This window comes from Meles meles, chromosome 17, assembly GCF_922984935.1.
Source record: "Meles meles chromosome 17, mMelMel3.1 paternal haplotype, whole genome shotgun sequence".
In the NCBI taxonomy this organism is placed as follows: Eukaryota; Metazoa; Chordata; class Mammalia; order Carnivora; family Mustelidae; genus Meles; species Meles meles.
This window is the reverse complement of record NC_060082.1, coordinates 12,836,141-12,908,229: the sequence shown is the minus strand read 5'-3', so window position 1 is coordinate 12,908,229 and position 72,089 is coordinate 12,836,141. Positions and strand designations below refer to the sequence as shown.

Sequence of the window (72,089 nt, the reverse complement as noted above, 5' to 3'; positions counted from 1 at the left end):
TTTGGCTTCTTTTGTCAATTTATAACATGTTAAAAACATCCCATATTTTACATTTTTAAAAGATTCATTTATTTATTTTAGAGAGAGAGAGAGAGCACACACGAGCATGAGTGGGGGGAGTGGCAGGGGGAGAGACAGAATCTCAAGCAGATTCCTCACTGAGCATGGAGCCTTACGTGGAGTTCAGTCTCATGACCCATTAGATCATGACCTAAGCTGAAATCAAGATATCGGACACTTAACCAGCTGAACCACCCAGGCACCCTAGCATTCCCTTATTTTAAAATGTGCCTGTGGCCTTCTTGGCTTTACACATAAACATGTTGAAGGAATAGCCATGTTCAGTTTTTCACTCTTGATTCCCAACCTGAGCCACAGCAATCTGACTCCTATCCTACTGTTTTACTGAAACTACTCTCAAAAACATACATATATACACAGTAGAATGCTATTAAGCCATAAAAAAGGAAAGAAATTCTGATATTTGCAACAAAATGGATGGACCCCAAGGGCATTATGCTAAGTGAAAGAATTTCTGCTGACATCTCACATAGCTTACAGGAAGTTGAACTCATTGTTTTCACTTGACACTTGCTTGGTCCTCTGTATTCTTTACGTGTGTTAATAGCTTCTCCAGAATACTTGGAGATAGTCATTTGAGACTATTTCCTATCCCACACCTCCAAGTCTAGTAGGTAACTAAGTCTTAACTCACTCTACCTTTCCAATCTTCCCTCACCCCCATCCTGAAAACCTAAATTCAGGTAATTCTTGAATCTCCCCAGTCTACTGAAAAAGACATCTAATGGGTCCCTCCTTCAAAAGCACGCCTCCCTTTTTCAATCTACTCAATATGTCAGCCCTAAAGTTATTTGTGTTGCTAGAGCTACCTTGTTACATATGTGACCATGTCAGCTTTTTATTTAAGAAAATCAACTCTGATCTGAAATATGTTTCTAAAGGCTACCCTGTCTTTTATCTTCCCAAGGTAAAATAAGGTTTATACGTAAAGGTTTGTTGAGGAGACCAGTGTATAACGTTTGCCCATGTGATTTTTATTTGAGAGATGGTTCCTGTTTTCTGCCATTGTTCAAAGTACCAGGTGCCATCTGTGAAACCATTTCTTCCTCTTTCCAGATGCAATTCCCTCTACTCCAAAAAGGTCTCTCCTCATCAGTGGTTACGTATCTGCTTCATTTGCCTACTGTGGCAGTTCAGTTGTATCTCATGGTCATGGTTAAAAGATGGCATTTGGGATTCAGTGAGCTCTCTTAAAGATGTCACGTTTATGTCTACGGCAAAAGTATTTTCACTTGGCTATAAAATTAATGTCACTTTTACAATGTCTGCTACAGTGTCTAGTGTCCTGGCTTTCCAACTGGAATAATAAGATGAGAAGGATTAAAGGAACTCACCTAACTGAAGATGATCCTGGATTTTTAGGCTTATTTTCAAAGATTTACAATTGTTACTTTGGCATTTTACGTGTGCAAACAAAACCATAAAGCCAATTAAAGCTGCTTCCAGTTTACTGTGACAGCACATGAAGGTGCTTATTCACTGTCCGTGCCAGCCTGGGCATCCTGCAAGTCTTAACACATGGCTCTCCCCTCCCACCATGGCTGGGAGAACTTGAGGATCTTTTTTCAAACCTCGTTTAAGATGTGTAAAGGCTGTTCTTCCACTCTACCTTCTTAATGTAAAGCCCTACTTTGTAGCAGACTGAAAGCCTGATTTTGTGTTGACGTTGAAGCCTTTCACACAACATAAATACTGAGAACTTTATCTGAGTTTACTTGTACTGTCTAACTCAAGATGGATCTTAAAAATGCTTTAAGAATCTCCCCCTGGTTTGTCATGTGTTAGGGTGTGTGTGAGAGCAGGAAAGAAGCAGCCAAGGATTAAGGTTGTTTATCTTCAAATTTTTAGCTTGTAGTCAATCATTTCATTTTAATGTGCTACATCATACCACAGTAATTGTCTTAACCCATTCATGCCAGTCATTGCAGACTTTCTGTGAAATCAACTTACTTTGTCTTTTTGAAACTGCTTTCTAGAAAACAAGAGAAATAAAGATTTGAAGTGCTTATATGAATAATTACATCAAAATCCCACTATTTAAGTAGAGTCTGGGCTTGTATATTTCTCTATTGACTCACAATTTCTGGCATATTTGTCAAACAAGGCCCTGAGCTACCTATATTTTGCAGGATATAAAAGCACTCAATCAATTCATTAACTAACCTTTCTGTTTCACTTGTCCTCTAACTACATAGCTGTCAACATTTGTTTAAGAAAGCCAAATTTTATACTGATTATCATTTTCATAAGACATTTTTCCACGTTATAGAAGTTTTGGGATACAAAATCTTACAACTATAATGTCCTCTTAAAAAAAAAAAAGACACCCTTCCCCCATGTTAAAGAAAAGCTATAAATTTGGCCAATATAAACTTGTCAGAGTTCTCCCTCTCAATTTCACACCAGGGCGTGGTGCTACACAGCTGGGGAGCTGAGCTAATAAGTGTTGAAAAATGAAAAATGCTGCTTTATGGCATCACATAAACTGGCAAAAAGATTACTTTTACCTCCACCCCATTTTCGACAAACAAATGCCAAAATGTAGATGCTGTAAGAATGAGACTTTATGGTATTAGACCCATGGGACAAACAGAGTTGTCTTGTGGGATTTTCTTTTTATTGAATACTATATGTAATAAGAAGTGGCATAACATTTATAAAATCTAATCACTTTTTGTTCCTTTTTGAACCTCAAAGGGGTCATTTCTAGGAAAGCTGTTGGAAACACTGCATAATGATCTATTTATCCAGTAGTGAAACAGGATTATCCCTCCTACAAGGAGACTGAGCTCTCCCCAACAGCATAAATACCATAATATGAATGCACAAAATGAGCATTTTGCAGACCATCGCATTCAACAAATATTTATTGAGTAACTATAATAAAATTCAGAGAGTGAGGCTAAGTGTACTTGTGTCATTTACATTAAATAATATAACCAGGATCGAGTTGTTTTTCTTGGGCTGGTTTGTTTCCTAGTTGATGGCCATTCACCTACTCACTCGTTACTCACTAGCCATTCATTTGGTACTTAGTCAGCAAATACCTATTGTACATTTACCATTTCCAAGTCATATAGGCCCACTAAATCACGAGAACTCTGCCATTACAATGGATATCCCAAATTTATCATGAGAAGAAATCCCTTTATTCGAGGACTAGAAATCCCCCTGTTAGAACTGGAACAAGGTAAGCAAAAAAAGAGGCAAGAGGGTACCTTGTCAGGAACATTCCTTCCTTATAAAGATGTAGACTGAACTTCAGTGAAAAAGGAAGGAGAAGGTAGCTCAAGGCCCTATGCTCAGGCTTCTGCATGTGGCTAAGAGTCCAGTGCCTGGGAATTTCTGATTATAATATTTAGATAACTGTGGTTGCCTATTCTACCTATGCCTTCCTGATTTTTCACACCTAGAAACATATTCCTCCCCTCTGATCTTGCTAAAATTTTACCCTCAACTTTTTTATAGTAGTTATTAGTATTTACCTTATAAATATATTCACCTTCTGTCTCTCTACTAAATGTAAACTTCTGAAGGGTAGGACATCTTACGTATCTGTCACTCATCAACAGCATTTAGCATAGTGCATTATGGATATTCTATATAACCAAATACTCATAGCATCAAATAATACTTACTGTAGTCCCAGGTAAAGATGAAAAGTACTAATGGAAAAAACTAAAAAGCATACCTAACATTTGGGAAAAGTACCATCTGAGTAGTCTAAATCATATGCTGATTAATAAATAATAGGATGAAATGAGAAAACTCTGATTACAGCTTTTAAAATGTGTAATTACAAGAAGAAGGCACTGAAAAGTGACCTTCAAACTCCCCAAAATATTTGAGTATATTTTATAGGGTAAATTGAAACCTATAATTACATGAGCTGAGTCATTTTACCATTTTTATGTTCCATAATTCAATAAAAGGCATCACTGGAGTATTTTCCTCACAAACAAAGGCAAATTCTGCAAATGGCAGACGGTTTTCAAGAATGAATCTATTACCCTGTCATTATTACTACTGAGTTACTGCTCAGTTTACAATTACATACCCCAAAATGGTAAGAACAAGAAGGATTTTTGTTAATTATAATAGATTCTAACAATTAAGCAGATGGCCATAATATGTATCTTTTTTTCTCATTATCTTGCTGCTATATAATCTGAGATACAAAAAGGAAACTATACGGTCTTTAAGAATACGGATTTGTCAATCTATCAGTACTATTAACATTTTACCTAATCTGGTAAGGTTAAGGAAAGTTTCTACCCTACTACCAATCGTTGGGTAATAGTTACTGAAGTTTTGGTATCCAGTTGAACTTTCAGGATGAATAAAAATGAGAAGACAGTTCACCATATCACCACATCACCACATCACGTATCTAGGAAGGTGGCACCGATTCCTCATTTCTTTCTGGAAGAGAGGACTATTACACTTCGTTTTTTGGGGTTTTTTGTTTTGTTTTGTTTTGTTTTGTTTTGTTTTAAAGATTCAGACTGTTCAAATTTGGAAAGTGGTAAATTTTGGACAACTTTACATTAATCTGAGACATCTGGATATGTGAGTAATCACCAATTTTGTATCACTTACAATGAGATTTTTTTCATCCACTTGAATTCAAATGATGGTCATCACGATATAATGTTACTGGGCTAGGCACAAAATACCTGAAAGGCTTACGTGAGGGTAAAGTGAGTCAACCACAAATAGCAGGTCCTGAGAGAAACACTCTGACAGAGGCAATAAAGCGCTTCTTCAAACAATGTGGAGGTGGGAAACTTCAGCAGAACAACTTGGAATGTAGTAATGTTGAATGTGGGGACATCCTTCGAGGAAAGGATTTAGTCAACCACAGGTCAAAAAAGACAATAATTATAAACAATGACAACCTCTGAGAACAACAGCCATAGCCACAAATTAAAGTTCTTTCTTCAAAGGGCTTCATTTTAAGCTTCAGATCCCAAAATAATTGCCATGATTAGCATAACTTTGAAAGTAAAGAATGTTCTTTTTTTCTAACTTGTGATATAATTTAAAAGAAAAAAGTATTTTGTTCTCTACGGTATTTCTGTCCTGTTTTGGGGGTTTTGCCTTGGTGTTTTCGGAGTTTTTTTTGGAGCTCATATGAATCTTTTAAATGAAGTCCTTGGAGAAATTTCTTCGATTGACCCTACTGGAAATATCCCAGAGATCTGCAGAACATAGTTAAGAAATGGTTGTTGTTGAGTACAAAGAGTCTGGCTGAACGTCTACTATCACTTTCTACATTTTCCTTCTCCTATTTTCCTTACTCAAAAATAAATAAATCCCCCCCTTTTTGAAGATTTTACTTATTTATTTGAGAGAGAATGAGCAAATGAAAGGAAGAGAGAGAGAGAGAGCATGAGCAGGAGTAGAGAGAGGGGAAGAGGGGGAAGCCGACTCCTCATCGAGTAGGACTCTGGGATCATGGCCTGAGCTGAAGGGTGACACTAAACTGACTGAGCCACCCAGGTGTCCCTAAATAAGTCCCTTTAATGAGAGAAACTTGCTGCTGTCCAAAAAGTACAATTGGAGAAAACTCGTGTATCTTTTACAGGTGGGACGTCAGGTCAAAATCAAAATCATGTCCTGCATGAATTGAAATAATCAAAAAATTTCATTTGGTGTGCATTTTTTAAAAAGATTTTATTTATTTATTTGACAGAGAGATCACAAGTAGGCAGAGAGGCAGGCAGAGAGAGAAGGGGCGGGAGCAGGCTTCCCACGGAGCAGAGAGCCCGATGCGGGGTTCGATTCCAGGACTCTGGGATCATGACTAGAGCCAAAGGCAGAGGCTTTAACCCACTGAGCCACCCAGGCGCCCCTTGCTGTGCATTTTTATGTTTTCTGGAAGTTTGCTTTAAGACAAAAAACAGATGTATTGATACTTCTGTCTTCACCTTGGTCTACTGAATGGCTTCAGACAACGAGATTGGAGTCTATGTTGTGGGTGTCAAAGGAAACATGGGATTCGCCTTCTCTACCTCCATTCCTGGTATGCCTTCTCTGAATAGGCAACAAATTGATTGGCTTCCAGATCTTAAGCATGTGACTAGACAGAGTTCCTTTCAGTGGAGACTGGCAAGACAGGGAATCTTGGTCTATGCAATGATTTTACTAGCAGTGAAACACACTTTTGTTTTTGTCTATAAGCTCCACCTGCATGATGTAAAAAACCTACATAAATAAGATACTATTTTTGTGGGGAAGAGGAAGATTTAAATCTGTATAGCACACGTGAATCTACTCATCTTTTAAAAGAAAAAACAGCTGACTAAATGAAAGCTAATCATTAATTACTTTTTAACGTTTTACCTTTTTTTTTTTTAGATTTTCCTGTTTTATAGAAAGGGGTATACATTCTTACAGTTTGTTAGGCTACAGCAAGCCCTTTTCATGTTTTACAAACTTCTAAGTAAAAATTTGCTGTTAAATTGTTTTCAGCTAAATTTGAACACTGATGCACTTTACATTTCTTTTGGGTGAAGAAAAATAAATAATTCGCACTTTTGCATGTGAAGTATGTACTTTTTCTGGCTTTCTTGAAATTATATTGTTATTAGAAGCAAGTGCCAGCAGGCTTCATGGGTGGCATTTCGCACTGAGAAGCAAGACATGAGTCAATATTTTTATTAGAGTCAACCCACTTGTCTTCATAAACAAAATATTATTAATGTTTTTCCATTTAGACTTCAATGCTAGTAAGAAGAATATACAAGTTGTTAGAAGAGAGAAGTAAACTACCCTGATAAACAGTTTTTCAAAGAACATCACTGGTGCAAACTGAAGCAAAAGTTGAGATTGTCATTTAAAAAGTTTTGAAAGCTGATGTTTAATGTGTATTTTTTTTAAATATAAATTGAGTAGATTCATTCATCCCATAGGTTCCCTATTGACACAACTGTAGTTAATGAGATATGTGAACATCCTTTGTCTACTATGCATTCTATAATGACCATGTAAATATAAACTTGTGGAGAATATGGGGAAAAATTAAGTGAAAACTCTTTCTACAAATACACACACATATGCATCACTACAACCAACCTTCAAGTGAGAGAATAATGGCAAAGAACGTAGCCTAGTGGCAACATTAAATGGAAACTCTTCATTTTTGTTAATGCTATTTTTTAGGGCCACAGTTTAGGAGAGGGAAGTTGGAAAGATAGAAAAGTAAAGGGTCAGATGTGCAAATGCTGGGTTAGTGGTGGCTGAGCTTACTCTGGGAGCAGGGATAAAGGGCATTTGCGCTCAATGAAGACAATCAAAGGAAGTGAAGATAGCGGTTACTTGGCTGCTTGGCCTTCAGTTTTGAAAGACAAATAGCCAAGTAAAAGCACAGGGGAGAGCTGCTCCTTGCCAAGAGATCAGAATGGCCAAAGGCAGAGGGGCAAGAGGCAGCACAGGTCATCTGAAGAATCCTTCAAGCCCAACAGGATGAAAGAATAGAATAGGACTAACAAACAAACAAACACAGAGACAAACAAAAAACCAGACTCTTTTTTTTTTAATTTTATTTATTTTTTCAGTGTAACAGTATTCATTCTTTTTGCACAACACCCAGTGCTCCATGCAAAACGTGCCCTCCCCATTACCCACCACCTGTTCCCCCAACCTCCCACCCCTGACCCTTCAAAACCCTCAGGTTGCCCCAACCTCCCACCCCTGACCCTTCAAAACCCTCAGGTTGTTTTTCAGAGTACATAGTCTCTTATGGTTCGCCTCCCCTCCCCAATGTCCATAGCCCGCTCCCCCTCTCCCAATCCCACCATAAATGACTCTTAATCTCACAAAACAAACTGGGGGTTGCTGGGGGAAAAAACCAGACTCTTAAATACAGAAAACAGACTAGTGGTTGCCAGGGGGCAATGGGTGAAACAGAGAGAGGGGATTGAGAATGCACCTGTCTTGAGGAACACTGAAAAAGTCTAGAATTTTTGAATCATTATATCATATACCTGAAACTAATATAACACTGTATGTTTATTATACTTCAATGAAAAAAAATTTTTAAAGCCCCCTTCCGCCCCCCAAAAAGAGAACAGAATGGGAGATGGCTGTCTCTGGAAATAGGGAACTTAAGAGTTTTTTTGAAAACTGGTTTTGTAAAATCAAACCTTATTAGGTATTACAAAAAAAAGTCTTTAAAAAAAAAAACTCTGTGAAGAATCCTTTTATATAATCTAGGTACAGGGAATATAAAGATGAAAAAAATCCAGTTTGCCTTCAAGAAGTTCAAAGAAATAGATACTCAGTGAAATAGAAATTATACCATATTTAATTTATCTTGTAAATTTAGATTTTGACATGTGTATCATACTTTCTTAAAATGAGGTACTACTATAAAAATAATCCCATTTGCTCATTGTTTCCATGTGTGGATTTGCAAGAACAAAACTAAAGAACTAAAAGTAAAGAACAGTATTTTCTAAATAGGTTAACTGTACCTCAAGAGTGTGTAAGATAAGACAATCCTCCGGAATGTGGAAAGAAAATATTAAAACTTCTTGATATCTTATTTTTATCCCATGCTTTTGAACTTCTACTTTTATTTGTTTTGTATGTACAGAATATATCACTAAATAGGACATTCATAAAATTTACAAATAAATATGCACATATAAGAAATTTGGTAGAAATGTTTTACTGATAAGGTATCTAGTGGAAAAATTTTGGAGACAATCACTATAGAAGTTAATTATTTTTCTTCTACCAGCTAAACGGGATGACACATGGTAGCTAGACCAGCTAAATAGCCTTGCTTTGGTTTGGTTGAGGGTTTAAGACAAAGGGGCCTTTAAAAGCCTTGCTTGTTGGGAATTGGAATGAACCTGTGGCCAGTAATTGTATGTGTTGTTGCTTCAAAAATGTAGAAGCCTGAAGCAGGGTCATGCCTGAGATTTACACATTTCTAGAGAGTCCTTTGGTGGGTTCATGATACCTTTAAAGTGCGTTTGAAGTATGTGTGTGTGTGTGTGTGTGTGTGTGTGTGTGTGTGTGTGTGTGTGTTGATATCTGTCCTTTTCTTTTAAGATGGTCCATAACTTTAAGCTGAATCTTGAAGGGCACCACAAACATGCCCTCACCATCCTCACTATCATCAAATCAATAGACTTGCTATAGAACAACATCCTCTCCTCATGGGCTGGTTGACTTCAGTGCTCCAATCACACATGTCACGTTTTAAGCAACTGATCTTCCTGGATTAAGCCTCTTTCTTTTCCTTGTCCTTTTTGACCTAGTTCTTTTCACTCAGCATCATGTCCTAGTTTTGTCTGATTCCCACCACAAGATTTCTTGATAACGGGCTCTGTGTTTTACAAAGAATTCTGCTTCCCAAATAAAGGTGGAATCCAGTCCCAATACTGTGATCCTGACCCTGGCCCTGTCTGGTTTTCTCCAAGTCTTGGCCTGCCCACCTCTAGCTCTTGCCAATATAGCCAATAACGAGCAGGTGCCTGAAAGAGTATAGAGTTTCACTCTTCATTCACTCTCTTTCTTCAAAATGTAACTCAATTAAAAGCATACTTTAATTTCCAACAAGTAATATTTATAATTCTGTTGTAGGTATTTCAAGAGAATACAGAAATAATAAAATAGTTCTCGCCCTTAAGAAAGTGCAACTTATAAGATCACAGGACCAGCAGAATAAGGATTCACACTTAGGTTCCCTGTCTCCAATCCACTGCACCTGTCCCCCCAGAACATTGACAATTTTGTCTATAATTAGCTCAGTATTGTTTGTGGGATTTCAGGTTTTCAAAACAGTTTAATAAAGATCCTTATTTTCACTCACATTCCTTTACTCTGTTAACCTCTGTAAAGGCAAATGAAACAAATGTATACAAATGAAAATATATAAAGAATGCTAAATTAACATTCTGAATAATCCACTGCTTGAAACTCCTATTTTGTCACTTTCATCCATTTATCTACTGTGATAGAAAGCATTTAACAAGAAAATTTACCATCCTTACCATTCATGAGTGTACCATTCCACAGTGTTAAGTATAGTCCCATTGTTGTAAAACAGAACCTTTTCATCTCTTAAATATGAAACTCTCTCTGAAACCCTGCAACCGTTAAATAACTCCTCCCCTTTCCCCTGGAAACCACTCTTCTACTTTCTCTTTCTATAAACTTGACTACTCTAGATATATCACACAAGCAGTAACATACAGTATCTGTCCTTTTATGACTGCCTTATTTTACTTGGCATAATGGTCTCAAGGTTCATTCATGTTTTAGCACATGACAAAATTTCCCTGCTTTTTTTTTTTAAAGATTTTATTTATTTATTTGACAGAGATCACCCAGGCTTAAAGCTTTTTAAAGCTGGATAATATTCCATTGTATGTATATACCATACTTTGTCTATCTGTCCTCTCATCTCTTGATGGAATTTGGGTTGCTTCTATCACTTGGCTATTGTAAATATCACTACTTTAAACAGGGATGTACAAATCTCTCTTCAAGACCCTTCTTTCAATTATTTTGTATATATACACTTGCCTCTATTTTTAACCTATATAATGAAAATTTGCTCTTAAAACCTGACATTTTGCCAACATTTTATAAGAAAGTAAATTCTCAGAAAGTATAGTAATACAAAGGAATGCTATTTGCTTTTAGAATATAAATTAAGGAGAATTTTACAAAGCTCTTTTATTTTCTTAATAAAATACAGATATGACAATAGAAAATCCACTATCATACTTTACATAAAATATTTTCTATTGGCCAATTATACAGATAAAGAGACAGACAGATATGCATACTTGTGTTTGCATGTACATATTCTGAAAGAGTCCACTTTGGAATAAATTACACTTACTTTTTAAATTGCAGAGACTGATTTCTATTATCTAGTTATTTTTTTAAAGAGCCTTTTTAACTCTTTTGTAGCCACTAGCTTTTACTCACTGACAGTGAAGGAGTAAGAAGAGAGAGTGAGCATGCTGAAGTCAGTCACACAAGGAAGGAGGACAATCAACTGGCTGTTCTTTCTGTACTACCAAATGGAGTTTGTGAAGAACAGTTAACAGTGTTGAGCCATAATTTTATGAGGAGAGTTAAATATCAGAGGTACATTTACAAAAACACCAAGTGTTCCATATTTAGACTTTCGTGGATCCTAGAATCATCAAACCTAGAACTTGTAAGCTTATCAAGCCCTACTCCCTTATTTCACAGTTGGAGAAACACATTCAAGAGACCAATGGCCGGTCTAATGTCAACCTATAATTTCTGAAGTTGGAACAGGAACTCCTTAGTATCATTTCAAAATTCTTCTTATTACATACTATTACGATAATGTATGTATTTCATCTCCTCTTCACTGCACGTAGCAGGATATAGATGCTCAGACTATATTGATAGGGAAATTACTCTTTTTGCTTTTCTTCCTTTTCTTTGTAATAGATGTATGGAATGCAACAGAGTCCCCTCAGCAAATGGGAGGGTTTGAAGATTTAACCTTCACTGCCCTCAAGGAAACAGGATCTGGTTAGGAGTTGCCAATAGTTGTCTCTGTGACTTTGAAGAGCTCTCTATCAAGGTCTGTGGTAAAGAGCAAGGAATGGATTCTAGAGTACCCAGGCAATATTAAGGTCTATAGATGGACCCCAAGACGACTACAAGGACTTAGAGAAAAGAGAATAAAAGAGTAGCTTGGGCATATGAGAACTGGTCATGGGAGGTGCTCAAAAGGGAGACAATTCTTTTCCTAAAGAAAAGTCATGTGCCAATGCGGAGAACACGTGCAGGCGTCTCCCCATTATTGACGCTGACCACCCAGCCTACGCTCAAAGGAGGAACTTCTGCAGTCTTCATCTGGGGCCTGCACACTGTACTGGTGGGAATCCCTTTGTAACAGTGCAGCAGGAGTGATAAATACCCAGGCTCCAAAACTGTATGTGGTCATTATCTGAGTCTCGAGTGCTCACCTCCCCAGTGCTGCCTTAGTCCAGCTCACAATGTCCCAGGTGACCTATCTGCTCTTAAAAGACCCCAACTATGCTGTGCATATCTAGTAGAAGTAGGGGAACTCCTCTTATCTGTACCTAGAAGGGCTGTGTCTAGAATAACAAATGCAAGTTTGGGGCGCCTGGGTGGCTCAGTGGGTTACAGCCTCTGCCTTCGGCTCAGGTCATGATCCCAGGGTCCTGGGATCGAGCCCCACATCGGGCTCTCTGCTCAGTGGGGAGCCTGCTTCCTCCTCTCTCTCTGCCTGCCTCTCTGCCTGCCTACTTGGGATCTCTGTCTGCCAAATAAATAAATAAAATCTTTAAAAAAAAAAAGAAAACAAATTCAAGTTTAAGTTCCCTAGAACTGAAGCAATGGCTATATTAAAGTTAATAAACTCATACAACTGTTCCTTTCTAAAGAGTTGAGTTTTACTCTTTTGTAAGAATTCAGAACCTTTCAGTTTTTTTCTAGTTTTTCTTTCATAAATGGATACAGGGAAGATACAAAGGACCTTACTTTGTTACTTTATAAAATTTTAAAAAATTACCTAATTCTGAGACATTGTGTCTAATGTGTACCTGTTATTTCCATTCATGTGTTTCTCTGTACTTTTAAATAATTCAACAGATTAAAAACCAACCAATGGAAATGGTTCTTGATGCTCAAGAACCAGGAAAACAAGATGCATAACTGTGCATTGTCTGTATGATGAATGAAACTTCACTTAACTGAAATCATTTGAAAGGACCAAACATACTACTACTGGCAATGACTGGTCTTTCATTTTTTTTTTTTTAAGTCATCAAGTGGGCCCTCAAGAGTTTCTAAACACAGAGTGGAAGAGCAAACCAGATTCTGATCTTGTCTTTCTATCTTTAGATTCCAGTAGATATTAAAACCCTACAAAAAGGGCACCTGGATGGCTCAGTGGGTTAAGCCGCTGCCTTCAGCTCAGGTCATGATCTCAGGGTCCTGGGATCGCGTCCCGCATCGGGCTCTCTGCTCAGCAGGGAGCCTGCTTCCCTCTCTCTCTCTGCCTGCCTCTCTGTCTACTTGTGATCTCTCTCTGTCAAATAAATAAATAAAATCTTTAAAAAAAATAATAAAATAAAACCCTACAAAAAGGGAGATTTTTTTTTAACCTTTCTTTTGTTTGTTAGCTTTTCTTAGGCACTGAAGTTTCCAAAAGTGGAGTACATCAATAATGGGCAAATAGACTGTCTAAAAAGCAAATGAGTAACAGCAAAAATATTAAGAGATACACAAAGAGTAAAAGAATGCATGAATAAAAATCTACCAGGAAGAATTTCCCCCAGTTCAATAGGGCAAAAGATCCACCATAAAAGAAGCAAACAACCATTCTGAAACTTAATTACATTTCAAAGTAATGTAGTTACATGAAAGGAACAAAACATTTTTGTTCAATAGTTTGCCTACCAGATGGCACTTCTAAATATAGTAATCTAAAACCTTCTGTTCGTTCTGTAAATAAAGATGAAAGGAACAGCAATAATAGCTAAGCATTTAAATCACTGGAAATAAAAGAGCACTTTGATTAGGTTTGGGAAAATCTGGTTTATCCTAACAAGGATCCTGAATCTGGGAAGACTCAAGTTCTAGGTGAAACTCGGAATCCCAGACTTCCAGGACTGCTCTTCTATCTGCCCAAAATGGTTTTCATTCAGGTAGAGAAATAAACCAGGAACTAATACCAGGAGACTTGGGGGATATCTCAAGTAACGTAAGAACTCCTAATCAGTAGACACTCTAAAGGGCTACAGTCCAAATCCCAGAAGTATTTGGGGGTTTGGGTTTTATTGTTGTTATTGTTGTTTTGCTTTTGAAATGAAATAGTTGGGGCATGCCCTGTCTTATTTTTGTGAGCTCACGTGTAAATGTGTAACAGTTAGGGACCTGGACTTTGGAGTCAGGCCTAATATGTGAGCCCAGGTTTCACAAATGACTGGCAGGATGCTCTTGGGCCAAGTTCCTTACCTCTTTGAGCTTCACTGGCAAGAACAGAAACCAATAGTACAGAATTTTATGGAAACTTACTTATGACAACACTTAGCACTTGATATTCAGCTATGTAGTATCAGTATTAACAGTATGTATTAGCTATACCATGTTAGCAAATAGTTATGTTTCTGATTTTCTGCTGTTTTTCAAAGCATGAGATGATGAGCAGCCAGGTTCTCTGGCAGTAATGGGGTTCTAAAAGCAGAACTTCAAGTCTTACCTGGCATATCTCCAAGTGGTTTCTCCTAGAATAACACTGCCTTCTTCTCACCTGGCTCTTGAAAGTGATCAGAATTCATGTGTGGAAGGCAGGCCTACAGATAGAAGTATTTTTTAAGAATTGGTTATCAGAGGTCAGTCCACCCCAGTCTGTCCTCTAGAATGACTTCATTCTCAGTACTCTCAGCTGAAGATCTAGAGGCTTTAGTGAAATGACTCAGAGCGCCGTTTGCATCTGGTGAACTAACGGGGTGTAGGACCATTCCCATAGACAGCATTGGTCCAACACTGTGATAGAATAGAGCTTATCTTGGCAACTGAGCCATGATGTTAAGCAACTTAGTCACTTGGGAGTAGGATGAGTACCATCAACAAAGAAAAGATAAGTTGGAATTTCTTAAACATGATGCAAACTACAATGAACAGAAGACTGGTGTTTAATGGCACTTAAAGTTCTACTTGGTTGTCTGATAAATTTTACATGAGGAAAGAGCCATTTCCTGGGTCTACAGTCCTTCCCATTAAAAGATGTCTGTGGTTAGGTCTTTATAGAGAAGGTAATTCCATTCATTTTTAGTCGTTTAAAAATTGTGATAAATTTTACATAACATAAAGTGTACCATTTTAACGAGTTTCTAGTGTAGAGTTCAGTAACACTAAGTACATTCGCAATGTTGTACAATCATCATCACTATTTCCAGAAATTTTTCGTTACCCCAAACAGAAACCCTATGCCCATGAAACATCTCATTTCCCCTTCCCCTTTACTTTTGATAATTGCTACTTTACTCTCTGTCTTTAGGAGTATGCCTATCCTAGGTATCTCATCTAAGTGGAATCATACAATATTTATCCTTCTGTGTCTATTCCACTTAGCATACTGTTTGCAAGTTTCATGTATGTTGTAGTATGCATCAGAATTGCATTCCTTTTTGAGGCTGAATAATATTCCATTGTACATATTTACATTTGTTTTCCATCCATCCATTGATGGCTGGTTGGGCTGCTTCTACCTTTTGGCTCTTGTGAATAATGAACACTGCTGTACAAATATCTGTCTGAGTTCCTGCTTTCATTTCTTAATACATAACTAAAAGTAGAATTGCTAGATCATATGGTAATCATCTGACTTTCTGAGGAACAACTAAACTGTTTCCACAGCTGCTGCCCTATTTTTCATTCCCATCAGCAATGCACAGGGGTTCCAATTTCTCCACATCATCACCAACATTTATTTTGTTTTTCTAATAACAATCAGCTCAATGGGTGTGAAACGGTACCTCCTTAGATCTGCTGTGTAAACTATTTTTTAAAACTACAGTTATTATATAGTTATATAATATAGTTATATTGTATAGTCTTATATTTTGTATATAAAAAGCTACAAACATCCTGTTCAAGGCCCAAAGTGGAAGGTAAAATGTGATTTTATCTATTAAACTGTGAACATAATAACACCAATTGACCCAAAGGCAGGACCATACCAGCCCCATCGCGCATGCGCATCTCCAGGCGCGCCCCCTTCGTGCCTACGTGCGCGGGCCCGCGGTGCAGCGGAGGGGCGGGGCCCACGAAACTCCTCCGGCGGCAGCTATGGCATCTGTGTCGGGTTCAGTACGGTTGCAGCGTTGCATCGTGTCGCCGGCTGGGAGGCACAGCGCCTCTCTGATCTTCCTGCACGGCTCAGGTGGATTACATTTTTACATCCTAGTTTTCTGCTTGGGAATCGTCCTCCCCTGGGGTCCCTTAGTGTTGCCCTAGTGGAGGAGTCGCTGGGCCTCCATAGGGCTCAGTGGACTCGGGGAGGGCGACCCTCGCCTCGCTCACCCCGCGGCTGCGGACACAGGGCCTTCTCCACCGTTATTCCCTTTTTCGATCGTGGGCCCATCGTGCTCCCTGATGGCCCTTGCGTCCCACCACTGGGCCATCCCTCCATCAGCAACACTCTCCATTGCAACCCTTGCTACCGCCCCCTCCCCTCACTGTTCTCCCTCGAGTTTAAAAGAAGCAAGTTAGTAAGGTAAGTTTTCTACTAGACACCAATGGTTTAGAGCTTTCCAGCGTCAGCTATTAGTGATTGGGGTTTTCATCCGCCTTAGATTATTTGCCACTTTATTTTTCCAGTCTCTCGTACCATTGTGGACAGTTGAGACAGTTAAGTTAATATTTATGTCCTTTCTGCGAGGCACTGGGTCAGCTGGAGTACTTTCTCCCTTTCCTCTCTTTCTTGCTACTCCTTCCTTCTTCCTCTTTCCGGTTCCTGTCCTTAAGCCCCCGAGATACAAGCACAGAGTTCACTCTCAGTCCCCTGGGCAGATAGCTTCCTTCCACTGTCCGCCCTTAGTGGTGTATGTGCTTAATTCTGTATAACTTTCCTTACACTCATCTGTAATGGCTTAAACCTGTCTTTCCCACTTCACTTTCCCTTCCTCAAGAGTAAAGACCCTTATTTTAATCTCTGCATCCCTAGTGCTTGGCCTAGGGTAAGTTCTTGGGAAATATTTTTTTTAAAGAAATGAGACGCAGCCGGTGTCCTCAGGGCGCCTACCTAAAGTTAAAAACAAAAACAATTCAATTAGTTTGAGTCAGCAGTGCATGGGAGATCACAAGATGGTACATGATTTACTGCCAAGAGAATTGTAAGGAAAAAAACTGTGGTTAGGCACATTAAGGCATTTGGAAGAAGAAGAGCTGAGATTTTACCGATTTGACCAAGAGCATGGACTTTGAGCTGAGACTTGCAGTTGAATAGTGGAGGGGATTGGAAAGGTACAGGGTGGAGACCTAGAAATGGGCAGTTAGGGGAAGTATTCTCTTTTTAAAAATGAGCCCTGATAAGTTGAACAGCTTGCTCAAAGTCACTTGGCTGTTGTTGTGAGTGGTAGTGGAATTAGGATTCGCACCCAGATCTCTCTGACTCCGGAAGGGTAAGGTGGAAAAACTCTGAGCTAGGCTGTTTCATTTTGGAAATAGGGAAGAAATGGGCCAAAGATGTTTAACGGGAAGGACTTCGCTAATAAAATGTATTTAGAATGGTGAAGTGAGGTGTCTAGGAGGACACCAAAGCCTTACAACTAAGAGACTGTTCCTGGTACTATTTGGGGCTCCATGGGGGTTCATTTATAAGCATCCAGAAATTCCCAGATACTGTAGCCTTTGTAATAAATAATTGTTTTGTAATATTGTTAGGAAATACTCCTAGACTTTTTTCCCGTGGGCCACTTTGCTTAAAGTACCATCCTTACTGTTTTCAATTTCAGATTGAAATTTTTATGAATTTCATTATTATAAATTTTTATAAATTGTAAACCCCAAATATATAATTTTCCTTTTGTACTTTGGAACAAAGAGTTTATCCAAAGAATTCTTCTGCTAATTATGCAAATGAAATGCAATTTCCATATAGTTAGAACTCCATTGCAGTAAATTAAAACCCGTACTAGGTGTATGATTTTACATTAGACTTACTATATGTGGTTATGTTATAGGTGTTTGGGTTCTGGTTAATCTAAATACAGGCAAACCAGTTTTAATAGTTGTTACATGCTCTTAGAATAAAGTGCAGGCTTTTTAAAAAGTGGGCCTTGTGAATGGATGAATGGATGTTACTTTGTAGCATTAAGTTTTGCTTTTCAAGGTTGGAAAAGTATATTCAGGGGCAGGTTTTTTTTGTTTGTTTGTTTTTTCTTGTTTGTTTGTTTGTTTTTTAAATCCTAAAAGGATGAAGTTCTCTCCTAGGCTTTGGTAGTCATAGAAGGAGGTATGGGAATGTGAGTAATAGATAGCCAACTTAATTTGAGCCATTCCTACGCCTAAAAGACCAAACAGGTACCTTCTTTCAGGATGATAAAAGCAAGTAATAGTTTAATTAGCTTCGTTCAACTTCCCAGCTTAGATTAATTCACTCTGTTGTATCTTCCTTTAGAACATTATGGCACTTCTTTTAATGGTATCCATTATTTGTAATTCCCAAATTTAATTTGTAATTCCCAAACTGCGCTATAAGGTTCACACAGACCCAAATTATGCATATCTTGCTTTTTCCTCATGCAGTAAATCAAAGCGAACTGAGTTGGCGCTTCGTGAAGTTACGGGTAACTTTACTGGTAATCGCTGTGTTGCTAAATGTGGGGAAGATTTTCAGTCATCTTATTTGAACCGTCTGCAACATTCGATGTTCTTTAAAGACTTTCTTGGTACTTACTACCTGTTTACTCTTTATAATTGATTTTCCAGTCTCATCCTGTTCTGTCTGTTAATGTTGGGGCTTCTCAGAATTTGGTTCTGTGGTCTCTTTTTTCATTTTGCATTTTTCTCTGCAGGCTAATGTGCACGTATGCCCGAGGATTCTATGTTTTCCTCTATATGGTGACATAAATCTGTGTCTCTACTTTAATTTTCCTTTGAGTTCTGGACATGTTTATCCAACTGCCTCATAATCATTCACTTATTAATCCATTCATTCAGGAAATATCTATTATATGGCCACTGTGCAGGGCACTGTTCTAGGCTCCAGGCATGTATTAATAAACGAAACAAAAGTCCCGGTTCTTGTGGATCTTACATTCCACTGGAGGAAATACTATATAGTGGACAGTAGTGAGTTCTGTGGAGAAAAGAGAAAGCAGGACAAGGAGGTTGGGAGGTATTGGGGGTAATAGTTTAGCTAAGGTGGTCAGAGTAGGCCTCACTGTGAAGGTGGTACTTCAGCAGCTAGACCTGAGCGAGTGAATCATGCCCGTGTTGGGTTAGACTGTTGCAGACAAGGGAGAAGGCAGGACAGAGGCCCCGAGGTTGGGGACAGCAAGTCAGGCGTTTTCCCTGGAGGGAGAGGAGTAGGCCAGGATATCCAGAGGATCCTGGCACAGGTGGTAGGAGGCAGGGGTCAGCACACTTCCTGTAAAGGGTCAGATAGCAGCCATTTCAGATTTTGCGAACCAAATATAGTTTCTTTCACATTTTTCTTTTCTGCCTCCCTTCCTTTTTCTCCTTTTTCTTTATTTTTTTTAGCAACTCTTTAAAAATGTAAAAACCATTCATAACTTACGGCTTTTGGCTTTTGGCTTCCAGCTGGCTATAGTTTGCTCAACCCCAGGTAGAGGACCTTGTAGACAGTATAGCGAGTGTAGACCTGCTGATTCATATGGTTCCTATCTCAGTGTGTAGTTCCATTGTTCACTCAGTTATCCTGGCCAGAAATCTCGCTGTCATCCTTGAAACCTTCCACCATTGCCCTTATAACTAATCTATTACCAATACCTATTTATTTTCTGTCCTGAGTATCCTTGAACCTATTCCCATGCATGCCATTGCTAGACCCCTAATTTAAGCATCTGTCATCTGGACAGTCGCCTCCTAACTGATCTCCCCACACCTACTTTTGTCCCTTCCATCATCACACAGTTGCCAGAGTGACCCTTAGAAGACAGCCACCTTTCTGCCAAAAAGTAACTCCATGCTTGTGGAGTTCGTCTTGTGCTCACTACTCTTTCCCTTATTCTTAGATGCTCCTCCATCCTGTAAAGGATCTTAGCATTTGCCATATTCTGTCCAAAATGCTCTTTCCTTGTTTGCCTCACTTTTCACCAACCTGTAGGTCTTGAAAACTGGGTCAGTTTGTGTCATTTGTGACACTTTAAATAAATAACTCAGTGGATAAAATACAAACTGAGCTTTGTTTTGCAGAGCTTATCTTCTTCTGATGTTATCCCTGAACTCCTTAGCTGGGTCAGTTCTGAATGTAGTAAACCGTGGCAGCACCAAGTGTCTCATCTTCGCAGTGGTTATTTTTGTCGTTCATGTTCATGTATGATTGTTTGACTTGTGTGTGTTTCTCACAGTAAACTGTATCCTCAGTGAGAGGAGGGACTCTTCCTCTTTATCCTGCCATCCCTGCCTCTCCAGCAGTGAGCACAGTGCCTGACCCAGTAATAGGTGTTCAGTAGATAGACTCTGAGTTGGTGTCCAATGAGCTGAACTTTAAAACTTCCTCTTCAGGACTACATAACATGGACCTAATTTCCTTCCATTTTTTAATGGAAATAGCCATACATTAACTCTTGCATGGATTTTGGTTATTTTTTCAGCCTTGGGATGTGTAATCGTTATTTTACATCACATAAACCTGTTATCAGAATTAAATTTAGATTTCTTCAAGTTAAAAATAAAGTTTGCTAAATACCCCTTTTGAAAGATCTTGTTATTTTAACCAGGAAAATTGTTTTGGGTTGTTCCATCTACAAAAGTTTATATTTGCTTCAGAAATTTACTATTTTTACAGGTAAGATAAGAAATGACAGTGTTTAAAATCAGACACAGAATTTTTTTTTTTAGGAAAATAATTTACTTCATCTATTTGTGCCTGTTTTACCCTTTAAACAAACAAGGAAACTTGAAACTCAAACTTGACCAAGGTCTTTAAAGTGATCAGTGGTGAAATTAGGAGTAAAACTTTCTAAATTATTTTTAGTTATTAATGCCTGATCAGTTAATTCATGTTGATAAATTGGCTTCTGTGCAGTTATTTTTACATATGGAGATTGTTTTGTATTCCTTGTTCCAGCCTCTGTGTGATATGAAAGTTACAGAATGCTTTTAAATACACTGTGTTGTCAAAATGTTTTATCTTAATCGATATTTTGTGATCCATCAGGTGATTCTGGACAAGGATTGAGAAAATGGATCCAGCAGGTTTTAAATAAAGAGTTAACATTCCAACACATAAAAATTATTTATCCAACAGCCCCTCCCAGGTATGTAGTAATTTATCTCACTGCTCAGTGTAACTGTGGCATAGAATGTATATAAAAAGATACATCAGCTAAATGTACTTGAAACTTCATTCTGTATTTAAAGTATTTTGAATTGGGGTACCTTTTTATCTAGGACTTTTTTTTCTCCCCAGTTCCACAGTGGGGCCAAGTTTTGTGAGGCAAGTAATTTCTTTCCTCTTTGTAAAACATTCCCTGAAGCTCTGAAACTTTGTCCTAAGCACTCTGGCCCTACACATTGCTCATCTTTCAAATTCTCTTTTTTTCCCTTCGTTTACCCCAAAAAGAAACTAATAGCTCCCAACAAGTATAAGCTTTCTAATAATTTAGTTATGCCGGAGTTCATAATCTCAGGCAAAGGGTTTTGTGGCATTCTTTCTACACTTAAAAAGGTTTAGAAACAATGTTAAGTTTTTTGAATCTGTAAACCATAATAGGAATATGGAATTGACTACTTAATAAATATTTAGTTATATAACCCATAAATGTGTTTAATAAAATGCACAGTCATGAGATTGGTATAGTTTTGAAGTCATACTGCTTTTTATAATTATTAAGTTAGCATCTGCATAGGCTTTTATCCTGAGCACATACTTTAAACTGGGGTTTGCAAATCCTTTTTTGGGTAACCAAAATTATGTGCTGAGCTCTGCATCTCCCTCTGATTTCCCATTATCTGTTCTTGATTTATCCTTATTAATTATTCTGTGTGCTTATACACAGGCATTTTGTTCTTATTTTTCTGTTAACTTAGTGTTAAGGAAAGTCAGAACAAGAACTTCAAGGACCTTTTTATGTGAAGTTAAGATTTTACTTACCGTGGGCGCCTGGGTGGCTCAGTGGGTTAAGCCGCTGCCTTCGGCTCAGGTCATGATCTCAGGGTCCTGGGATCGAGTCCCGCATCAGGCTCTCTGCTCAGCAGGGAGCCTGCTTCCCTCTCTCTATCTCTGCCTGCCTCTCTATCTACTTGTGATCTCTCTATGTCAAATAAATAAATAAATCTTTAAAAAAAAAAAAAAAGATTTTACTTACCGACTTACTGTAGTTGATAGAATTGAAAGAGGTAGAACAACAAAATAATTTTGTTGTAAAATTTAAGATTTAAAAAGGGTTAATATAATTTTAAAGGAGTTTAGTAGTTTGGTAATGCAAATAAAAGACCTATTGACCAAGGGGTTCTTTTTGTGTTGCTTCAGTTGAATGCCTTTGAAATGTCAAAAGAGCTTGTCATTTGCTATTCATTTTCCTGAAGTTTAGAAGGAAAAGGACAGTGGTATTCCTATGGAGATGGGAAAGATAAGTTCATTTCAGCCTAAATATAAACATAATTGTCTGACTAAATTGAATGGAAGATCATTGGAAACAGATTCTAGAATTAATGCTTTCAGCTTATGAATTTTATATTATCAGCAGTATTGATATGCATTCCAGACCCGTGGATTTCAAACTTTAGGCCCAAAATATTTCTGAGAATCCCAAAATCTCCATGGATACTCAGTATCATTTGTGAGTGCTGTTGTGTTTAAGTAAAATATAAAATCAGTGAAATATAAAATCACTGAAATATTTCACTGAATTCATGGTAACTTTGGGGTATTATATATTTTCATCATCAGTATGTATTTGAACAGACCATGAAACATTTTGGACTATGCAAACCAATGAAATGTAATATGAGCTAACATGTAAAGTTAAGTGTTCTGACACTGCATTAAAAAAAGGAAAAGCCAACAAGTAAATTAATTTTAAAATATGTGTTATTTGGGGCGCCTGGGTGGCTCAGTGGATTAAGCCGCTGCCTTCGGCTCAGGTCATGATCTCAGGGTCCTGGGATCAAGCCTCGCATCAGGCTCTCTGCTCCGCAGGGAGCCTGCTTCCTCCTCTCTCTCTGCCTGCCTCTCTGCCTACTTGTGATCTCTCTGTCTGTCAAATAAATAAATAAATAAAATCTTTAAAAAAAAAAATGTGTTATTTAACCAATTATATCCAAAATATTTTCATTTCAACATGTAGTCAATATAAAATTACTAAAGTGATAAATTACATTCTTTTATTCATTCTAAATCTTTGAAATCTGGTATATATTTTACATTTGCAACACTTCTTCATTTGGATGCTGATTGATCAATTAAATTTATATTAAATAATTATTTCTTCAAAGAAAGCAGAAACTCTTAATTTGAAAAGATAGATGCACTCCTGTGTTTATTATTGCAGCATTATTTACAGTAGCCAAGATATGGAAGCAACCCACGTGCCATCAGTAAATGAACAGATAAAGATGTGGCGCGTGTATGTGTGTACACTGGCACACACTGGAATATTACTTGGCCATAAAAAAGAATGAAATCTTGCCATTTGCAACAAGATGGATGGACCTTGAGGTATTATGCTAAGTGAAATAAGTCAGAGAAAGACAAATACCACATGATCTCACTTATATATGGAATATAATAAAACCAGCAAACAAAGAAACAAACCAAAAAACAGATTTTTAAGATTTTTTACTTATTTATTTGAGAGAGAGAGACAGAGATAGCGAGAGAGAGCACAAGTGGGGAGGAAGGGAGAAGCAGGCTCCCTGCTGAGCAGGGAGCCCACCACAGGGCTCGATCCCAGGATCATGGCCTGAGCCAAAGGCAGACACCCAAATGACTGAGCCACCCAGGTACCCCCAAAAAACAGATTCTTAAATACAGAGAACAAACTGATGGTTGCCAGAGGGGAGGTGGGTGGGGGATGGGTGAAGCAGGTAATGGTATTAAGAGGTACAAATTTCCAGTTAAAAAATAAATAGGTCGGGGCGCCTGGGTGGCTCAGTGGGTTAAGCCTCTCCCTTCGGCTCAGGTCATGATCCCAGGATCCGGGATCGAGCCCCACATCGGGCTCTCTGCTCCGCGGGGAGCCTGCTTCCTCCTCTCTCTCTGCCTGCCTCTCTGCCTAGTTGTGATTTCTCTCTGTCAAATAAATAAAAAAAATAAAATAAATAGGTCACAGAGATGAATAGGGAATATAGTCAATAATGTAATAACATTTGACAGGTGGTGACTACATTTATCGGGTGAGCTCTGAGTAATGTGTAGAATTGTTGAAGCATGTTGTATACCTGAAACTAATAGAACACTGTATGTTACTTATACTTCAATTAAAAAATTACATAAAATAGAAGTTAAAGTTCAGGGGCGCCTGGGTGGCTCAGTGGGTTAAAGCCTCTGCCTTCGGCTCGGGTCATGATCTCAGGGTCCTGGAATCGAGCCCCTCATCGGGCTCCCTGCTCATTGGGGAGCCTGCTTCCCTTCCTCTCTCTCTGCCTACCTCTCTGCCTACTTGTAATCTCTGTCAAATAAATATATAAATTTTTTTTTTAAAAAGTAAAAGTTCAGTAACTGGTTAAACTAGGTACATGTTGCAATGCTTTATAGCTCCACGTGGCTAGGAGTTACCATTTTGGGCAATGTAATTTCAGACTTTTAAAAAAGGAGGTCCCATACATTTATAATGTGTGAGGGAGACTCTCCTAGATCAAATCATCATTTTCACTTAGATTTCTCATGGATTATAGTGCTTGAACTTGTAAGGTTTCCTTTTTTTTTTTTTTTTTTTAAATGAGATGATTTAAATTGTAGTTCTCAAGCAAGGATGATTCTCTCTCAGAACATCTGCGGTGTTTCGGAGACATTTTGGTTGTCACGGCTGGCAAGAGAGGCAGCCTGAGAGGCTCTGGGCATCTACGGGCGAGAAGCCTGGGATGCCACTACATGTCCTACACTGCATGGCACAGCCCCCACAGCAGACAGTTCTCCAGCCCCAAATCACAGTGGTGCCCAGGCTGAGAAACCCTGCTTTAAATTACACCTCTAATCCTGCACGTACCAGATGATTAGTATCTTGCTTCTCCATTGGGGGAAAAAAAAAAGGTTGCAGTGTGGTCAACTGTTTATATTTTAGAAAAACAAATATCTGAGGTAATTAAAGTATGAATGGCATCATTGTCTTCGAATCAATACAAAAAGAAGTTGAGATTGCACCTAAGAACAGGTCTTTATGTACTAGGCTTTCTTTATTTTTAGATTTAATTACTCTAGGTCAGAAACATTAAATACAAAATTCCACTTGCCTTCAGAATTTACTCTTGAGAGCATGGGATTATGAAGCTTTGCTTCCCCGTTTTCACTGGCTCTAAGATTCCTAAAATGAAATAAAAACCTCACAATTGAATAAACTTTGCAGTTTCTCATTCAGGAATTCAAGAACTTATCAAAAATTTTCAGAAAGAGTGTATATGTATGTTTTTACTATAAGTAAGATCTATAGATCTGCATCATGGGATATTACATCTCAGACCTCTGTCCTTGACTAGAGGCATCAAATAAGAGAGTGAAATGAAACACGTGCCATTAAGGATAGTAATGCCAGTTAATTTGCTGTCAATATACAAATCAAGTGAGTTTGTAAAATGTTTATTGCTTTCAAACGGAAATACCAGAACCCTCAATTGACCTAGCAAAGTTATTTTGTGTCAGATATTTAGTAAGTTGTACATTCTGTAGCTCTGCTGTATTTCTTTGGTCCTTTTGCACATTGGAAATCAAATGGTACTGATCAGGGATTACCAATGGCTCCAGACTTTTCGATTTTATGATCTTCCAAATGTCAGGAGGGATCTTACGACAGGCAAGTATAACAAGCAAGAACTGGTTCAGTGTTTTATTATACTAGAAAATCTAGTTCAACATTACTGTGAAATCATTTTTCTTTTGTTCTATGCATAGCGCAGAAATCAGCAAGTCTTATTTCCAGATGTTTCAGACTCTCAAAGCAATTAGAAACTGTGTTTAATATGTAATTTAAAATTAGAAGATCTGAACTATTTTCATTTTCAAATTTGAACCATATCTCTGTTGACTGAGGATTTTTCAGTTTTAGTTCATCTTATATCTCATTGTACTTTTGGTATATGCTATTTCCTTGCTGTTTTAATGTATTTCCAGATTATTTTTTTACTTAAATACAGGAGCATTAGCAGCATTGAAGTAGTAAAGACACTACATAGTGTTTACCGTTCAATAATATTTTATTCTCTTGTCCTATTGAAATTGGTGACGATGCTTCCTTAATTTCATTGTAAATTAAATGTAATACATTTTAAGGGTTTTCATATTTTTAGGCCTAATTTTCTGTCCCACAGATGGTCGTTTCTTAGTTTTTTTCCCATTAAATTATGTTTGGGGGGTAGGTATTATGACTCCTGTTCACCATCTGGCCTCTTTTCAGTATCCCTTTTCCAGGGTATTCAATCAGTCCAGCCCTAATGCCCTCAGATTTTAGAACTGTTAGTGGTGATTTTATATAAATATAGTTACTAAAAATTTATCCTAGAGGAACAACATTTTGGAAACCTTTTGCATTTTCCTAACTAAAAGTAAAAACTTGAGTAAACCACAAGTATTATAACAAGTAGATGGCGACTGTTAAGACTCTTATCCTGTCTTTAATATCCATAATGTCTAGTTTATTTAGTTTTGCATACTGAACATCCCATTATAAATTCTTCCTTTTTTTCACCTAATGCTGTATTTGATGATTTCTTCCTATAATGATTCTGTATTGAAATACAGAAAACTGCTTTAATAGCTACAGAATATTCTTTAAAATTTGTTCTGTTGGGGGCGCCTGGGCAACTCAGTGGCTTAAGCCTCTGCCTTTGGTTCAGGTCATGTCTCAGGGTCCTAGGATCAAGCCCCGCATCGGACTCTCTGCTCAGAAGGGAACCTGCTTCCCCCTCTCTCTGCCTACCTCTTTGCCTACTTGTGATCTCTGTCTGTCAAATAAATATTTAAAAAAAAAATTTGTTCTGTTGTAGACTGTTTTAGTTTTTATCCTCAGTTTATCACTATGTATATCTGTTTATCCTATTTCTGATTTTCCTTCAGGAAAAGTTCCTAGAAAGTACTCAGAGGCCTTACAGTCAGTTCCTTTTTGTCTAGGGGATTAACTCTTCTAAACTTTTTTCCAAGAATGGACAGTTTGCATTATTACCAGTAGTGAGTGTATCAGGATACCCATTTCATCAAACACTTACTAGCATTAATTTATTTTAAAAACAGTTTCTAATTTTATTACTGAGGCTTTCTAAGGGTTATCTATCAGTTATCAAATAAACAGTGCTTTCAGTGTCACTAATTCAGCTTAGCAGTTTACTGATGTATTTAGGTAAAAATGTAAGATAGATAGATGTGTGATTTTTTTCCTTCTACACTCAAAATTCTTTAAGTATTTTTTCTTAATCACAAAATTGCTGCTTTTACAATGTTATCTACTTTATAATTTGACAGCCTCTAAAATATAACAGACTGAGAAGAAAAATACATAGAAGTATTAAAACAGGAACAGAGTACTAATTTGTTGATTATTTATAAGCTTAGTTAATGGATATAAGGTTTAGAAATATGTATAGTTACATTTATGTTTTATTCATTTCATTCCATTTATATTTAAGTATATTATGTATTAGCAAAAGTTATGTGATACATATCCAGAGTGACAATATAGTTATATATAAGCAATGACTCACTTGTGATTCCTTCTGATTATTTTGAATCAGCAATCTGATACGTGCTATACAATGTGGATTCTTGGAGAAACCAGTACTTCAGTTAAGGAGGAAAAGTGAAGACTTTTAGAAAGATGTCATCTAATTCTTATTTTAAATAAAACTGTGAAGGCTGTTAATGAAAAATTTATCAGTTCTGGGTCTTAATTTTCACATGTCTAAAATGAACAATTTGGACTAGATATCCAAAATCCTTTAGTCATTAACTTTTTGAATTTTAGGTCCCTTCAGATTTTATGCTCTGCAAGTGAGAACCAGTACTGTAATACTCCTCATTTTTGCCACAGTGTTAGACCAATAGGTGAGGGAAATATCCGAGATAGAATATCGTTCAGTAGGCTGTTGAAGATAAATAGAATTATCATGGTACAGTGGTTAAAAATATGATCCTTAGATTAAGCAGGCTTTGGCTTCCATCTGGATTTCTCTCCTTAAGTGCTGTAAGATCTTGAGGGCAAGGTATTTTACCTCTACTGGTGTCCCATTTTCCTGAAGTGCAAAATGGAAGTAATAATTGTATCTACCTCTAAGAGTTGTCCTGAGAATATGTGATGTTACTGAATATATGTGTAAATCCTTAGCATGATGTCTGGCATAAAATAAGTATCAAATAATGTTAGTTATATAGTAATCTGTGATATCCTTGTGGGCAGGATGTAGAAATACTACCCAAATAGTTAATTGCTGATAATCCTTGAAGAAATTTTCCAGGCCTATGTGTGTGGGTTGTATTTTTTTTTTAATATTTTATTTATTTGACAGAGAGAAGTCACAACTAGACAGAGAGGCAGGCAGAGAGAGAGGAGGAAGCAGGCTCCCCGTGGAGCAGAGAGCCGGATGTGGGGCTCGATCCCAGGACCCTGGGATCATGACCTGAGCTGAAGGCAGAGGCTTTAACCCACTGAGCCACCCAGGCACCCCTTCAAGGAATATTTGGGCTAGCAGTTGTAAAGCTGAGAAAAATAATGAATATATTGAATAACAAATTGGAATTCTGAAATGATCTGATAGTCTAGAATAGGGTCAGCAAACTACAGCCTGTGGGTTAAATATGACCAATCACCTATTCTTATAAATAAAGTTTTATTGGAATACAACCACACTCTCATTTGCATATTATCTGTGGTTGCTTTTGTGCTACAAAAGGGATTTCAGTAGTTGCCAAAGAGACTGTATGGTCCACAGAGCCTAAAATATTTACTCTGGCTTTTCCAGGAAAAGTTTGCTGACCCTTGGTCTAAGGCAGTAGCTTTCAGAATTGTTAAACTCCAACTCACAATGGGTTATATATGTTACTTGCTGATCATATACGTACATTTCAATGATTAAAGTATTACAGATGCTAGAGTATAGGGTTGCCAGCTTTATTTAGCAAATAAAGAAATAATATCTGGGACATACTTATAGTATAATAGTATAAATATAAATATAAAATATAAATATAGAAATAGTATATTTTTTATAAAATAAAAAGTATTTATTGTTTATCTGAAATTAACATTTAACTGGTGTCCTGTGTTTTATCTGCAACTCCATCTGGTTGTTACCTCCAGAGAGTTTGATTTAATTGACTTGGGACGTAGCCAAGGCAGAAAGATTTCTTAAAAGCTTCGTTTCTGATTCTCGTATGCAGCCAGAGGTGAGATCCACTGCTGTAGCGATTGTAAAAGTCTGAACGAGGTCACTGTGGTGGAAACGTAACACAAGCATTCACTTCAAGAGAGATTCACACAGCATAGGCTGGGAAAAATTGAAAATTTGGGAAAAGAAGAAGGTGGCAATGTTAAGGTAGGAATCTGTGAGAATATTGAACATGCAATGTGTTTTGTTAGGAGCATTTTAAACTTAGCATACTGGCCCCAATGTTCATGAGTCAGCACCCAATTAGAAGGATTTTTTTTTTTTTTAGCTTTACATTTAATTGGGAAATTGGAATTTTAAACTGGAAGATAATTGTTTCTAAAATATACTGTTCCCAGTAAGAATTAATTGTTTCTAAAATATACTGTTCCCAGTAAGAATTAATCTGGGATATTATTAAAATGTGGATATTTTAGGTTACAATTTCTTAGATTCTGACTGACCAGGTATGAGATGGAGCTCATAATTTGCAATTTAAGGAGCAGCACCTCTGATGTAAGTAGATTATAGTGTCTACCAACCATTTGTACTCACGTATACCAACATAGTTATATTTAAAAAAATTACAGAATCTTCCTTCCCACCTCTGAAAACTGAAGCAGATTTGGATTTGATCTGCCTTCCTGTGTAGTTTTTCTGTATCAAAATTTGAGAACTCTTACTTTGGAAAATAAAGGTTAATTTAAAGTGGAGTTTTAAAAACATCTTTGCAAGAGATAACCTTTTTTTTTAAATTTACTTTTATTTAAATTCCATTAATATATAATGTATTATTGGAAACAACTTTTTCAATGTCTTTATTATTAAATGCTTGAGATTATTTGAGATACTAATTTTAAGTTTGGAAAAAGACACTAATCAAAACAAAACAAAAGGAAAGGGAAAGATACGCTGTATAAACAGTAAACAGGAAAGCTGACCTACTGTATTATTATTAGATAAAATATACTTCAAGGTATTACCAGAGATAAAAGTGAACATTTATAAGCTAATAGTAAATGTTAAAGAGGAATACAATAATCCTTCATAGGCTTAGTTATATTGTACTTAGTTATATTGCTTATAAGCACATGCAAAGAAAACTGACAGAACTAAAGAGAGAAGTGGACTAATCTACAATCATAATTGAAGCTTTTGATACTCATTCTTCAGGATCTAATAGAACAATTTAGAAAAAGAATAGCTAGGCAGATACAAAATTTGATAAGTAAGAGTACTAAAACTACCTTGAACACTGATATTTATAGAACTGTACAGAAAAAGCTTGTAGGACAGTCACCAAGAGAGTGTATAGAAAGAAGACCATAATATAAGTACCAATGAGTAGCAGAAGACTGAGATTGTACAAAATATTTTCTGTGACAAGAATGGAATGAAATTGGAAATCAATAGCAATAAGATATCTGGAATACTCCCAAATATTTGGAAATTAACAACATATTAAAAGTAAAATAAAAATCAGAATACCTACATTTTATGAAAAATTGAATTCATTATCAGAACCTTCACACAAGAAACCTTCAGGTCTAGCCAATTCCACTAGTAAATTTTATTGAACATTGAAGTAAGAAATAACACAATTCCAGAAACAGGAGCATTTTCTAACACATAATAAGAGACCAGTATAACCCTGATAACAACAAATTTCGAATACATTCAAGAAAACTACAAGTCAATACCCTCATGACCATGTATGTAAAATTTCTTAACAAAACACTAGCAAATCAAATCCAGCTACATATAAAAATGGATAATACATTATGACCAGATGGGCTTATTCCAGGAATGAAAAGTTAGCTTAACATTTGAAAATCCATCAGTGTAATCACTGTGTTAACAAAACAAAAGATTAAAAAATATGCTTATTTCAAAGGATATAGAAAAAGCATTTAACTAGTTCATCAAACTCTCAGCTAATTAGGTAAAGTGTGATATTTCCTCAACATAATAAAAGGTGCATTGATAAAAACTTGTAACTAACACCATATTTAATGGTGAAATACTGAATGCTTCCCCTCAAAGATTACACAGAAGGAGATCCTTTAAAAAAAAAACAACAAAAAACGTTTTTATTTATTTGAGAGACAGCACAAGTGGGGTGAGGGGCAAAGAGAGAACCAGACTCCCTGCTGAGCAGGGAGCCCCTATCCTGGGCCAGTAAAAGGTCCTTGATTCTGTTCAACAATGTATGGAAGTTCAGACAAGTGCAATAAGGCAAGACAATGAAATAAAAAGAATAAAGGTTGAAGAGAAGAAAGTAACAGTGCCTTTATTTCCAGATGATATGACTGTTTACACAAAGATCATAAGAAATCTACTAAATAACTACTAGAAATAAGTGAATTTAAGAGGATAGCAGGATGCAAGGACAAGATACTAAAATTAAATGCATTTTTACATACAACAAATAATAGTATAGTATGTCTTTTTTTCATCTTTTTACTTTTAGCCAATCTATATCATATCTAAAGTGGGTTTCTTACAGACATCATGTATTTGAGCTTTGTTTTTTCACTTTAACCAATGTGATAGTTTCTTTTAAGTGTTTTGTTTAGACCATTTACATTTAATGTAATTCATGATAATGTTGTTTGACTTTAAGTCTACAGCTTTTTGTTCCTCTTTCTTCCTTTTTGTTCTGTATGGATAATTTGGATTTTGTTAATGTTCCATTCACCTACCTATTTTTATTTTTTTTCAGTTCTAGGGATTACAAGATACATATCAAACCTTTCACCTAGTTAGACTTTTACTTGACATGAAATGTAGGAAACATGCAACCATATAGTTTCCTATATCTCCTCCCCACCCCGTTATGCTTGTAATATGTATTTCATTTACATACACTGAAAACTTTTATCAAGACACAGTTATGATTTTTGTTTTCAATAGTCATATGTATTTTAAAAGGAGAACAATAGTCTATTATATTTACCAAGTTGTGGTCTATTACAGCATGTCAGTATGTTTTGATTAAATTGTAAATTGCCATTTGACTATAAGGTATTCCTTTTCCTCAACCCTATTTAATAGATGTTTTTAATCAGCTAAGTTGGGGCATTTTAAGTAAAAGTCAGCAATTAACTTGCCTTGTTGATTTAAATGGAAAATATTGCCTCATTTTTTTCATTGTTAATTTGGACTATTTAATTGAAGTGCTCAATAAAGATTTTTGTTTCTAAAGCATACTTGTATTTGTAATTAGAGGTTTTCTTGGTTTGGACTTACTATTAGAATTTCCATTTTAAAAATAATAGCAATTTTTTAACAAGCCAATTAATAACTTATATGATGATATAAATTGCTCTTGGTGTTTTGAAAAATTTAATAGCAATAAGATTTGCATAGTGCCTCTACTTTTTTATTACTATTTTTCCAGTGAAGTGTATGTTTATATTTTTTAATTAAATGTATTCCAGAACAGGGTTAGGTACTTTTGATTTAGGTGCAGATAATAATGGATTCATTTTTGCTCTGTCTCTTGAAATTCGAGTCCTATATGAAGCACAATATTGGGAGATCGCTCTCCTGATACCAGTAGATCTGTATTTTAAGTACACTTCACTGGTAAGGAATCTATTAAAAATAGCTCTTTTGAAGAAATAGTTTTACTTCTTTGGTAATTATTTTAAAGAGCACACTTAAATACCTATTAGTATGTAAGAACTTTACTTAGAAATATTTTTTTCAAGCAACAAAAGAAAAATTTGACCTTTTCCTAGAAATCACAGTGTGGATTTTACACAAATTAAAGTCAAAAGATAATCAGAGCAAAATAGACCAATATTAGATATTCTCTTATTTCCAGCTGACCCAAATTATTCCCAGTGACACAAACGATTATTGACATTGATCATTCAACAAATACTTGTTCTTGGCACTGCATGTATTGCTGTGGAAAAGATAAGTGGAAAATATAAGACCAACTAATATATTCATTTCAAATAGTGATACATTCTGTTAAGACAGGTAAATAGGATAACGGAATATCCTGTTTAAGTGTGTGTGTGTGTGTGTGTGTGCATGTGTGTGTTTTAGTGTGGAGGGGAAATACGCTTTAAATTGTTGGTTCAAAGAAAACCTCCCTAAGGAGAGGACATTTGAGCTGAGACCTAAATGATCCGTGCAAGCCCTACCATGCAGAAGTGTGGCACAGAGCACTCCAGGTAGAGAGGGTATCAGATGCAAACCCCCTATATCAATAATGTGGCCATCCTGTTTGAAGGAAAACAAGAGGGAAATGTGCCTGGACCTGGTGATTGCTGGGGAAGTTCTATGAAATGACACAGAGGAAGACTGAAGCCATGTGATGTTATCGTAAAGGTTATGAATGACCTTTTGATTTTATAACTTTCAGAAAACACAGATCAAAACAGAACTTACTATCAAACTGAATGTCAACTCTTTTTTGTTTTTTAGCTTTGGACATTTTATTCCAGCTTAATATTTTACCAGTGTGTTTGATTGATTGATTGACTTAGGAGCCACACAGATGTTCTTTGCCAAGCATATTTATTTATTGTGGTAATGTCTGAGCTGTTTTATACTAGCTAATAAAGTGATTTATTTGAGGGAAAAGGTGAATGAGTATAACATATGTGCCAGTTTGTTTAGCTGTTTTAAAAACAGCCTTATTTTTATGCCTTCTTTAAAGGTTATTCTAATATATTAAGAGAGTTCTGCATTCTTGATTATATTTTCTTAACAAAAAAGTTCTAATATTCTTGGTTTTATTAAATTTTCCCAACTATCTCTTTTGAACGAAATGTAATTCTCTCAGAGAATTGAGAGAACAAAAAACTATATTCGTGAAATTTACATCGGGAGTCCACCTCCATGGAGCATCAATGTCTGATTAAGTAAGGTACTGTCAAAGACAAAAAGTTAATAGAGTGTCATTTTTTTCTATTAATGGCTGAGTTCCCAGAATGATTCAGTTTTTAGCCTATGATATCATCCTTACTTAAGTGTTTAGACAGACAAATAAATACTTAGAGAAATAGCAGAATAAAATCTAGAGGAAAGTAGAAATAATTAAAAAGAGTAACGGTCTAATTCAGGCTTTAAAGTGAGGGCAGTATATTCAGTTTTCATTCAGAACATTGTGATTCCAATGACAAATTGAATGCACCTTCGGATTTCATTTTGTCTGACACTGACATTAATACTAGTGGAAAGCACCTGCTTTCATTTTCGGAGTACTTTAAGAAAGTTAATCCTGAGAAAGGGATTCTGGGAGATGGGAGTCTTGAATGCTTTCTGTGTTCTCTCCCCTTCTGATTCCAATTTATTTACCTCTCTTGAGCCAAGCAGCTTCTGAGGTCAGAAGGTCTGCAGGAGTGAGGGAGAAAGTGGGTTCTGTGGAGTCCTAGTAGAAATCTGATGCAGAATTTTATCATCTCTGCACTCCTTGAAAGCCTGGAAAATAATGCAAGAGAAGCCCCACAAGAGAATGTGGCAGATCCTGGGAAGAGCTCAGTCTGCAAAAATCCCCCCTCCTCTCTGGGCGCCTGGGTGGCTCAGTGGGTTAAAGCCTCTGCCTTTGGCTCAGGTCATGATCCCAGGGTTCTGGGATCGAGCCCCGCATCGGGTTCTCTGCTCAGCAGGGAGCCTGCTCCCCCCCTCTCTCTGCCTACTTGTGATCTCTGTCTGTCAGATAAATAAATAAAATATTTAAAAAAAAAATCTCCCCTCCTCTCAGGTTTATGTCATAAAATGTTAATTCCCAGACAATTATTTATTAGTTAAATTATTATTATTTTAATTTCTTAATTATTTATTAGTTATTTTAGTTAATATTAAAACTCCACAAGGACTTATAAGGAGAATTTTTCGAAATTATTTTTAAATAATCTTAGATAAAAAATGAGTGGATGCCTAAGAATAGGCAGGATGAATCTGAAAAAAGACACTGGTCTTGATGATGGTCAGGAGAGAGAAACTAACATTACTCAACTTTACAATATACTCTGAAGCTACTTGAATACAGTCAGTATGATCCTTAACACAAGGATAGATAAATACTTCAGTAGAACAAAGCAGAACCTTTCTCAACCAGCGTTCTTCACCTGAAACGCAGCTCAGGATGTGATTTCAGTTACTGTTTTCTTGATTTCCCCAAGGAAAACATAGAACGAGTACCATTCTAGATGCACTGGAAAGAAGTCCATTTATTGTAAATACTGTATGTGTTAAGCATCAGGGCTTCATTCTTTCACAGAATCTAGGTTGAGAGAAACTAGATAACTCAGAACTATAAAATTAAATATATGGCAAAGATGGAATTTCACCTATGTGGAAGATTTTTTTTCTTTTAGTATTAATAGTATGGATACAGTTGAATATCCATATGGGAGAAAAAACTTGAACCCTTATGGCACTTATGTATGAAGTAAATTCCAGGAAATTTCACAACTTTAATCTAAAAATGAAAACAAAAATCTTAGAAATTTTTGAGCTCCATGTGTAAAAATGAATGGATTAGGAAGAGCCTCTTAAATCAGGAGACCTAGAAATTTTAGTTGCTTTTTCTTTTAAGGACAGATTATAGCAAATGCAATGTCTTTTATCTGAGTTTTTTTTCAAAAGACACCATAAATACTTAATGTCAGTATGTAAAAATGATGTTAAAAAATATTTGAAATACAAATGACAACTATTTGTCAGTTATAGACCAAGTACTCTCTTAAACTAATAGGAAAAACAAAACCACAATAGAAAAAAATAACAAATGATACAAATAGGTAATTCCATTTATGTAGCGTTCTAAAACAGGAAACACTAATCTATAGTGATAAAAATCACTCCATGGTTGCCTGGAGCAGTACATGGGAATTGCTGGCAAAGGGGCAGGATGGAATTTTCTGAAGTAAAGGGAAGGTTCCTTTACTTCATTTGGAGAGGATTGTCCTCCACAATTACCATTGTGGAGAGTATTATATTGGCAGATCTTGGACCGATATAGTTAAGTGTTTACTTTTATGTATGTAAATTATACTTCCAGAAAGTTGACTTAAAACTATAGTTGATACCCTTAAATGCTAGTTTTTTAAAGGATGTTAGCACCTATTGCTCTAAGGCTGCGGACAAAAGGATGTTCTCTTTTCTTGCACAAAACTGGATTTTTATAGCCTTAATGGTAGCAACTTTGAAACATCTGGCAAGATAAAAATTAATATCTTTCAATCCAGTCGTCCTCTTTCTTGGACTGTTCCAGAGGACTAAAAGTCCCAGTACATATGAACATGTATGCAAATATGTTTAATGCAGAACTGTTCTTAGTGGCTCAAACCTGTGTACCAAATAAATGCCCATTATTTGGAGAGTGGCTGATGAAACTGTGGGACATATTTGTCGTATGGTATTATATAGTCATTTAAAAGGATGGGTTCAAACTATCAGGAAGGACACCCATAAGTTACCGTTAAGGGGGAAAAGCATGATGCACAAAGGGGAAGCAAATAGGCTAGCTCGTTTTTGAAGAGGAAATAGTCCCCTAAAAAATATCCTATAAAGATGCATGTTTTAATGTATATGCAAAAAAAAAAAAAAAATTGAAGGATATATTCCAGATCCTAAACATGGTTTACCTAGCGTGAAAGGCAGGATGTGGGAGGAGTGGGAGAAGAAAGGAGCAACGGAGAGGAGGAGCGGTGCGCAGAATCAGATTTATCCGGAAAACATCACAACAGCACACACATATAATTTCCCGTCTTTGCAAAATGTCATAGATCTTCATAAGCCAGAAGAAAATTTGTTTTTATGTGCTGTTTTATAGGGGATATTCAAATATGCATTCAAATTCTAGAAAGATGCTGCAAAGTAATATTGATAACATTCTTCTATTTTAGTAAATAAACAAGATTCTCTATAGATGAGCTCTGCTTTCAGTTTCTCCGAGAAACTGTCCAAATATAATCCTCTTGATTTCCAGGCACAAAAAGTCCATTTATTTTGGGGTGGTATGATCAACAGAAAAATTAGTTCCGCTCTCTTCCCCTAGAGTGGATGCTGTTCAAGGGCAGATCTGCACAGATTGTGGAGTCCCTTTTGATGACAGTGGATGAAAGAATAAGAATTGACTATTTCTAGCACTTTGGGTTTGCTGAAGTTCCAGGGAACATACGTTTCTCACTGGAGCATGTATAGAAAGGCACTGTGAGATCTCACTTGATGTCTTTCAGCCCCACTTTTCTTTTTCCTTCTACCTGTACATTTCACTCCTATTTCACTGACTTTGGATGGTGAGAGAATACATCCAACTCTGATTTGGTCAGAGTAGTAAACACAGGAGGAATTCTGCATCTGTGGTCATCATTGGTTTAGATTCCTTTGAAATTATGGTGGGTGCTTTTAGCACTGGTTGTGTTTTCTAGGTCTTTTTTGCATAGGACAGTGTTTTCACTGTCACGTAAGGGGAAAACACACTTTGCCACATGGAAAACAGTTTCTTTGATTGAACCCTCCTATCCCTCATCTTTGGAAAACCTTCGTTCTCCATGTTTATCTTCTGTATCCTGCTACACCTCTATATTTGCTTACAGGAATGTCTAAGATTGTTTTCGTTCCCCTTCATTGACCTTTACTGATATAGAATATGAACACAGGAACCCTTAACCCCATTGTAATTGGTTAAAACGAAACATTTGGAATACCTTGCCACAGACACACACTCACTCACTTTATCAGAGCTTTCCAGAGTAGGAACAGACAATGAATGGGTTAAGGGTCACTAATACTATAACCATCTCACCTCATATGTAGATATAAAGCATCTTGTAAGATCGGTCTTGTTCAACAGAGCTCCCAGTTCAGAGCATCTGATCACATAAAATGTAAGTCCAGTGTGGCACCCAGTTTGAGACCCCAGTAATGCAAACAGTATGGAAGAGCTGTTTGATGATTGCTTCCAAAGATGATTTGTACCCCATTAAATTCTCATTTGAAGGTTCCTAAGAAGGCCAAAAAAAAAAAAAAAAAAAAAAAGTTCTTAAGAAAAAAAATTGAGCCCTCATTCTAAGGATGATCTGGATGTGATTAAGAAAGCTCTTAAATTATTAATTCATCTTTCCATACTTAAGTGCTACAAATTAACCACCTTTTAAAAACATTGTGGTGAATCATTTTTTCCCACTCTTGAGATATTAAGCATTATTCAGTTAGTTACAAATACTACAATATTGATCTTACATTAAAGAGGGTGAAGGGACTAAAGTAAATCAAAACAAATTGAAAAAAAGAAAAAAAAAGGGTAGACCTGATCAGTTAGCTTTCAAATCGAGCAGGAAAAAAAAAAACAAAAACAAACAAACAAACAAACAAAAAAACACACATGCACCCTATATATATATTAATTATATAATTATATGTTATACATATAATTCCTTTTTTCATGGAAATTATCTGGAGAATTTATGAATCTGAAAAGATGGGGCGAATAGGGAAGGATTCTGAGTTGGCATTGGGAAATGTTAATGGGATCAGTGTAAGTATAGGCAAGTTAATCCAATGTGCATGAGGCTGCTTTCAGTATGAACTCTTTAACTGATAAAACTTGGAGGAGACTGAAATTACTCAACGCGTTGGTGTTTTAGAAATGGAAACATTTGTTTTAATAACATCCCCTTTCCCTTCGTTTTCTTCTCCTTGTTTGTTTGTTTGGGTTTTAAACAGGCCATATACTCCGATGAAAGGACGAATCTCCAATGTATGGTTTGACAGACTTAAAATATCTAATGACTGCCCAGAACACCTTGAGTCAATCAATGTAATGTGTCAAGTGCTTACAGACTTGATTGATGATGAAGTAAAAAGTGGCATCAAGAAGAGTAGAATATTAGTAGGTAAGGCCGTTAAATGTTGCTAATTTAAATTTCTTTCAGTTTGCTCTATTCTTATACATTAAACTTTACTTGGAATATTATTTAGAAACACTTGTATATCATTTGACCTGTTTATAGTATCAAATAGAGTTTACATATTAAGGGTTTCAAAAATATTAAACGACAGCTCATGAAACTTTATTTTCTTTCTGATAATAACATAATTTGAGAATTCCATGCTTAATTTTCAATTAAGAGATTATTCATTTTAGTTTTTAAAATATTTTATTTTAGTTAGCTTAAGTTTTATAAATGTGTTTATTGCCATGATTAAGGTAGCATATGCCGTCAAAATATCAAATTCATGAAAAGTAAACTCTTTGGGGTTAGTATCAGAGGAGTAGGGTGTTTGTAAACTCTGTTTACAAACAGGGGCGCCTGGGTGGCTCAGTGGGTTAAGCCGCTGCCTTCGGCTCAGGTCATGATCCCACAGTCCTGGGATCAAGTTCCACATCGGGCTCTCTGCTCAGCAGGGAGGCTGCTTCCCCGCTCTCTCTCTGCCTCTCTGCCTACTTGATCTCTGTCTGTCAAATAAATTAAAAAAATAAAATCTTAAAAAAAAACAAAAACAAAAAATACCTTCAGCGATTTCTGTTTCCAAGGAGATATAAAATACCTTTACATAAACTGTTTATTCTACTTAATGCCCTTTACTTTTTCTATAAAAGAAATATTAAAATACAAATATTTTATAATATGAATTAAATATAAATATTAAAATAAAATATTAAATACATAAACTATTAAAATCTCTATTTCTGTAATATATAGGAAATTGAGATTAGTTGGATAGGATGTAGATGGTACAGGACATATATTGGTGAAGGAGTTTTGTTTTCAAATAGAACTATTCAATTTATAGTGAGTTGTATTTACTGATGAAATTATAAAGCCAAGAGCTATCTCTGTCATATTCTAAATAACATTAAAATGCACATTAGGGGAGGAGGAGTCAAGATGGCGGAGAAGTAGCAGCCTGAGACTACATCAGATAGCAGGAGATCAGCTCAATAGCTTATCTAAACATTGCAAACACCTACAAATCCAACGGGAGAGCGAAGAGAAGAAGAACAGCAACTCTAGAAACAGAAAATCATCCACTTTCTGAAAGAACCTGTTTTTATCCCCTTTCTCCCCCCCACAATTAGGGGTCTCTTCTGATTTGGTTACAGCGCATTTTTCCGGGGTCTTTGCCACCCTTTTAGTAGTTTATTTGCTCCTTCATATCCTCTTATCTGGACAAAATGACAAGGCGGAAAAAATCACCACAAACAAAAGAACAAGAGACAGTACCGAAGGCTAGGGACCTAATCAACACAGACATTGGTAATATGTCAGATCAAGAGTTCAGAATGACGATTCTGAACATCCTAGCCGGGCTCGAAAAAGGCATGGAAGATATTAGAGAAACCCTCTCTGGAGATATTAAAGCCCTTTCTGGAGAAATTAAAGAACTAAAATCTAACCAAGTTGAAATCAAAAAAGCTATTAATGAGGTGCAATCAAAAATGGAGGCTCTCACTGCTAGGATAAATGAGGCAGAAGAAAGAATTAGTGATATAGAAGACCAAATGACAGAGAATAAAGAAGCCGAGCAAAAGAGGGACAAACAGCTACTGGACCATGAGGGGAGAATTCGAGAGATAAGTGACACCATAAGACGAAACATTAGAATAATTGGGATTCCAGAAGAAGAAGAAACAGAGAGGGGAGCAGAAGGTTTATTGGAGAGAATCATTGGAGAGAATTTCCCTAATATGGCAAAGGGAACAAGCATCAAAATCCAGGAGATGCAGAGAACCCCCCTCAAAGTCAACAAGAATAGGTCCACACCCCGTCACCTAATAGTAAAATTTACAAGTCTTAGTGACAAAGAGAAAATCCTGAAAGCAGCCCAAGAAAAGAAGTCTGTAACATACAATGGTAAAAATATTAGATTGGCGGCAGACTTATCCACAGAGACCTGGCAGGCCAGAAAGAGCTGGCATGATATAGTCAGAGCACTAAACGAGAAAAACATGCAGCCAAGAATACTCTATCCAGCTAGGCTATCATTGAAAATAGAAGGAGAGATCAAAAGCTTCCAGGACAAACAAAAACTGAAAGAATTTGCAAACGCCAAACCAGCTCTACAGGAAATATTGAAAGGGGTCCTCTAAGCAAAGAGAGAGCCTAAAAGTAGTAGATCAGAAAGGTACAGAGACAATATACAGTAACAGTCACCTTACAGGCTAATAATGGCACTAAATTCATATCTCTCAATAGTTACCCTGAATGTTAATGGGCTAAATGCCCCAATCAAAAGACACAGGGTATCAGAATGGATAAAAAAACAAAACCCATCAGTATGTTGCCTACAAGAAACTCATTTTAGACGCGAAGACACCTCCAGATTTAAAGTGAGGGGGTGGAAAACAATTTACCATGCTAATGGGCATCAGAAGAAAGCTGGGGTGGCAATCCTTATATCAGATCAATTAGATTTTAAGCCAAAGACTATAATAAGAGATGAGGAAGGACACTATATCCTACTCAAAGGGTCTGTCCAACAAGAAGATCTAACAATTTTAAATATCTATGCCCCTAACGTGGGAGCAGCCAACTATATCAACCAATTAATAACAAAATCAAAGAAACACATCAATAATAATACAATAATAGTAGGGGACTTTAACACTCCCCTCACTGAAATGGACAGATCATCCAAGCAAAAGATCAACCAGGAAATAAAGGCCTTAAATGACACACTGGACCAGATGGACATCACAGATATATTCAGAACATTTCATCCCAAAGCAACAGAATACACATTCTTCTCTAGTGCACATAGAACCTTCTCCAGAATAGATCACATCCTGGGTCACAAATCAGGTCTCAACCGGTATCAAAAGATTAGGATTATTCCCTGCATATTTTCAAACCACAATGCTCTGAAGCTAGAACTCAATCACAAGACGAAAGCTGGAAAGAACCCAAATACATGGAGACTAAACAGCATCCTTCTAAAGAATGAATGGGTTAACCAGGAAATTAAAGAAGAATTGAACAAATTCATGGAAACAAATGATAATGAAAACACAACAGTTCAAAATCTGTGGGACACAGCAAAGGCAGTCCTGAGAGGAAAATATATAGCGGTACAAGCCTTTCTCAAGAAACAAGAAAGGTCTCAAGTACACAACCTAACCCTACGCGTAAAGGAGCTGGAGAAAGAACAAGAAAGAAACCCTAAACCCAGCAGGAGAAGAGAAATCATAAAGATCAGAGCAGAAATCAATGAAATAGAAACCAAAAAAACAATAGAAAAAATCAATGAAACTAGGAGCTGGTTCTTTGAAAGAATCAATAAGATTGATAAAGCCCTGGCCAGACTCATCAAAAAGAAAAGAGAAAGGACCCAAATCAATAAAATCATGAATGAAAGAGGAGAGATCACAACTAACACCAAAGAAATACAGACAATTATAAGAACATACTATGAGCAACTCTACGCCAACAAATTTGACAATCTGGAAGAAATGGATGCATTCCTAGAGACATATAAACTACCACAACTGAACCAGGAAGAAATAGAAAACCTGAACAGGCCCATAACCAGTAAGGAGGTTGAAACAGTCATCAAAAATCTCCAAACAAACAAAAGCCCAGGGCCAGACGGCTTCCCAGGGGAATTCTACCAAACATTTAAAGAAGAACTCATTCCTATTCTCCTGAAACTGTTCCAAAAAATAGAAATGGAAGGAAAACTTCCAAACTCATTCTATGAGGCCAGCATCACCTTGATCCCAAAACCAGACAAGGATCCCACCAAAAAAGAGAACTACAGACCAATATCCTTGATGAACACAGACGCAAAAATTCTCGCCAAAATACTAGCCAATAGGATTCAACAGTACATTAAAAGGATTATTCACCACGATCAAGTGGGATTTATTCCAGGGCTGCAGGGTTGGTTCAACATCCGCAAATCAATCAGTGTGATAGAGCACATTAATAAAAGAAAGAACAAGAACCATATGATACTCTCAATAGATGCTGAAAAAGCATTTGACAAAGTACAGCATCCCTTCCTGATCAAAACTCTTCAAAGTGTGGGGATAGAGAGCACATACCTCAATATTATCAAAGCCATCTATGAAAAACCCACCACAAATATCATTCTCAATGGAGAAAAACTGAAAGCTTTTCCGTTAAGGTCAGGAACACGGCAGGGATGTCCATTATCACCACTGCTATTCAACATAGTACTAGAAGTCCTAGCCTCAGCAATCAGACAACAAAAAGAAATTAAAGGCATCCAAATTGGTAAAGAAAAAGTCAAACTATCACTCTTCACAGATGATATGATACTATATGTGGAAAACCCAAAAGACTCCACTCCAAAACTGCTAGAACTTGTACAGGAATTCAGTAAAGTGTCAGGATATAAAATCAATGCACAGAAATCAGTTGCATTTCTGTACACCAACAACAAGACTGAAGAAAGAGAAATTAAGGAGTCAATCCCATTTACAATTGTACCCAAAACTATAAGATACTTAGGAATAAACCTAACCAAAGAGACTAAGAATCTGTACACAGAAAATTATAAAGTACTCATGAAAGAAATTGAAGGAGACACAAAAAAATGGAAAAATGTTCCATGCTCCTGGATTGGAAGAATAAATATTGTGAAAATGTCTATGCTACCTAAAGCAATCTACACATTTAATGCAATCCCTATCAAAATACCATCCATTTTTTTCAAAGAAATGGAACAAATAATCCTAAAATTTATATGGAACCAGAAAAGACCTCGAATAGCCAAAGGAATATTGAAAAAGAAAGCCAAAGTTGGTGGCATCACAATTCCGGACTTCAAGCTCTATTACAAAGCTGTCATCATCAAGACAGCATGGTACTGGCACAAAAACAGACACATAGATCAGTGGAACAGAATAGAGAGCCCAGAAATAGACCCTCAACTCTATGGTCAACTAATCTTTGACAAAGCAGGAAAGAATGTCCAATGGAAAAAAGACAGCCTCTTCAATAAATGGTGCTGGGAGAATTGGACAGCCACATGCAGAAAAATGAAATTGGACCACTTCCTTACACCACACACGAAAATAGACTCCAAATGGATGAAGGACCTCAATGTGAGAAAGGAATCCATCAAAATCCTTGAGGAGAATGCAGGCAGCAACCTCTTCGACCTCAGCCGTAGCAACATCTTCCTAGGAACAACAGCAAAGGCAAGGGAAGCAAGGGCAAAAATGAACTATTGGGATTTCATCAAGATCAAAAGCTTTTGCACAGCAAAGGAAACAGTTAAGAAAACCAAAAGACAACTGACAGAATGGGAGAAGATATTTGCAAACGACATATCAGATAAAGGGCTAGTATCCAAAATCTATAAGGAACTTAGCAAACTCAACACCCAAAGAACAAACAATCCAATCAAGAAATGGGCAGAGGACATGAACAGACATTTCTGCAAAGAAGACATCCAGATGGGCAACAGACACATGAAAAAGTGCTCCACGTCACTCGGCATCAGAGAAATACAAATCAAAACCACAATGAGATATCACCTCACACCAGTCAGAATGGCTAAAATTAACAAGTCAGGAAATGACAGATGCTGGCGAGGATGTGGAGAAAGGGGAGCCCTCCTCCACTGTTGGTGGGAATGCAAGCTGGTGCAACCACTCTGGAAAACAGCATGGAGGTTCCTCAAAATGTTGAAAATAGAACTACCCTATGACCCAGCAATTGCACTACTGGGTATTTACCCTAAAGATACAAACATAGTGATCCGAAGGGGCACGTGTACCCGAATGTTTATAGCAGCAATGTCTACAATAGCCAAACTATGGAAAGAACCTAGATGTCCATCAACAGATGAATGGATCAAGAAGATGAGGTATATATACACAATGGAATACTATGCAGCCATCAAAAGAAATGAAATCATGCCATTTGCGACAACGTGGATGGAACTAGAGCGTATCATGCTTAGTGAAATAAGTCAATTGGAGAAAGACAACTATCATATGATCTCCCTGATATGAGGACATGGAGAAGCAACATGGGGGGGTAGGGGGATAGGAGAAGAATAAATGAAACAAGATGGGATTGGGACGGAGACAAACCATAAATGACTCTTAATCTCACAAAACAAACTGGGGGTTGCTGGGGGGAGGTGGGATTGGGAGAGGGGGAGAGGGCTATGGACATTGGGGAGGGTAAGTGCTATTGTGAGTGCTGTGAAGTGTGTAAACCTGGCGATTCACAGACCTGTACCCCTGGCGATAAAAATACATTATATGTTTATTAAAAAAAAAAAATTTGGAAGGGGAGGCAAATCATAAGAGACTATGGACTCTGAAAAACAACCTGAGGGTTTTGAAGGGTCAGGGGTGGGAGGTTGGGGGAACAGGTGGTGGGTAATGGGGAGGGCACGTTTTGCATGGAGCACTGGGTGTTGTGCAAAAAGAATGAATACTGTTACGCTGAAAAAATAAATAAAATGGAAAAAAAATAAATAAAACAGAGGCTGGCCCCGCAAGGGCAAAAAAAAAAAATGCATATTAGGATCCTATATAGATAAGATTTGGGTAAATTAATAAACTTCCTCTGTATTTACTGAAGTACTGAACTAGTCATTGAGTTGAGAGGCAGTGTAAGACTGCTAATATATGTTGTCAAATTCCTTTCACAAAATGGGGCGCCTGGGTGGCTCAGTGGGTTAAGCCTCTGCCTTCAGCTCAGGTCATGATCTCAGGGTCCTGGAATCAAGTCCCGCATCGTGCTCTCTGCTCAGCGGGGAGCCTGCTTCCTCCTCTCTCTCTCTCTGACTGCCTCTCTGCCTACTTGTGATCTCTGTCTGTCAAATAAATAAATAAATAAATCTTTAAAAAAAAATTCCTTTCACGAAAAAATTGTTCATATTGATACTTCTAGCACCCCTATTAGAATGTCCATCTTATTACATTCTCATTGGATAATATTGTCTTGAAAAAAATTTGCTAAAAATAAGGCAATTAATTTGTGATTACTTTGTTATTTTCCTTCTAATTTTGTTTGTTATATTTTTACACAGGAAAGCTTTTCTTAGTTGTCTGTTACTCTTTCCTCTTATGATTTTTCTTTTACAAATAAGGTCTCAGTTTAAGAAAATCCTAGAACTTGGGTAAATACTCAAATAAATTTTCTGCTGGTTTTCTATAATGTGATTTTTTTTTTTTACATGTAATTCTTTGATTCATCTGGAATTTATTTTGCTTTCTTTTTACCATGTCATGGAAGTATTAGTTATTTCTGAAGTACCAAAAGAACTTTATTAAAAAATAGTCTTGTTTATAAAGTGATCAGTAATATAGTCAGTATTTTCTCAGAACTCCATTGACTTATAACAATATTTCTCTTTGAAAGCTTTGTAGATGATTACATTATAAAATGATAAAACTTGAAATTTATGGTAAAGCCATATTAAAATATTTACATATTATTTTATGAGTATAAAAAGCTGGGAAAGAAAAAAAGATATTTTTTTAGAATTTGTGAGTTGAGCTGATTCACTTCTATAAAAAAGCCTCTTTCCTACTTTGAGATGTGAAAGAGACCACAAAGGTGCAGATACAAGGCCGTTTGTTCTTGTTACCTGTATTGTCAGCCATTTCACTAGTCAAAGAACTTAAATCTTCAGGAACGGTTTTGTAGCATTGAACATGTCCCCCAAATTCACATGATCCTTGAACTCTTACACTATGACAAAACGTGAGTTATGTTTATATTAGTTATTAATATAACTATATATTACAGATAGTTATCTATATAAAACTATGGTATATTACCATAACTATATATATATAAAAAACATGTTTATATTAGTTATTAACTCCTTTTTTGTGTCTAGGATTCTTTACATGGGTTAACTCTTAATGCAAAGGGAAATAACATTCTAATCCTATGGAGATCGTTTTTTGCTGTGGTTTGTTTGCTCGTCTTACGGACCTAAGCGAACCACCCCTGTATTTGGAAATGTGGCACAAGAAGCAGGGTCACTGCTGTGTTCGAGAGTGTGTGCGTGCATCCCCTGCGCTGTGTGAATCCTAACTGCGGATGCGCTGATGCGGCTGATGGCGGTAAGCCACCAGCAAGAGCTTGGGCTCTGGACTCGGCCTGCAGGTTTCCAACCCTAGACTGACGACTTTGTAGGTACAGAATCCCCTGAGCCTCTGTGCTTGGATGCCAGTCATAGTAGCTCTCTTACAGAGTTGTGGTGGTTGAGGGGGTATAGCTCAGTGGTAGAGCATTTGACAGCAGAGTTGTGGTGGTTGAACTAGTCAGTTCATATGATCTTAGAAATGTGTCTGGCACGTAATGTTGAGACAGGTTCCTTGCTGTTATTAAATAATCTTTATACGCCTTACGCCAGGGTCACTCCAAACAGCAGAAAGGCCCTCGTGGGTTAGGCCCGCCCCCCGGAGACTCAGGCAGCTCACTGCTCCTTCCCCAGCAGCTGTCTTCATTTTGCTCAGTGGTGGACGTGCTGCGTTTCCCTTTCTTTTTCATAGATTACTTAAACAGAAGTTACTGCTTAATATTTTTCTACTGGTTTTTATACTTTTGTGTGTCTATTGTGGTACATTTTAAGTGAAGTAAGATTTAAGTGCTATTCATGACATGCTAATGAAGGAGGGATTCAATGGGAAGTCCAAGAAAAATGCGCTTAAGATTCTGAACAATTTTTATTATGCACACACATATGCACCACAGTAAGGTTGGGTTATTTTTAAACAGTTGTAAAAGGAAAAACTGGAGAATTTTAGGATCAGAAAGGAAAAACATGGAGGTAATAGGTACAAAAATTGTTATCCTTATTGATTTTGTTTAATATGGGATAAAATTTCTGATTTACTATCATACAGTATATGCTCGTGGAACCCTTATCTCTAAGATTATATCTGCAACCGGTGTAGCTTTGTAAAGCAACACTATTCTCTATATTCGGGTAGGTGGGAGCCTATCCGTTGTCTGTGGTTTTATTTTGATGAGTGGTTTTTTTTTTTAATCTTAGTTTTAAAAACAATTGTTTTAATAATTTATGTTTACCAAACTGCTTTTGGATAGTGTACCTAGCTCGATCAGGTCAAAGATGGTACTTCTCATACTAAATTTGATCTCCAAATTGTTAATAAAAATGTTAAGTCTTGGAATACCAAGAAAACTTCAAAAATTTTATGGTCTAATGAGGGAGATACAGAAGTAAGGTGTTCTAATACGATGTATTGTGAAAGTGTGTTACAAGGTGCATTGTGAGCAGTCAGGAAAAACAGGTGATCTTTGGGAGAGTTAAGGACTGTCTCTTAGAAGAGAGGACTCTCCAGCTGAGTTTTAAAAAAAGAGTAAGAATACGACTGGTAAACAAAGAGGGAAGTCGTGGAAGAAAAGAAGGGCACATCAGAATCTCTCAGGATATACTAGTTCAGTATGCACTTCAGTCCCCAAGGATTATTGAATTTAGACGCAGAGAGTGACGTGATGGTATGTGCATTTCAGAAAGCTTATGCTGGCCACGTGGTGGTGTGGTGGCAGGCAGGCCAGTCTGAAGGGCTGGAGAATAGCTAGGAGGCAAATACAGTAGGTCCAAGAGAATGACAGTGATTAACACACCCACCGTTTGCAGATTTAGGGAACACAAAGATGAATAAGGTTTCTACTGAAGGACATGATAGTCAACTGCAGGCATTACCTGTGAAAACAAATTCTTGATTTTTCTGGTCATCAATGGAAATATATTGCTTTCTTAATGGAAAAAAAAATTAACTTTGGTTAAATAGGAAGAACTATACAAAAAGTTCACTAACTGTCATAGTGCTGGGGTCAGATAGAGGAGATGGTCAAGGAACACCAGTGTGTTCTTGGAGACATTTGTGAATCCTCACTCTGTACATTAAGACTATCAGGCATAAGAAACCTTATTTATTTAATTTTATGTATTGGTACCCCTCATGATTCTGCAGAGGGTATGATAAAAGGTAGGGGAAACGAGCAGTAAAATAGTGACTTTAAATCAGTTTCTGATTGTTGATAATATAGTTACTCTAATAAATCAGTTGGTTCAAATCTTGTAGCCTGAGAAAATTATTAATAATGTTATATTATTCTGTCTTCTTGTTTTATTAACGTGGGGAGTGTCCATTGTGCAGAATGTAAGCAAATTCATAGTACTACATTCTGCCTTTCTGTTAATATCAGTGAAACTCATTTCCTTTTTGTATGTTTTTGTATAATATGAGAAATCAAAATGAAGAAAGGTATATAATTTTTCCCATGTGTACTGCTGTGCTTTAAAAGTACATACAATAGTAATAGTACTAAAATAGTTCACATTTATAGTATACTTGACAGTTTTTAAATTGCCATTATTATACATCATTGTTTTATTTTCAGATAGTGTTTAAATTATAAGGTTGTTTTCATGCACAATATCTCTTTTGAGCCTTGTGATAGGTAAAACAGGAAATTATAATTCTCATTTCAGATATTAAAACAAAACAAAACACAAAAACTTAAATCCAAAGAGATTCTAGCTAACATAAAATCTAGTTGGGACTAGAACCCAGACCCTTTGACTTCGTCACCTTTGTACCAGGATGGGATTCCTTTTTCGGCCACTAGGTGGTGACAATTTGTTAAGACAAAACTGATAAAATTTAGGGTTTAACTTTGATCTAGGACATCTAGAACCTGACTAATGTAAACCAGATTACAAAATTTTGATAATATGAGCATACTGTCAGAATTTTGAAGCAGGGATAATCAAGTAATCCTGGAATTACACCTGAGTAATTTATGTGGATGTTCTAAATACCCATCATGAGAGAAATGGTTAAGGGAATTATGGTCTATTAATACAATTGAATATTATGTAACTATTAAATACTGTATGCACACATAGAATGAACATTGTGAGTGTGTGTTCAATTAATAAAGTTATTTTTTTTAATTCTGTTGAAAGACTTAAGTCAGTATGATATGAAAGAAAAAGTAAGGTATAAAAATTATATATTGAGTGTTTAACTATTAAATTGAACTTTAAAAATATGTCAGAATTATGTATGAGTAGTGAAATTTTGGATGACTCATTTTATTTCTGCCCGTTTGGTGTAAACACTTTATACACTGGATATATATCAGTGTATTAATTTTATAATATTTAAAATAAAAATGAAAGGACAATTGCAATGACCAAGAAAATGAGCACCAAAATTTCCAGTCTCCCTTTGTCCTGACCTTACACAAATTTCTTTTGAAACTTTTAGCTCTTTCTTGAGCTAAAACTTGAGAAATGATAACAGATTCCTACTTTCTTTTCATATCTATCTATCTATCTATCTATCTATATATACACATATATACAGATCTTCATTAAACAACTAGCTTTTCTTCAACAACAATTAGAACTTTAAAGGCTTGGAAGTCCTGTTTCAACAGCTTTTTCTGGAAGATGATAAGTATTTTCTTTACCCTGTAAATATCAGAGAAAATAGATAAATAGATATTCCCAAACCTTTTGAGACTTTATCACAGTTTAGTCTGAATAACTATAATATATGTTAAATGGAAGAGTTGTTGAAATTTGAAGGGAGGGTAGATTTTATTACATGCTAAAAGTTCTGTTTAATTGATGATAAACTTGAATTTGTAAGTATTTTTTTCCTCTGGATTTTGTTTTTAGATAGATTAGTTTTCCCAGTATAGTTTTTTTTAATACATTGTTTCTGTTTTATTTTATTTAAAGAGTTCATAAAAGCTAGGTTTATGATTTTTAACATGTTTTATTCAGCTTGTTAATCTTAAATGTATGTTGAAATGTTAACTCTTGACGTTTTAATACTTTGCCAGCAACTATAAATATACATTGTAACCATTACCTACAATGAGTTTACTATTTGGTATTTACTTATTGAACAGTATATTTTATATTGCATTTTAGACATTTAGATAGAAATTGAATTCAAATAACTAGTCTTTTGTGTTAAATTTCCTTCTATTAGAAAAAAATACACAAAGTCCCTTTTCATAATAAGTTGTGATGCTAAAGGTGATTGTATTGTCAAAGATGACTGGTGAGAAATAGCAGATTACCTCACAAGATTATAATTGGGTAAGGAGCTTAGAGTAAATCTTTAAATAATAAGATTTCAGTGAGTGCATTTATTTTCACTGTAAATTATGAGTATCAAACAGGAGGTTCAGTATTTGCAGGATGCCTTCATATTCATAATGACATCTCAAATGTGGGAAAATGTTTTCTTACTTTTGGTTTTGTTTTTGTTAGACTGGTTTCATTCAAGGGGCTCTGAAACCACACAAAGTGATTAGGTTACCCTGGTCAATAAGAATGAAATGGTGGAGGAGGAATTTAATCTGTAAAATTTTCTCAGTATGGATGATTTTAAAATAATTTTAAGTTGTTTTTGCTTACTAATCTGTTTCATTCACCTTTTAGCTTGTGATTTTTAAATCTCTGTCATATTAAAAGATCACATTTAATGATCCGAGCCTCAGCGTTTCTTTATGAAACGTCTCTTTATGAAACGTTTTCTTTTTGCTCCACTTATGAATTGTGAAGCTTTTTTCGATCATTGATGCAGCTTAGATTACCTGGAACTTCATCGTCCGCTGTGGTAGTCCTTAGCGCATGTGACAATTTAGGCTTAAATTTGAACTCGCTAAAATTAAATAAAATTAAACATGTAGTTCCTTAGTCACACTGGTCATAGTTAATATATTCCTTAGGTACATTTGGCAAAAATATAATACAAGCTCTTGAATTTCTCCAAAAAATAAAAACTTGTTCCTACAGCCTTGGTATCTATAACATACGGTTTCTTTTAAATCGTGACCATATTTTCACTTTCTGTTCTTACCCATTATACCTAATCCTGAATTGTCTGCCTGCAGCCATTGCTATTTTTCTAAGACTATGATTCTCATACATTTGATGTATAGGTAGAAGAGCTTTTAAAAATTAGACATATACTTGTAGATTGTGTTAGAGGACTGACGCTGAGTCTAGGAATCTTTAATTTTAAGGAGCCAGATTTAGAAATCTGGGTGGAGGACACTAACCATTCACTCCTGCTTTTTTCTAAGCTTTACTTTTATAGCCAGTCAGATCGCCAAAGAGCCACATTCCCTGATGATACAAATTTGTCCCCTTATAGATATATTTTTATAGAACCACAACCTATATTTATTCATTTATTTGATGAGATACTTACTAGATGCCTGCTATGTGCCAGGCACTTGTTCTAAGCATAGGGAGGGTACATCAGTGAATAAGACAAAAATCCCTCTTCACATGAACCTTATAGACTACTGAATGCTAAGGCTTCATGTCCCAGACTTACATAAAAGTCATGAGCAGAAGAGGCTGTCTGTACAATGGCTGATTTTGAGTTTGATGTTTAATAAAGATCTCCTTGATAAATTTCACCCAGGAATTCAATGCCAGTAGAAGTTTCTAGTAGGATTTGGCATGATTCCTTCTGTTAAAGAATGTTGTCTTGCTACAAGGAAGCAGTTGGAAGACCAGCAGCACCTGTAATTGCGGCTGCCTCCCCATATTATGTGTGTCTCTCTCTCTTTCGTTCTTTACCTCTCATTCTACCAGGAACCCCATCGCTCTCGCCCTCACATTTCCCCGCATTTTAAAGCTGTAGTTTTACTGTGAACAGTGTGTTTGGTTATAAGCAACCTGGAATTCATTTTGTAAGTAAATTGGAAAAAGAGGGGAGATCCGAAGCGATGAAGGAAGTAATCATTTGCTAGGATTGGTTCTGTGAACTTGAAGGAAGTCTGCGGTCATATTCTGGGAAATCAAACTGAAAGTAGACTTCTGTATTTGCAATAACTCTAAACTTTGAAAGTCATTGCTGTTTGACTTTTACAAGTGATTATTAAGCATTTGTGTCTAATAGATTTAAAAAACTTTGTGGGAACCCTGGGGCACCTGGGTGGCTCAGTCGGTGGAGCCTCTGCCTTCGGCTCAGGTCATGATCCCAGGGTCCTTGGATTGAGCCCCACATCAGGCTCTCTGCTCAGTGGGGTGCCTGCTTCTCCCTCTGCCTCTCCCTCCTCCCCCAAATTGTGCTCGCCGTTGCTCTCTCTCGCTCTCTCAGTATCTCTCTCTCTCTCTCAAATAAATAAATAAAATCATCTTTAAAAAAATAAAAACTTGGTGGAAACTCTAAAGATCATCTAGTCCAACTATCTAATCTTACTGGAAATGAGATTCTGGGTCTTAAATAGTTTACCCCAAGGCAATACCTAGAGTGTCACTGGTAGGATTAAAACTCGGTTTCCCTTTATTTCACTGGGGTCCTCTTTCCACCAGACTTTACATTACAGAATGTTCCATGTGCCTTTAAATATGATAAATTTAAGAGACGTTCATAAACTTTTTATTACTTTCATCCTGTAACATATGGTTTCTAAGAATTCAGCTAAACAGACTTTTGCTAAGTTACCACTGTGTACCAGGAAGTGTACTCACCTCTGGGTGCAGGAGATCAGGAAGCCAACTCCGGGCACATGTGCACCAGGGGGCGGGGACACTTCGCTGAGCTCCTCAGAAGCCCACAACACGGTGTGGTCATGGGAGGCAGAACGGTTTCTTATCCTCAAGGATTTCAAAATCTAGAGAACTAACGTACAGTTGCTAAATTAAAACCTGGTCAAAATTCTATTTCAGAGTGTTTGCTTTATAACCCACGTTCTTGTTTCACATAGAAAACCTAAGAAGAAAAAGAGGAGTCTATAACTAGAACTGTAGCAAAACCCAGTAAGTATCACACTCTCTCTCCTAACTTACAATGAGGGTTTCCCGAAAACACTCATCTTGTCTGCCGCAAGCTCTGCATATCCAAATGGGGCATGTCCTGTTGATCAGTGTTCACATCCACAGGTAATGCAGTCCGGTGGTGGTTAACCTTTTCGGGAGTCTGATGCATATATGCGACTTTGACACTCAGTTTTAAGGTGTGTGTCCTGCTCTGCCCCTGCCAAGCCCATTCATGATCTCTCAGACGTACCTGCATGTGTGGCTGGTGTGGGGGGTTATTTTGAAAGAGCCTTCCGGTGGTTCTCCTCCATGGTGAACTTCTGCTGTTGATGAGGCCCTATTATTTCTTTCTGGTATGTTGAAAACCACAGATGTCATATTTATCATACATTGGCATTATTTACATATTATGTACTTCTTAAAAATCTAAACTTCGCAAGCCTTAGTAATCTTCACTAATACGTTGTATCCTGGGTCCAAAATAATATTATTGCCCTGCCCAATACTATTATTAGACATTATTAAATAAATAAAATATAAAAACAAAGAAAATTTAAAAGAGTTCTATTTTAATAAATACTGGAGGATGGTGGAGAGTACATTAAGGTCTGTCACAGTCTGGATTCCAAAAGTCCTAGCTTTACAGCCAGAATTAGGGATGCATCCTTAAACATGTCGCCCAGTCTTGGGCCTTGGTTCACTTCATCCGTAAAAAGAGATTGTAGTAAATTTAAATTTATAGTCCCTTTAAGCATTCAGCTTTATACTTTGTTAAGTGAAATAAAGCGGGAGGCTGGAAATGAGAAGATCTGGATTCCACACCAGTGTATATTTTTATATTTCCACAAGTGTGTGGCTGTGTGATTTACTTTCTATATTTATTTCTCACAAAATGTAAATAAGACACCTTTTAGCTCTCACTCAAGCAGGGGAGTAGCATTCCAGGTCTCGAGCCTGAAGTTGGGCCCCCGCATCTTTTTTTTTTTTTTTTTAAGATTTATTTATTTCACAGAGATCACAAGTAGGCAGAGAGGCAGGCAGAGAGAGAGAGAGAAGGAAGCAGGCTCCCAGCTAAGCAGAGAGCCCGATGCGGGGCTCGATCCCAGGACCCTGGGATCATGACCTGAGCTGAAGGCAGAGGCTTTAACCCGCTGAGCCATCCAGGCGCCCCGGGCCCCCGCATCTTATCCCTATCTCTGTATTCTGTGATGTCCCTGGTGCCCCATCGAGGGCCTGTGTATTTAGTACATGTACTGCCGAAGGGAGCACGGGACTGTGTATTTTAGTCTGCATATCTTTGGTGGCTAGCACAGTGTTCGGACACATGAAAGACAATAACAGTCTGTTAAATGAATAAATTATTTTTTTTAATCTTTTGAAAAAGTTTGTATAGGTACATGTTTTAATTATACCATCATAAGTCAGTTTCCAAAACAATATTGTAAATCAGAGATGTTTTAACTAGCTCACCAAATTTTTTTTTAAGATTTTATTTATTTATTTGACAGAGATCATAAGTAGAGAAGCAGGCAGAGAGAGAGGGGGAGGCAGGCCCCGTGCTGAGCAGAGAGCCTGAGGTGGAGCTCCATCCCAGGACCCTGGGATCATGACCCAAGCTGAAGGCAGAGGCTTTAACCCACTGAGCCACCCAGGCACCCCCACCAAATTTTTTATTATCTTCCCTAAAAGATCCCTCAATGTCTCTTATAAGGCAGGTACGAGAAATGTAACTCTTCATGGTGCTTGGAGCTTGGCAAGTAAGAGAGGTGCACGTTATTAATTCTGGTGGCAGTTGGAGGACTCCTATAATACAAGTATAAGCAAAATATAAGTGGACATTAGAAGTTTACATAACACTTGTGCTATGACTCATATTTTGAATTATGATAAATATGTTTAGTCAGTGAGCATGATTTCTTTGTTTAATTCCAACTCTTTTTTTTTTTAAGATTTTATTTATTTATTTGACACAGAGAGAGAGATCACAAGTAGGCAGAGAGGCAGGCAGAGAGAAGGGGAAGCAGGCTCCCTGCTGTGGGGCTCAATCCCAGGACCCTGAGCTCATGACCTGAGCCGAAGGCAAAGGCTTTAACCCACTGAGCCACCCAGGTACCCCCCCAATTCTTTATAACAAATCTCTTTACCAGTGATGACCTAGGTGAACCAGTGTTACTCATTATAAGTATTTTTTTAATGAGCTCGAAAGTAGACTACATTTCTTTTTAGCACTATATCTCTGTAAAGATCTCCAAATATTTTACAGTATGCATGGAAGCCTGACACAGATGTATCTTGCTTTAAATTATTGTCACATTTATTCAGCTTCTTCTGATAAGTGAATTTTTTGTTTCCTTTAGGAGGATTTTCTATGGGAGGGTGCATGGCAATGCATTTAGTATATAGAAATCATCAAGATGTGGCAGGAGTATTTGCTCTTTCTAGTTTTCTGAATAAAACATCTGCTGTTTACCAGGTAAGTTCCAGATTTTTACAACAAAACAAAACAAACAAGCATGAAATATTCATATGTTGAAACTAAAACAAAATTGATAATTAGGCAGTAACCATCAGTGCACAAAGCACTGGTGGGCCTCCATTCCCCGATTAGTTATATCAAATAATAATTCCAGCTGGTCATTAATGTTCAGGAAATGCCATAGAAAGACTTATTAAGCTCAGCGTCAAAGGCGAAAGACTAAAAAGAATGTATTTGTATGATACATGTGTATCCCTTACACCATGATAAAAATATGGTTGATTATTAGCGAGGTTTATATCATGAATGTAATCAAAACAGAATCTCTCACATTCCCGATGCCTGTTTCATAGCAGCAGGCTAATACAGGGATACAGTACATAGCGCTGTAACTTCATACCTCCTGTAGAAGCGGCGGATACAGAAATGAAACCTACAATGTAATTTTCACCTTAATTGTCCCTGTCTTCCTCCGTCCTTCCATCCTGCGTGAAGAGGTGTGTCTGCTCGAGTCACACGGTTTCTTCAGGAAACACTCTGCCCCTGTTTGAGACAGTCCTCTGTGGAGTCACTGCTGGTCGCATAGGACTAACGATAGCTCCCGTGGTACCTGCGGCCAGCTGGATGCCCCAGACGGCACCACACCCACCTCTTTTCTCCCTTGGAATAGTGAAGCTTGCGTAGAGTGGGCATTTGTCTGCCCTGTCTGATTTCCCAGGTGATGTCCTTTAGGGAATTTCTTAAACATTTCCGTTTCCGTGTCCTGTTCTCAGGCTCTTCGGGACAGCGACGGTGTGCTCCCTGAATTATTTCAGTGCCACGGTGCCGCAGACGAGTTAGTTCTTCATTCTTGGGGTGAGGAGACAAACTCGATGTTAAGGTCCCTAGGAGTGAGTGCGAAGTTTCACAGTTTCAGGGGTGTTTACCATGAGCTAAGCAGAGCCGAGCTCGAAAAGTTGAAGTCATGGGTTCTTACAAAGCTCCCGGAAGAAGTGGAAAGGCAATGTGAATGAGTCAGGGTAGATTTGCTCATCTATATGTCATGTCTCCATGAAAAGTGGTTTTTACTGCCAAATTACAGTTTGATAAATGATAATTAAAACATTAATAAATATCACGTGTACTGATTTATTTACTAGTCACTGAAATGCTTAGCACCACAGAGAGTAGCATCATCTTATCAATGGCAAACATTAATTTAGACAAACATCTGTGGATTGTTTTTCAGATACATTTGTAAATAATTGGAGACTCTTTAAAAAAAATTTTTTTTTAATTTCCTTTCAGTGTTCCAGAGTTCATTGTTTATGCACCACACCCAGTGCTCCATGCAATACATGATCTCCTTAATACCCACCACCAGGCTCACCCAACATCCCATGCCCTCCCCTCCAAAACCCTCAGTTAGTTCCTCAGAGTCCACAGTCTCTCAAGGTTCATCTCCCCCTCCGATTGGAGACCTTTTGAGTAATAAATATGGTCCTCTGAGCTCTGCATGAAGAGTTTTCTCTCCGCTCTGTGGCCTGGGAGGTCTCTGAAGGCAATAAGCTGGGTATAGGGCTCACCTTGTTTCCTGCCCCTTCCATCAGAGACCACTGACCTATACTGCCCGATGTCCAGTACTTCGAAAAACTTCGTTTCCAGTATTTTGCCTTTTTGTTGTTCTTTCAGATGAAAGAATATTCATTTCCTATGTTACATCAATGGCTGGAAGCAACGCTAAATTGTCCTTTAAAGTTTAATTTTTTAAATTCTTTTATATCTACTTTTTCTAGTGCTCTTCATTCCTTAATGTAGTGCCACATTTCCGTATGATATCATTTTCCTTCTGCCTGAAATACTTTAACATTTATGATAATGCAGGTCCGCAGCTATTAAATTCTTTCAACTTTTGTATGTCTGAAAGAGTCTTATTTTGCCTTCATTTTTTAACGATATATAGAATTCTAGGTTCACAGGGTATTTTTTCCTTTCATTATTATAAAGATCTTACATTATCGTCTTCTGGTTTGCATTTTTTCTGGTTTTATTTTTTTTCTATGACTGTATTTACAATTTTCTCTGTCTTTAGTTTTAAGCGATTTGATTATGATGTACTTTGGTGTTTTCTCCTTTTTTTTTTTTTTTTTGTGCCAGGTGTTTGTTGAGTTTCTGCTTTTGAAATCTGTGGATTTATAGTTTTCATCAAATTTAGAGACATTTTGGCCACTGCATTTTCTAATATTTGTTTGCCTCTTCCTCTTCTCTTTTTTAGGGGACTTCAGGCTTATTGGTGCTTATTCCTTTTTTCCCCTCCTTTTCCTTTTATCTTTTTTTGTCTTCCACTCTGCATTTCATTTTGGATAGTTTCTATCACTGTGTATCAAGTTCACTGATCTTTTGCAATGTTTATCATTAATCCTACCTACTTTATTTTCTATCTGAGGTATTATGCACCTGAGATAAAAAAAAAAGAGAGAGAGAAGTTCTGTGTTTTTTTGTTACATTTTATATTTAATATCTTTATTCTCCTTCTAGAATATATGGGATATAAATAGCAACGGTTCTGTTCTTTATTGAGTCTGTCATCTCGGTCATTTGTTATTTTGTTTCTAATGTCTCTCTTTCCACTAAGGATGACATTTTCTTGCCTCCTTCCTAGGCCTCATGATTTTTTATTAGATCCCAAGCATTGTAAATTCTGCCTCATTAAGCAGTGGGCTATTTGCATTTCTATAAATAGGAGCCTTGTCACTGAGTGCAATTAAATTACCTGGAAAGTACTTAGAAACAGTTTCATCCTTTCAGGCTTCCTTTTTAGCTTTCTTAGGAGGTTCCAGAGCCCTGTTTCTCCAGGACCGACTTTGCCCCGCTCTTCAAGCAGTGCATTGTGGGTACTCGAGCTGACACTTGCGGGACTGTGAGGTTTCACGGTGTGGCTGGTGGAACACACATGTCCCAGGCCTCCATGAGCCCCAGTGGTTGTTTCCTCTGTTCCCCGTGAGTCGCCCTCCCCTCCCACACCTCTCTCTGATGGTTAGTGCTGGAGTTGGGCTGGACCTCTGCAGATCTGCTCTGTGAACTCTAAGCTCCCGGCTCTCCTGGCTCCCTCCGGGTCTCCTGCCTCACACTGCAGCCCGGAAGCTCCCTTCGCACAGTAAGCTGAGCATCTGAAGACCTCACCTCATCTGTTCTTGGTGAGAACCGTTCTGTGCTGCCAGTGTCCGGGATCTGGAAGCCTACACGTGGCTTAGCTGTTGAGCGGTTTCAGGTTGAAGAATAAATCTGAAGAATAAATAAGATCTACAAATCCTTGTATATATCTCCATCTTGGTCATGAGCAGAAAGTCCCTTCATTCCTCTTGTATTTAAAGTTATCAACTCTAAATGTGAAGAGGGAGGGTGGGAGAGAGAAAGAGACTGATAAAATTTAATAAAATCCAAAAATCCCTTTACAGAAGACTGCGCAGGGTTTTAATTATCCCAAGCTTTTAATGACCTTCAACTCCTTGAACTTCTAAATGCCTCGGCTTGAATATACACAGTATGACTCACACATAAACCCCTTATGGCCGCATTTACCCTGGGAGTACCACATACACCTGGCATAAAGAAGGGTGTCAAGTATATACATCCCAGATAGACTGTAAGGAAAGAAATCCAGATTGTTTTTTAAATACTTGGGCTGTTACTTATTAATCATGTACTCTGGCATAAACTTCAGCCTCTGCCACAATATATTCTTCTGTGAGATTATTGCCTGAAGGTCAAGCTATATGGTCTATGTAAAAGTCTTTAATATAAGTTAAACAGAGGCGCCCGGGTGGCTCAGTCGGTTAAGTGTGTGCCTTCAGCTCAGGTCATGATCTCAGGGTCCTGCTGATTGGGAAGCCTGCTTTTGCCCCCCTCCCTCTCCCACTGCTTGTGTGCTCCCTCTTGCTGTGTCTCTGTCAAATAAAATTTTATATATATGTATAAAATTTTATATATTAATATATAATTATATAATTATAATAATATATATGATATAATAGAATAATTATATATTATGTACAATTTTATATATATATATATAATTCAAGGCATTACTAGTACTGATTAGTATGGTTATAAATGCAGCTCCACAAATAGATTCATGCATGGAGGATGTATCTAAAATTTTATGTGGCTATAACCTTCAGTCAAATTCTGGTCCCCTCCCCATTGGGCCAGTAAGATACCCATTGTGTTATCCTGAGCAGTATGCTCAGGGGAGGTCCTCCAGGCTCCAGTTCTCACTAATCTTGAGGTCCCTGTTGTCCATACGCATGTGGTCTCTTAAAGCCGGGTTTTTGAGCCTGAGAAAAATAGGCTAAGGCTGGAAACACCAGGGTTTAAGGTGTCCTCCTAAAGAAACCACTCAGTCATTCCTTTCCTGTCCCATCCCAAACCTTGCTGATGCTTTATCTGCAGAAACATTTTGAAGGCAAAGGAATTGAAATAGCTGTTGTCCTCTCTTACGTGGGAGAAAAAAAATAGCAAGAAGAAGAAAATGTAAATCAGTATCACAATAAATTATATACCTTTATGTCGGGGAGACTGGAATTTTGCAAGGAAGGAGAGAGAAAGCTGGATACGAGTGAAGGGAAACGTGCACTTTTTACTCTTTCTTCTGTTTGAATTTTTGTAGTGTGCTTTATTACTTTTATGATCTCTAAGTGAAGCTGAATGTTTATTGGTAGTATTTTTTCTCAACTGAAATCTGAATAAGAAAGATCATCATCAGTGGTAAGGGGCTTACATGTATTTTTTATAGGAAGTTTAGTATTTCAATTGAAGTATAACAAAATGAACTGAGCAAAATATAAAGCAAAATGACAGTTTAGCTATGGATAATGTGTGGTACTTTGATATGTAAAAGAGAATGTCTAGATATTGGTTAGCCAGAATGTATTTAGGCAAAAAGTCTTTATCATATAAAAGGGATTTCTTGATATGAGGACAGAATTACCAAAGCCATGCAAGCATTTCAATGCCAAAAGCATGCAGATATTTCAAGAAAATTCAGATTATATGGTACATAAAGTCAGTTAGTTCCTAAGACTGACTTGGAGTAATTTCAACACATGAAAAGTTAGAACTGTATTTACAGAGAAGAAATGTGCTGTCATACATATTTTAATTTTACGTCCCAGTTTGCTCCTTAAAAATAGGTTTCTGTGGGTGTACATGTATAAACTCTTCTGAAGTAAGCGTAACATATTCCTACACTGAGGGTAACATGCATGAGCTATCTCTTGTCATATCTGTTAAATTCTGCCATTTGGCTGTAACCAAATTTGTTCCGTACAACACTGAATTAAGACTGCTATGAACAGGACTCTACAAACTTGAATGAGGCCCCCCTGTAGCACTTACCTCAGCTGTGTCCACCAGGTTCTGGTCCCATCCAACTGAACAAATCTCATGATCATTTAGAGTTTTCCTTGGGAGGCCAATTGTCCTTCTTCTTAAGTTTCTATATTCCCCTTCCCACTTGTCATTAGCATTAATCCAGGCATCGCAGGATATATGAGCAATTACACAGACTCCATCTTGGTCTACAAGGAGATCATCTAGGACAGTGTGTCCTCCACAACCCCCTAGCCATGATTTAAATTGGCGCTGAATGTTTCCAGAAACAAGAGGAGTAATCTTTGAGCATTTTAGCTAAAGACAGGCACAAATTTCTTGCCAAATGTTTTATTTTATTTTTTTAAAGATTTTATTTATTTATTTAACAGAGAGAAATCACAAGAGAGGCAGGCAGAGAGAGAGGAAGGGAAGCAGGCTCTCCACTGAGCAGAGAGCCCGATGCGGGACTCGATCCCAGGACCCCAAGATCATGACCTGAGCCGAAGGCAGCGGCCCAACCCACTGAGCCACCCAGGTGCCCTTGCCAAATGTTTTAATTGGATGAGTGGATCCCATTGTAGAGATTAGAGCCCTTAGGCTATACATAAATAGCAAACTGGTTATCCTCTCTAGAAAGCTTTCACGAATAACAGGGGTAACTTCAATTTGGAGCGATCTCTACAGGCATGTGGGATCTATATGAGCTACTCATGAAAACACTTGAAAATGTCTTACATGGAAGAAAGTCACCATGTGTTCCAGAGAGAAGAGTTAACACCTACTTTACAATTGTTAGCCCTCCTAAAATGGGACCTCCATCAGTCAAGGGCACAGGTGACAGTGTCTCCAATGTGAATTCCTGTCCAGCTGTCTAGCCTTACAGTTTCAAGTTCTGTTCAATAACTGAGTCTAGTTCTCGCCTTTGTAGAGAATGCCCAGGGGCAGTCACTCTGTGCTGTTTGTGCACCTCACCAGCTTGGTGGCATTTGTCCACACCGTAGAATGAACAAGTGACAGCTATGGGAATGGGTGTGGGAAATATATCTGAAAGGTGTGTTGATAGATGTTTTCTTATTTTTGTAAGAGAAGAATTTAGAACCGGGGTCATACTTTACTGTTCCCGGTCTTCTTAGTAATGTGAAGAAGAATGGCAATCAAATTTTGAGTCCTCTGTTGAGAAATGGCAGGCCCAGCAGTCAGTTCAATTTTAAGGTGCTTGTAACAGTTTGGGAAAACCATACTAGGTTGTTCTCCATCTTCAGGAAAGCTCCAGCCTTTCTGAAGGACAGTGCTCAATCTTTTCTTCCCCAGAAGCTTCTGGGGTCAGGTATTCTGTTTCCAGAATTGCTGTTTTCCCTCCATTTACATGTAACTTTGTCCCATTCCAGTAGCTGTAATTCCACTACTTGCCAGTTGTTCCCTCCTTATACCCAGACCTTTCATCTGGAAGGGCTGCGCACAACAGGGACAGGGCATTTTTATAAAACTTACAGAGACCCATTGTGGGCCCCAATCTGGCCCCACATGGACCACTGTAGCGAGGCTTGGCAAGCACTTGTACTCACAGAGTTAGTGATTATCTTTTTTGATCTAAGACCATATCAATGCAACAAGTAAATTCCTATCTGTGAGCCAACATCAATTTGAGTCCCTTGCCTCCTTTTGGTTAAGCAGCCTCCCAGAGAGTGGACCAAACAAATCAACCTCAGGTTGTCTTTAGGGACAAGAAGAAGAATGAATCATACTCGGGAATGATCAGGAGGGATCCTGAATTTTCAAAACTGTTCTATATCATCTCCCAACACTTTCATTTTGACTCTAATTCAGAAAACAGCGGAGAATAGATTATCCCTTTTTGAGGATTGCTGCATTCATCGACCAAACTGCCTTACTAGGGTGTGTGGACTGGAAGGAAGTGACAGAAGTAGAGCCGACGTTTTTGAGTCAGTTCTTGAGAATGCCCCAGTGCTCAGGAAGACCAGATCCCGGTGATTGCAGGGAATGTGAAAAGTCCATCAAATACTTACCTTTCAGCCCATTGTTGAATTGTTTTGTGATAAAAGGCACACCATTGTCAGGTTGGAAGTGGTCCAGAAATATAAACCAAAAATATCACTCAGATTACTTTCACAAGCCACGATAGTACAGTCCGTATAGGCTTATCAGACTGGAACAGGAACACATAACCTGAAAAAGGGCTGATAGCAGTAAGGTACCACTTATCCCAAGAAGAGGTCAAAGATCAGTTGTAATTCATGTTTTGGGAGCAAGTTCAGGCAATGCTCCATGCTGTGTGGTTTACCCGCCCTGAGAGGCAACCGGATCAAATTTTGTTAGGAATCAGAATTGGGCACGCAATGGTAGCCTCTGCTTTTCAAACAGGACCTTTTACTCTGTACGCAGTAGAATGGTTGATGGGTTACCATGTCTGGTATGACGATGGTTCGGGTAAGCAACAGTGGCAGTCTGGGTAGGGCAGACTCAACCAGCAGTTCGACTCTGGTCGGTGTTAACAGGTCCATCTACACGAGTGACCCAGAGCGTTCAGTCAGCAGTCACTATGTGTTTCCTCAGTGAGAGTGCCAAAGAGGGTGTCATTAATCTTCCAGTCTATACTTTTCCAAGTGATAGTCCAAATAGGCCACGGCAACAACCCCAGAGTCAGTAAAATATAATGAGGTTTATCAAGGGTAGGATTTGTCAGAGCTATAAGAACAGGCTTGAGTTCTGCCCACTGAATGGAATGATTTTGGCCATTTTCAGGTCTGAACAGTTGGAGCTGCCCAGTGGACACCCTCCGATTTCAGCTTAGCCAAACCATCAGTGAAGCAAGCCCCAGCACTTTAGGGAGATGCTGGGAACCCAGAGCCTCACTGAGCCAGTGATTTTGCTTCAGGTGGTGGAGTGGAACAACTGCCATTTGCTCATGTGGAGCCAAGGTGCCTCGGAGGCCAGGCTGGCTGCGTTCTTGAATCCATTACTGGATCCTTTTGACTCTGTTATTCATTGAGGTGGAGTCAGTCCACCCCAAAATAGAAATGTCAGGTTATGGTCACAGTTCTTTCAGGGGTCAGGCACTCAGCTTCAACAAGAGCCCCTTCTCAAACTGAGACCTGCTTCTCAAAAGAGGCAAAACTGGTAGCTATGAGGAGGCGATGAGTCCAAACCCCAAGGGGCATCACTGAGTGGAGGTTACCCCCCTTTGCCAGAAGCTCCAGTTGGCAACATAGTCAGTCATGGATACTTGTAGCTCAAAGGGATCACTGAAGATGGAGGGCCCCAGAAGTATTAGTATTCTCTATACCTGGCTCTTCCCAATCTGGAGAAGCCCCTTTGGTACTCAGGAGTATTGCATATAAGCATGTAAAACACCAATACCAATTCTATGTTCAGCACTGGAACCCGGAACAGCAATGCATATTAACATGGAGTCTCCACCCTCAAGTTCATGCTAACTTCCCTGCCCCCTGTGAGCTTGCCCCAATCCCATAGGCTGAATTTGTCATCTCATCAGCACATGGGACCCAGTAAAATGGTAATTCAGAGGGTAATCCAGAGCGACAACAGTGTGAATCTCTTTCCTTCCCAACATTCCCAACATACTCAATAGAATGTAGCCTTTCATCCCTTTTGGGAACAGGGAGATGTCACCCTAGCCTCCTTTCTCCTTAAACCAGCTGAGGTCAGTGAAAGGAGACAGGATGGATCCCAGGGGTGCAGAGAGGAAGAGCAAATCACGTCTCCGTTTTGAGAGGCATGGCAGTTGCTTGCAAAAAATTATTTCATATTCAGGTTCTCACTCTTTATGGAATCAACCTTATCAGCATGGTAAGCTAAATCCAGGACAATAAGAGCTTTAATACCAGTCAATGCCCTCTCTGTGGTTTCCCATGGGAAATTATTTCAGGGAAATTTTCTGAGAGGCCCAAAGCTTCCTTAAAGCAGATAGAGCCCAGTGCAGAAAAAAAAAAAAAAAAAAAAAAAAAACAACTCTGAGACCTTTTACCACCATCTTCAAATGGATCTAGGTTGGCATGAGAGACTGAAGGAGAGGCTGAGCCATAAGACAGCCCAGTTGTTCTCTTCCTCCTTAACGACCATCCTGCCCAATGTCCTCCATGTTCCAAGTGAATCGGCCATAGTTCTAAAGATTGGCCTAGGCCTTTGTTTTGGATTGGTCGTGAAAGCCATGTAAGATTTTTATATGGAGAATAGCATTGATGGTTCTATGATAAATAGTGCACATCCTGTTTTGAAGAAATATTTTGGGAAAAATGCCCATAAGAGACATGTTTTTGCCAATAATTTAGTTCACAGCATCTGGAATATTTTTTTCCTTTCCTTCCTTCCCTCTTCCTTTCTTTCCTTCTTTCTTTCTTTCTTTCTTCTCTCTGTCTTAAAAAGTGATTAGCAAATTTCAAGGCCTTCACACTCTATTTTAAATTCATTTTAACAGTGATTTCAACATAGCTTGTCACTTCATTTTTTGCTATAACTAATTAATAACTGGGGTTTTGGTTTGGTTTGGTTTGGTGTTTCACTACCTACGCTTATGGGCATAGTATTACCTTAGTTAAAAATCAATCCATTTTCATTTTCTATTTCCCTCTTTCTTCCCACCCTCATTTCTTCTAGTGAGTTGTTGGCTTGTCCAGTTGTAGCTAGAAATACACTTGACATATTAGTTACTTGACATATTAATTTTGGCCACTTCTGGTATGCTTTCTTTTGCCAATGAAATTATTGAAATTGAAAAATTGGGTGGGGGTGTCTATGAGAGACGGAAATCTTTCCCCTGGGCCTTAAGTATGAAGCCAGTTTCTCTATCACATAACAACAGAGAAGTGTAAAAACCAAAGTTCACGGCATGTGACTGGCAGAAGCAAATAAATGGTTCCCTTTAAAAATTTCACTTCGGGGCGCCTGGGTGGCTCAGTGGGTTAAAGCCTCTGCCTTGGGCTCAGGTCATGATCCCAGGGTCCTGGGATCGAGCCCTATGTCTGGCTCTCTGCTCCGCAGGGATCCTGCTTCCTCCTCTCTCTCTGCCTGCCTCTCTGCCTAGTTGTGATTTCTCTCTGTCAAATAAATAAAATATTTAAAATAAATAAATAAATAAATAAAAATAAAAAAAATAAAAATTTCACTTCAACAGCAATAAATCTCTAGTTAAGTCTAAAAGCAGGGTTTTAAAATGGCAAATGAAAAATATATCGATTTCAAATAGCAGCTGAAATGCGTTTTTGTTTTGGTTTTTTAAGGTTTCTTAATTATCCTGTGAAATGCGAAGTGTGCCTCAGGGCACTGCTGAACCTTGTCTTAGTGCTCCCAGAGACTCAAACAGTCCTTACTGCTGGAGGGAATTCAGAGATGATCATTTTACACTTACAGAAACTGAGATGGCTCATATGATTCCTCTTTCTGATGCTCTTTTCACTGTGCCACGACGCTGCAGCCTTGGTGTTCAGAAAGTATAGTATAGCTACAAATACACATAAACTTCAAATGTCTTAGATTCAGAGCCATTTCCTTTCCTTCATAGATATTTCATATGCCTGCTGCTTTGGGTTCCATTTTTCCTGTTTTGCTAGAAGAATGCAATGGTCTTTCCCTCTGTCCCAATGTAACAGCAAATCCAACCTAATTTTTAAGTCATGGTATAGATTTAAGAGTTTTTTTCAGATTATTAACTGTTTTTTTCAGGGTTCTAATTTCTGAATCCTATAGCCTGGTTCAGTCCTTATCTTACTTGATATCTTCATAGGACTATACCTTGAATGTATTCAACAAAATGCAAAATGTTCACATTGATCAAATGTGTGTTTGGGGTTAAAAAAGAAACCTAATCTCTCCAATTTCTGTTCTCCCAGCTATAAAATGGGGTTGCTATGAAATTTAATGTGAAGAACACATTAAACACAGCCAACACAGCCCTTGAGAAGTATTGCTTTGTTACCCATTCCTGAACCGCCTCTCCTGTTGTGATTGCTTTGAAAGGACTTTCCTCTACGTAATAATGCCTTCAGTTGTACTTCACTGGTCCCCACCTCTCAACTTTCCATCGTGTGGATTCGCAAATGCTTTCATGTTCTATCTAAGAAGCATCTTTCCACTTTGGCCTTAAACCATCCCCAAAGTCTCTGTCTTAGTTCTCTCCTGCCATGCCTTCAGATGGGTCTTCTTGCCTCTGGTTTCTTCTGTTTTTCTCCAGCCTGGCATCAGAGTTATCGGTCTGCACCACTGCCTCACAACATCCTGCTGGCTTCCCAGTGTCTTCAGAATTAAATTATTATAATTTTCTAACTATGCAGTTAACCCCTTCATAGTCTGGTCCCTACCTCCTATTTCAGCTTCATCTTTTGCCCGTCTTTTCTCTCATGCCACAGTGCACATAAATAGACACACACACAAACACACACACACACGCGCGCACACACACAAACTCCCAACGCTTCTGCTACACCCAGATGCCCTTGACATGCCCTTTGTCAAGACCTTGCCTTCAGTATGTTATTCCCACCATGTGGAAAGCTCTCTCCTCCCTCAACTGACAAGCTCCTAATGTTTAAGACACAGGTTTTGGGCAATCAGTGCCTCATCTAATTATCTTCAGCAGAAGAAGTTTCTCTGTTCCCATGTTTCTGTATGGATCCTTTACATGTTGGCCCTCTACCCATTCCAAATTTTGATCTCAAAGGCAAGGGCTATCTATTTGTTTTCCTCTTCAATACCTAGTACTGTCATTGGTACACAATAGACATGTAATAAATTAGACAACATAATTATCATTTCCTGCTGACTTTTTTTTTTTAAAGATTTTATTATTTTATTTATTTGACAGAGAGAGAGAGATCACAAGTAGGCAGAGAGGCAGGCAGAGAGAGAGGAGGAAGCAGGCTCCCTGCGGAGCAGAGAGCTCGATGCGGGGCTCAATCCCAGGACCCTGAGATCATGACCCGAGCTGAAGGCAGCGGCTTAATCCACTGAGCCACCCAGGCGCCCCTCCTGCTGACTTCTTAGCTAAGATTTCTTTGGTGTTCTTTGGGATTTATTTTATAAGACTTGAGGAATGTGGCCCTGTCTTCTATGTTTGCTTCCCCTGAGGTTACATTTAATGCTTAGGGAGACAACATTTTGCAGCAAAATGTGGGGAAAAGCAGCAAACAAACAACAACAAAATCCACCAGTATGCGTTCTGCTTCCCACCCAGCCTCCGGCACATGTATCAAGCAAGGCATCCTTCTCTGAGAAGTCGGCTAGTCTTCCTTCTCAACGCAGGACTCCAAGAGCCACTATCAGCTGAATGAAGTTGGTGGCCAATGTGGAATCCCACTGGGATAACAGGTCATTAGAAAAGACAGGGTAGATATCAGATGACCTGAAATTCCGGTCCAGCTTTATTGTTGACAGCTCTGAAATATATGTGATGGCACTTTATGTGGTGTCTTCCGTGACATAAATATTCAGCAATTAATTGTCTGTTAGTGAATGATGATTACTGAGCTATTTGCCTCATTTTCTCTACCCAAACAATAGGGGAGGTAATTTCCAAGCTACTTTTGAGAATTTAAGAGTAAAGAGAATTTAAGAATAAATGTAACAAGGGATGTGAATTAACTAGGAGAAAGTTTAAAATCATATAGAAAAAATAGTTTCATTGAGTTGAAATATTATGTACAATGAAGTAGTTAACTTGTAAAACTAACTTAGGACTTACTGGTGAATTATAATGACTAGAAAGGTAGGATATACTGGTATATATATTTTTAAAGTTCCAAATATATATTAAAGTTGTAAGCATAGCATAAAGAACTTTCTTTTCTGAACAATTTGCAAAAAAAAAAAAAAAATGCTAACAAAATGCCTCATCATCCTATAATACTTTGGGGTACAAGAACATTCTAAAGTTCTATGGTACAACTATAATAATAAATTCAAAATAATGCATTACTGCTATCTAATCCTATTAGATTAGATCCCCATTCTACTTTCACCAAATGTTTGATTATATCCTTTACAGCAAAGAGCCCATGCCAGATTGTACACTGAATTAAGTTGTTGTTTCTTTAGTTGCCTTTGGTCTGAACAATTCTTCAGTCTTTCTTTGAGTTGTATTACCTTAACACTCAAAGGCCAGTTACTTTTGTAAACTGGATTTTTCTGATATTTCCTTTTGATTATATTAAATTCCTCTCATGCAGAAATATAGAAGTGATTATATATACTTTTTATTGTATCCTATCAAGTGAGTCATGGTTTCAATTTATCTCATTACTAAAAATATTCACTTTGACCATTTTATCAGTATGGTGACTTCACTATAAAGGATTATTCATTATAAAGTTATCCTTTTCCTTTTTGCAATTAATGAGTATTTTGTGATGACTGTGGCATTATCTAATTCTTTTTTTAATTAATTTTTTGAAGAACAATGTCAGCATTATTTTATAAAGTTAATATACATCAGCTTTTTAAATGTGATCTATATTAAATTAACATATAATGTATTGTTGGTTTCAGAGGTAGAAGTCAGTGATTCATCAGTCCTATGTAACACCCAGTGCTCATTATATCATATGCCCTCCTTAATGTCCATCACCTAGTTAACCCGTCCCCCACCTGCCCCTCCAGGAACCCTCAGTTTTGTTTTGTTTTTCCTATGATTAAGAGTCTCTTATGGTTCTAATTCTTCATGAAAGTTTTAATTTGTTTATTTACTTATATCAGAATCAACTCATGCCTTCATATTTTATTCAGTGGGTTATGATATGTCACAGTAATATGTTGTAAATTTTTTTTGATATTGACATGATCCCAGAATTGACAATTTAGAGCCTCTTTGAATTGGCTTTGGTGTCATTTTTACATGTCCTTTTCATTCTTTGAAAATTGTATTATTTTATAGCTCAAAAAAATGTACCAGACTTATCTTGTACTTTTGTTGTCCAATCCCTAAATCAATCATTTCTCCAAGGACTTCTGACTCCAATTAATGAAGCACTAGGTAGACTTACTCTTTTGAGGTATTGTAGTTCCCAGGCCGTCAGTGGAAAAAAATGGGGATAAATGTATGAATACTCATATACATAACTTTACAACTATATTTATGTATACTATTGTTACATATTGTTACACATATATACTGTTATATAGTATCCCTATATTATGTGCATATATTTATATTGTTTGAATCCATAAATTTTGGAATATATATGGAATTTATACATATAATGGAGAGAGAATATAAACATATATATATACATATATATGTAATGAGTTTATACATGTACCTCCAATTCTAACAATAGTGATTGTTCTCCTGAGTTGTCTTAGAGCCAGCTTTTACTGTCTCCCAACTGTAACATTTTTCAGAAATTTTGCAAATTGTTGATAAACCACTGGTAGCTTGAAATGGCCATGGTGAGAATCTTTACACCATGGAAATTGTCAAACTCTCCCATCTATGTGTCTGATTCACATATTTACAACTGAAACACCCAATCTTATTTTTGAAAACCAAACCAAATTTTCCAGTGACTTGCTAGATGACTTTCACTGATAGTGTTGATATCATGCCATGAGCACCAACTCTGGGACAGATAACTTGATTGTCACTTCCCCTAACTCTGCCCTCATTCCTAATGTTCACTTTCCTACAGCTAAGAGGGCAGCTTTCCTCCCAGTCCCACAACCAAGGAATAATATAATTATTTTTATTTCCCCTTCACCTTAATCTTCCTAAATCTAGCCCCCAGGTTCTGTTGAGTGCATCTCTGACCGGTTTCTTACGAACCCTTCTTTTAAAATCCCCATTATTCATTTAGGCTTTTGTTTTTTCTTGCCTGATCAATTGAATGTTTATCTTTCATCAATTTCTTACCTTGAAGGAAAAATAGGTACGATAATGAAATAGTTTCTCAATTGTCTGAAACATACTCAAAGTGGAAGTTGTCAGGACAGAGTGATACAGTTTTAGGAAATCTGAGCAACTATAATTTAAAGGGTAAAAACAGTTGCTAATCTCACAGAGGAGAGTTGGAGAAGTGTTTTCAGGTTTGGTATAGCTGTCCAATGCTATTATTAAAGACCCAGACTTCTTTGTCTATTCACTCTGTCATGCCCAGTAAATATTGGCCTTTTTCCTGACATTTGTCATTCTATGGTCACAAAATGGCTGCCAGAGCACGTGCATCCTCACACCACA

General features: G+C 37.4%; 1 protein-coding gene across 1 annotated transcript; it reads left to right on the top strand.

The window, feature by feature from the left end:
• Positions 1-15,883: 15,883 nt before the first annotated feature.
• Positions 15,884-57,850, top strand: LYPLAL1 (lysophospholipase like 1). Its single transcript, XM_045982021.1, has 5 exons — positions 15,884-16,003; positions 20,969-21,068; positions 39,013-39,182; positions 56,418-56,533; positions 57,310-57,850. Exons 1-5 carry the CDS (start codon positions 15,910-15,912, stop codon positions 57,547-57,549), a joined length of 720 nt encoding a protein of 239 aa, XP_045837977.1. The 5' UTR covers positions 15,884-15,909; the 3' UTR covers positions 57,550-57,850.
• Positions 57,851-72,089: the final 14,239 nt, after the last annotated feature.

Excerpts from the sequence above, each read along its gene's own strand:
- LYPLAL1 (XM_045982021.1), top strand. The coding sequence starts at position 15,910 with ATGGCATCTGTGTCGGGTTCAGTACGGTTGCAGCGTTGCATCGTGTCG. Across the intron at positions 16,004-20,968 it reads GATCTTCCTGCACGGCTCAG|GTGATTCTGGACAAGGATTG; the intron begins GTGGATTACATT and ends GTGATCCATCAG. Across the intron at positions 21,069-39,012 it reads TATCCAACAGCCCCTCCCAG|GCCATATACTCCGATGAAAG; the intron begins GTATGTAGTAAT and ends GGTTTTAAACAG.